The 72,089-nt window shown below is 38.2% G+C and overlaps 1 protein-coding gene and 1 pseudogene across 1 annotated transcript in view; both read right to left on the bottom strand.

Moving 5' to 3' along the window:
• Window positions 1–44,856: 44,856 nt before the first annotated feature.
• LOC148008940 (uncharacterized) lies at window positions 44,857–46,272 on the bottom strand (annotated as a pseudogene).
• Window positions 46,273–69,832: 23,560 nt separating this feature from the next.
• LOC148008941 (uncharacterized) overlaps window positions 69,833–72,089 on the bottom strand; it is a 12,449-nt gene continuing 10,192 nt past the window's right edge. Inside the window, exons 3-5 of the mRNA XM_087673886.1 lie at window positions 70,563–70,652; window positions 70,300–70,486; window positions 69,833–70,221 (exon numbers count right to left, since the gene is read on the bottom strand). Of these exons, the coding sequence (XP_087530012.1) occupies window positions 69,841–70,221; window positions 70,300–70,486; window positions 70,563–70,652 (658 nt within the window). The 3' untranslated portion in view covers window positions 69,833–69,840. The remainder of the gene's footprint in view (window positions 70,222–70,299; window positions 70,487–70,562; window positions 70,653–72,089) is intronic.

Here is a 72,089-nt window from a genome sequence, read left to right on the forward strand (position 1 = left end):
TGGCTCAAAGGCACTGTACACATGGCTAGAGGTCAAATATATGGGTATAGCTTCGAGATCAACTCATAGGTTATGCGAGAAGTGGTTACAATCCCCCTTGGAATATAGCTCTATTATGAATAGAAAAGAAAGAAAATAAAAATAAATACAACTCATTTTGGATTAAAATACGGGTAGAGGGCCCTACACAATTAGTTAATAAGTGATGAAAAGAGCTTAACGCATGCATGTACATGACTAGTGTCTAATTTTGATCACCTAAGTTTTTAATTTTTATAAAGTAAATTTTAATTATTCTATATTTTAAATAAATTTTAATGGAATTAAAATCCCCCCTTGATGCAATGTCAATAGCCTTCTCCTCATTGATGATAGTCCACTAGAGTATTGAAAATCTCCTTCTCACCTCTTAGAAAATTAGAGTTACAATTAACAAATATCATTTCAAAGAAAACAGATCCATTGAAAGGGGAAGCCTTGTTAGAAACCCATTCAACACTGTCCTCTCTAAGTTCGTCAATAGAGTAGGAGAGCAAGTGGGCCGCCATGGATGGGTAGACTTCCTCAAACAAAATGCTCGGGTAGAGATCCCATTGACTGAAAACTTTCTTGAGGCATAAAATAATAGTTTATCCAAAGTGTCAAGATGTGGATAGCTCCAATCCACTTGATCACTTAATGAATGTTTAACTAACTTATATAGCCATATGGTTTGTCAAAGTAATGATGCAGATTTCCCCTTGAGCAATGGCATGGTCTATAGCTAGTACCATGTTGAAGATAGCATTATGAATCATTCTACCTACCATAAAACCATGTTGTCTTCTGTGTAGTAGTTTAGTGGATGGGTAGACCTCCTCAAAAAAAGTGCTTGGGTAGAGATCCCATTAACTGAAAAATTTCTTGAGGCATAAAATAATAGTGTATCCAAAGTGCCAAGAAATGTGGACACCTCCAATCCATTTGATCACTTAACGAATGCTTAACTTGTATAGCCATATGATTTGTCAAAGTAAAGATGGAGATTTCCCCTTGAGAAGTGACATAGTCTATGGCTAGTACCATGTTGAAGATAGCATTATCAATCATTCTACCTACCATAAAACCATGTTGTCATCTATGTAGTAGTTTTGGAAAAATTTAATTCTTAAGGCTAAGGCTTTTGCCAATACTTTGTAACCAACATTCCACATAGTGAGGATCCTTTAATCATTAACCATTTTCCTCTCAAGGGTTGTATGAATGAGTTCAATTAGATCCTCATTGACAAATTTTGGAACCCTTCCAAAAGCAACAGACTCATTCAAAACATCACACACATTTCCCTCACAAAGATCCTAATGTCCTTCAAAGAAATTTATTCTAGGAGGCCATTCGGGGGTTTGAAGTATTTTCCACCATCCATTTTGAAGACCTAAAATCTACTCTTCTTGAGAGTAAATCAAGGGTTTAACAAGAAGGTTGTATTGGATGATAGTCTCTCATCTATATAACTTGAAAATACCTTAAGTCTTTCATTATATAAATCATCTCATCCAAGGTTTGAGACTAATATAGTAGCTGAATGGGCTCTAAATTCCTAAGCAATCTCAGCAATCATTGAGAGGCAACTTACATTTAGAATTGTATTAAATTGCAATGGTCCCCTTTCTTTGAAAATATGCTTCAAACCCCCACAAGATCAATAAGAGAACGCTAATGAAAGGTCTGTTCTTTTTTGGGATAAATATGCTAAATTTTACTAAAAAGAAAGAAATTTTATGAGTAGATAGTAGGCTTAATGCCTTAGGGGCGAGTTTGAGCCAAAATCTAGAACACCAAATGGCTAGCTTTGGAGGGTCCATCTTTACAAGTAGGTTAGATGCATTACAACATGAGGACAAATTCTCATGTGATGTGTTCCTTGAGTGAGAACATAACATGTGCCCCTTGTACTTCCTTGGCCTAGAGGAGAGTTCCCTTTTCTTTTTTAGGGAGGTATACTTTTAGGGCTTGAGTGGAGTTTAGGGAGTTAAGTGCCACAAAATAATATATTATCTCTATTTTTCCAAATGTTCCATATATAAATGCTTCTTATGTTATTCCATAATCTTGTTGGGAGACCATTACCTTTCCCTAAGATAAGTTCTTTCCATGTAACCCATTGAGAGAGTACGAGGAGGATTATTATGAGGAGTTCCTTTAGGGGGTCTTTGTTTTGAGGGCATGTGAGAAAGAGATGAGGTATGGTTTCTATGAACTTATGAAATTTAGGGTAGCAACCATCTCCTATTCCTATTTTCATAGCTATTTCATTGGTCCATAGTCCTTTGTGTAGTATTAAGCACATAGTTATGACACTTTAGGGGGGATGGTTTTGGCTTAGAGATGCTCAAACTAATAGGACAACTAATGTTTCATCCATTTTAGACACCATTGTTATTTGATTTTCTTAATTAGATTTCTCCCATCCTTCTTGGGTGTGAGGATTGGTAGAAGATGTTGCCTTGTTGACAATCTCTAATCTTGAATCCTAAACTGCATGTTTAATTTGATGAACAAGGGATTAGCACCAATCAATTTCTCACTCAAGGATGGAATTAGAAGGAAGAGAAGTGATTTAGAAGAAAGAAATAATTAGATGAGAAAAATATAGGTGAATTCCAATTATTCCATTTCATATGTTTAGCAAAGCAGACGTCTTGCAATATATTTGATACATCTCATAGAACTGCCATGCCAAGACTGGACTCATACACTTGGGATGATAGCCCAACACACTTGAGACTATAGCTCCGAATCCACATTGATAAATGCCAAATATCTATTGAACATAATTCATATACAATAGGAAACACCTCATAAGCTTGTACAAACATTATTCTAATAGTGGTAGATGAAAGCATACATCCACCTTAATCAAGATACACACATGGTATTGTAGATAGTCCTATCAAAACCCTGTAGGGGCCTTCAAATGAACTTCAGCCCTATTATCAGTTTTATTATAACAATAAAACATATTTGACCCAAATCCAAGAGAAATTCTATCTTTGTTGTCTAAACTATGTCTATCAAAGGTAGAGATTGAGAATCAAGCATCAGAACTCAAGAAAGCCCTATTTGAGCATAAGATCTCCATTTTCATATTGTTGCCTTGTTCTTGGCTATTATTCATAGCCCAAAATAGTCCACATGAAGAGCATAAACCCATTAAATCTCCTCTTTGATGATCAAAGAAGACTCCCGTAATGTTCAGGATCAATAATTAAGTGAGAGATTGCATCAAAGACCTTGTAAGAGATGAATCTCCTCAAGGACAGCTTGCTGCCTTCTCTTTCCCTATTTTTCCTTATTCATAATAGTCCCACTACTCTCCCTCTCCACTCCAATCATGACTCTCCATCCCACTTACTTTCTTTGGCTCTTCCCCTCCATCTTTCCCTTGTGTCCTCTCCTAGTTAGCATGCCATCGCCTTCACCTTTGTGGCCATGTTGGATATCAGCCACCCAATTAGTTCTATTGGTTTCCCTAAATTTGTGTTGAATGGTCTTCTTAATCTCAAGCTTCATTCATTTTATAAACAAATCATGAACTCTTCCACAAGACAAAGCATATCTTGCTTTCACACTCCATGTCAAAAATTACATGACAATGCAAGGGTGTACTTTGTATTTCTACCTCTTCTACATAGGTGGTTAATTGCTACTCATGCATCTCAATTGGATGGGTAGTGCATGAAAGGATAGGACATTTCTCACCTACTTTCCTTGTGTGATGTGTGCATGGGACACTGGATCTTGTTCATGGTATTGAATTGTGAGAATCATGGACTACCTCTAAGATTCCCTCTACCCATTGTGTATTGTACCTAGACTCAATGAGGGTAGTCTCCTTGTTTAGGGAGCTTTGGATATTTCTTGGAAGATTTTAAAAAAATTCATTTCTTTGGGGTGTTCCCTGGTGTTGTTTTGATGGTCTATTCTTTGTGTGATAATGGCTTCATGGTTTTAAAGATTGTTGGCATGCAGATGAATGTACAACCAAATGCATAGGATTGTAGATACTATGTCATGTTCTTCATCAATAGGGCAGTTGAGTGCAATAGTAGGGAGACCTCGTGTGGACAGAGTCAAAAAGTTTGTTTCTTTACATGCATTGGCCAATGTGGTTCTATTTTAGGGTTTTTTGTCATGTTTTGTCTTGCTCTTATTTGATTGTTGCTTGATGTCTAATGGTGTTTGTGTTTTCCCATGTGCAACTTATAGGGTCATGGTTCCCACATGAGGACATGTTGGATTGAAGGCATGCTTGCATGCATGGTGAAACTCCTTGCTCGTAACATGCAAGGCCTAGATGGTTAGCTTGGCTCTTCCTCTAGTGGATTCTACTATGCATGTTGTGACTACTATGGTTGATGGGTTTGTCTATGTATGCATCTCTCATTCTTATGGTATGATTGTGGTATTGTTATGTGCTAGGGTATCTTGTAGTGCAAGGAAAATTTTGGGCTTGGTACTTCCAGCATTCTTGATATGCATGACAAATTTTGGGCTTTGTACCTCTATCCTTGAAAAAAGTTACTATCATAAATTTTATTGTTATGTGTATTGTGGGCTTGCCACTTGTGTTGGGGGTAAAGGTGCCTCTGCCTAGCTGCTGTGGGTCTTGAATTTTGGTGGATAACTAATATGTAGTTCCTATAATGTTGATATGTAACTTTTGCAAATGCATACTTTAGATGTGAACTTGTAGTATCGATCGGCGTTCCTTATGCCATGCTATGCTTATATAAATTTCATTGTCACCTACACAGATGGAGAGAAATTAACATGCTTAGAGTATTGGAAACCCCAAAAGGCATGAAAAAGCACCTTTGGTAGTAGATACTTGACCTACACCTTCTTTGCATGGAACTAGCATAGTAGGATGTGACATGAAACTTGCTGTCTCCCTACTTGGTGGTTCCTTTTTCTCTTCCTTCCATTCAATAATCTACACAAGAAGTACCTCACTAAAGTGATAGATACTTTTTGACTCTAAAGTCTCTTTACACATAGTCTCTTTTTTATTTAGTGTATACATAGGATATACACTTAGCCTATGTTATATTTCTCAACCTACACATATTCTCAAGAAATGGTTTTTAAGAAAGAGCATTTATGTTGGTAGGGCACTGCTCTACTACACTCACAAAATTCCAAGAAGTGTTCGACAAGCTTCTAATACCAAACATAGTCTCTTGGGAGTGCCTTGATCGCTAGATAGTCTAAGCATCGACATGGTGATGAAGCTTTGAACTACTTTGGGGAAATTTTAAAGGAAAGCCTCTATCCAAATGTAATGCCTCTACTTGCATTTTGGAAGCTTGTAGTAGAGATGTGCAAAAAGATACATACTGAGGTACATAGGTTGGGGCTAATGGAGAATTAGTGTATTGTGCAAGGCAATTCCTTATTCAACATCTATGTTAAGTGTGGATCACTTGGGAAATGTTTGAGGAGCTTTCAACATATGATTGATTCTTTTGGATTGCACTAATTATTGGGTTTTTTCTATGGGTTCATGCAAGATAAGGGCCTCCCTCCAAATAGTATGCAATGATGGGTCTAATGAAAACCATAATATTGTGCTAGGCATTGCATTTGTAAGCATGTATACTACATGTGATGTGCTTGCAAAAGCTTAAAAAGTATGTAACAAGCTTCCATCATAGGATTCAATCTCATGGAACATATTAATTTGTGGATATGTGGAACATGGATAGAGTGATGAGACTTTGAAATGCTTTAAGTGCATGTGAGACAAGGGCCTCTCCTCAAATATAGCTAGCTTTACTTGCATTTTGGAAGCTTATGGTAGCATAGAATTAAAATATGCATGGTTAAGCCTAGCTTCTCTCTATGTTTTACCCCTTAGTGAATAATGTCATGTAAAGGAGGGTGTCACTTCCGTGGTTGAAAACTAGTGTCAAGTCTAGGAGATCATATATCCTCTCCAGATCCCTCCACACTTCTCTTTTTGCATCAACATATTCCCATTTCTACGAGAATAATCACCCATATGTAAGGTGATGTTTCCATCCCTAATTAATATTGCGCTTATCTTACCCAAGTAGCCCTCCAAACGTAGACCTTAAGTTGGTTTAATTTGCTAAATTATTGGGGGCATAAATTGACACTAGGACTGTGTTGCACAGCATATCACATGGTGAATCTAGCATCTCAAATGTTAAATACATACAACATTATGGAACGAAAAGGAATTAGTTTATGGATGGAGAGATAGGCTTGGTACTTGATGTCAAAACCAATGACTAAGTCACATATAGCTTTACCAAAGCATTAGGTAAAGATGAGTTTGAGTACTTTAGAACTCCACTTAGGGTATTGTATTTGCAAGCTATTCTGAGCTTGAGGGGGAGTGTTGAAAAACATAACATAGGCTAAGTCTATATCCTATGTATGCATTGAATAAAAGAGAGCTTTTAAGTAAAGAGACTTTAGAGTCAAAAGGTATCTATCACTTTAGTGAGATACTATGTGTAGATTGTTGAATGGAAGAAAGAGAATAATGAAGAAGAAGATTGCTTCAATCTTCATATCTTATGCCATCTCTCTTTTTTTGCGCATCCATACCAATTCTTTTCAATGCATGCATCATGCTGCCTTAGTGGAGGTCCTTTTGTTTGCCACAATTCCAAGAGTATACGAGCATTGTGGTGTCTTGGCATTAGTTTGAAACCTAAGGAGAATTGAGATTTCCTTTTTTGTATGCACTTGAAGTAGGAAACCTTGAACTCCTCTATAGTACTGCTAAAATTGAATTGTATGGCTTGGTATTTTGTGAAAATATTAGGTATTACCTTATGCATCTAATTGCCTAGGATCCAAAAAGTCCATGAAGACCATGCTCACTGTGAAAAAGTAGAGTTGGAAGCATGAACGAGTGTGCATAAGAGGGAGAGAGAGAGCTTAAGTACAATAAAAACTTGGTTAGTAAGTTGTTCAAAAGTACAACCAGTACACTCTCCTCAATTGTGAGAGTGACCTTTAGGCAGCTTATATAGCCTCTGGAGAAGTTAGGGTTAGGGTTTTCCCTTGCTCCCCTGTCCTCCAGTTCATTTACACCTAGCTACCCTTATCCTCTCTAGTATAAGGAGTGTTACAAGACTCAAAAGAGTTGATTGTCTGTGGATTGGGAGGCAAAGTTGGCCTCCAATTCCTTAGGTACTTTTGGAACACTGGGACACTTACTAGTGATATACCTGGTCTTTTTGCATTTATTGCATTTCATTTTGTCAGGATACTTCTTCCAGCAATTACTTACAATATGCCATTTTTTATGATAGAAGGAGCACTTCATAGAATTTGTATGGACTAACACTTGCTCACGGGAAGTAAATGCTGAAGCACCTTCATTATGGTTCCTCTTCTCTTCATCCAAGCATAACTGGATGGTACTTGCCAAGGTTGGGTTTGGGATATTAGTAAGGGTAGTAATAAGGGCTGGAAATACCTTCTTTATAGACTTCAGAAGGATGGCAATGGCATATTCATCATGAATTGGTGCTTGAACGGAGGCTAGCTATGCCATGAGCCCCTTCATATGTGAAATAAACTTGCTTAGATCTTCTCCCTGTTTATACACTAAGCTTAAAAACTCAATCTTTAGAAAAATCTTGGAGTTCTTCCTTGTAGTGCCATAGAGCCTTTCAATCTCATCCCACTTATCATTTGCAGTGGAGAGTTGGTCAATATGATGAATTAAGGATTCATCCAGATGAAGCATGACGATGGCATGAGCTCTTTAATCGTCTTCTACATCAAGGGGATTTGATGGGTCAATAACTTTGGTCCCTTTTATGAAGGGTGAGTAGCCTCGTTCCATCATTTTATATTTTACCAGGACTTGCCAGGGATGGAAATCTTTTCCATTGAACTTGCGAATTTGAGGCCTTACATCTACATAGGCCATGGCCATTATAGGAAGGTCTTACCAATTGCCTTAGGCAATTGGAGTGTCAAGTCCTTTACAGGTGGCCAAGTACACACCAAATAACAGAATTGATAGCCCTACAAATGATAACCAACTTTAAAGCTATAAAGATGAAAAAGGTTGGAAATGATACATATGTAATATCTTAAGGTAAGATTTTGGAGGTCCCATCCTTCTAACAACCCTTGATTTAAGTTTTACTATTTTCCTAGGTTTCAATGATGTGAACCTTGATTGGAATTCTAGCTCCTCCCCTCCTTGTAGTTTAGTATATGAGCATTTGGTTGAGCAAGGTCAATTAATGGCCTTGACACTTGGTGAAGAGTCCCAGGAGATTTCAATCACATCAATATTCAATTAATGGCCTTGACACTTGGTGAAGAGTCCCAGGAGATTTCAATCACATCAATATTCATAGAGTAGTAGTACTGATGTCACTAAATGCCTTTTCAATGCTTAGAAGCACTCATCTCAAGATTGAGATGTTTAGGTATTACCTTGTTAAGCTTGATGAGACACTTGACTTATGACACTTGACTTATTACCTGTATTGAAGTCATGCTTCTCGGTGAACTTATGATGTCCCTCGAGTCTTGGAGCTATTCACAGACTAGGAACACACTTCCGAGCATATGCTTCAGTGATTAGAATCATTGTTAATGATTACACATTGGAAAAAGTGGAAAGATAAGAAGCTTGAAGCTTCTTGGCTATGGTTGCCAGAAACCCATAGTTAGGGTTTTGTTCATACCAGCCAATAGAGGAGGAATTTCTTCAAACCCTCTTAAAGGGAGATGGCCCACTGGGGGCGCTAACTAAACCCCATGATAACTACCTCTATTATGCCCTCTACTAGTCGTGGTCCAGCTCGAAACAGGTCACTTGCAGATCTGCACCGATCTCTGCATTTTCTACAATGCTACTCTCCATGTCACCCAATTTAACATTTTTTGTGCCATGCTAAAGTGCCTTGTGTTGAGGATGAAGTCTCCAGAAGGAACATTGAGCTTAAGTGCTCTCCTTTGCTCTCCCCAGGTCCTCCAATAGGGGTGGGTCAAGCTGTGGCTATGGTGGTCAAGAGGCAAGAGGTAGAACTCAATGATGTAAGGAGGCTGATGGAAGCTAAAGGATTAGAGATGGCTCTGATACCATGTGGAAAATGAGAGTTGGAAGCATGAGAGAGTGTGCACAAGAGGGAAAGAGAGATCTCAAGTACAAGAAGAAGATCTTGCTTAGTAAGTTGTTCAAAAGTACAACTAATACACTCTCCTCAACTGTGAGAGTGACCTTTAGGCAGTTTATATAGCCTTTGGAGAAGTTAGGGTTAGGGTTTTCCCTTGTTTCCCTGTCCTCTAGTTCATTTACACCTAGCCATCCTTATTCTCTCCACTATAAGGAAAGTTCACATTCTTACTTCTCAACACTCATGTTCTTACTCATAGACATGACCTTGCATACATGTTTGCCAATGTGGCTTGAGGTGTAGGTGTTTTTTCCAACTTTCATTAATCATCTTAGAATCTAGATATTTACTATCTCTAATACCAATGCAAAGCCACAAGTATTGAAGCCAGAATTCAATTCAACAATTAGTTGAGATACTCCTTCTTGATGCATATATTCAAAGTAGTTTGACGAGGCTTGTTTAGCACATTTGTACATTTGTCTTTGTAGGACATGACTCCTTATTAGGATTTCTTTGGAACTAAGCCTTCAATCTCACACATTTGTAGCTTTGGATATGATGCCTATGCCCATGTGGATGAGAATCAATGGAAAATCTCAACACTGTGTCGAATAGACTCATGTTTATTGGTTACAATGAGGTGACTAAGGGATATAGTCTCTATGGCCCAAATAAATGATCGATTGAGATGAGTTAGGATGTGATATTTGATGAGGCTATGGCCTTGATACCTCTCCCTCTATCATTGGCTCTCCCACTCCCTTATCACTTTGGCACTACTTCTTTGTCTCTGATTGCTTTCTCTCATTCTCTTTGTCCTTCTTTGCCTTCCCCTTTGCTAGTGCCTCCTTCTCCAAGTATTCATACTCCTTCCCAATCCCCTCAAGTTTCTTCAAAAGGTGTGGTTGTAGCATAAGGGAAACTTTCTTTCCTTGATGAGGGGGAACCTTTTTGATCTAGTGAGGGGGATTCCCTTACCTAAATAGGTGCTTTCTAGGTTTTGAAGGTCCTTTGGTCTCTTGTGTAGCAAGATCAACTCATTTTGTCGTTCCTCAATGGTTTATTCAGCTTATGTAACATTCAAGAGTTTCTTATTTTCTTGAGGCACCGATAGGTCCATGATGATCAGTGAAGCTATAGGCCAAGCAAGGAAGTTCACTTTTTGTGAACTATGCTCTTATGCCATAGAACTTGGAGAATCAAGAGCCTACCACACTTGATGAGATTATAGTAGAGGATGTTTGGCACCATGCTATGTAGGAGAAGCTTGATTCCATCAAGCGTACTTAGACTTAGGAGTTTTCTATGTCTAGGCAAGCATAAGTTGTTATGTATGAAGTAGGTACATAGGATCAAATATCTGGCCAATGGCACCTTGGAGAAGCATAAAAATAGGATTTTTGCCAAGGGATCTAAGGTAGGATTGGATTATTGTCTAGGCAAGGCCTTTGTAGTGACTTCTCAAAACATTGTTCATTGCCTTCCCAAACATCTTCTCAACTAACATGTTCCATGTAGCTTTGGGAGGAATGATGTTGTTGTAGGCTTGTGATACTCCCTCCACATTCCTCGTTCCCTTGTTCAAATGGAGAATGGCCCTATTGATCATAGTAGAAATGACAACACATATGAGTATGGATTCATAATGCATCCATAGAATGCTCCCAAAACACAATAGAAGAATACAACTAATTTAGTATGAGTGATGAGATGTTACCATATTGTTGTTATTATTCTCTTTCAACCTCCACTTCCATGCTTGGGGGCCTCGATATTCTTCAGAATCCTCTGCGTTTTATGCAATTGGAGTGCCATTTCCTTCAATCTGGCTACACATAGTTGGGTTCTGAGGCTCCTTATTTTTCATTGGCTCTCCTCTAGTTTTTTCCTCATTGTATCTATTTCCTAGCATAACCATTTGTTATCTAGCTTCAAAATATTGGAATGGCCAACTAGATTCAAAGTACACACTAGAAGCCCTTGACACCCATACCTAACAGTCCTTAGTAATGAGGAGCACAAAAAGAATGGAGGGGTGCTTCTTTTTGTAAGATCATGGGATACAACTTGCTATCAAACCATAAATCGGTGTTCTTTTTGCTTGCTCATCTCATTGCTTCCAATGCACTTGATATGTGACCAAACACCTTATTTCTTTTGCAAACAGGTGCATACTCATCATCTAGATCAATATGAAGGCAGTATGGACATTTATGATTATCCATTCTTGCAATTGAGTTACCAACATGTGATCCAAGATTGAAATGAAGTGGTTTTCGGGACAAGAGGTGATCCAAGCTTGCAATGGAAGTGGTTTATAGTCCGCTACAACCAAAATTTGAAAATAAAGAGAGTATATTTTGAGAGAGTCATTGACTCTTAAAGGGAAGCAGCGAGACATTGAAGGTGACAAGTCTATGTGATGCCTTCAAGGTTCATTGCATCAATGAATGATAGAAAATGAAAATACCAAGGTACAAAATGGCCAACATTTCTTGAGATTGCAATTTTTTAATAAATAACTTTTTTCAATAATAAATTGCATTGCACTTTCTATCTCCTCAATTTTTCACAAGGCCAAAAAGTGACCTCATATCTCCCTTAATGATTTGTCTTTGAGGGATGCATAGTAGCCCCTTAGATTTGTGGAGTTAACTAGGCTCTTCTTACAGGAGGAACAAACTCAAAAGAATGTGGTTCTCAAATCAAGTTATCTAGTTGTGTTGTGTAAGGACAAAAGTAAGAGCAAAGGCAAGCAACAAGTGAAATGTCATATTAAGGCTAATGTGGAACAATCATATGGCAAGGCTACCCAATATTTCAACAAAGGAAAAAGAGAGAAAATGCCACTATTGTAAAAAACTAGGCCATCACATAGAAAAATGCCACAAGAGGTTTGCAAAGGAAAAAAGGAACTCTAGGTTGGCTATTTAGGAAACATTAGCCACTCAATCTTTGGATGGTGATGTTATAGCCAACTTGGTTGAGGAAGACTATGCATTTCTAACTTATACTATGACATCTTTGACTTGCAACTATGACATGTCTATGGATGACTTAGCACTTAATGCTATTGAAATGTAACATATATGGTATTTTGATAATGAGATGTTCATGCATACCACTTCACATGAGTGTTTATTTGCATTCATGAAATCAACCCCTACAGGGAAGAGAGTTTCTTATGAAAAAAACTCTAGCTATGATGTGTGTGGCCTTGGTACAATTGTAATCATTGCTCTATAGATGGGTCAGATTTTCAATTTATGGATGTTTTGTTCATGCTTGGGATCATTAAAAACCTTCTTTTATTTTTCAGCCTTTAATAACAAGGTTTTTAGGTCATCTTTGAAGATGAAAAATGGATTGTGAGAGATAGAGAGCTTGATTATGATATTCACTTATCAAGGAATTTATGGAAAGGTCTTTTTTTGCTTGATACTTATGAGAATAAATCTCTTCATGATTTTGCTATGTGGAATCTAGAGCTTTGGCATGCTCACTATGGTCACTTGAGTTTTGTCTGTCTCATGACTCTTCAAAGGTGTCAAATGGTTGATGCTTTGCCTACTTTGGATACTCCACCTCCCCATGCTTTTGAGGGTTGCATCCATGGCAATATGCATAGGGTTTCCTTTAAGAAGGACAGTGTAGCCCATGCTTTTCCAAAAATGTAGCTCATATGCTTTGATATGTATGGACCTATGCAAATGAGAGCACTTAATGTTCATTTGTGTTTTGTTACATTTATTCATAGCTACCCTAGGTACATTTGGGTGTATGGTTTGAAGGCCAAATTGAATGTATTTATGCACTTCAAACACCTAGTTGTATAATTGGAAGCCAAAACAAGTTTGAAGGTGCAAACCCAATGCGCAGATCGAGGGGGGAGTATATGTCACATGCTTTTGAGACATTCTTGGTTGAGCATGGCATTATACATCAAACCACTGTGCTATTGACACCTCAATAAAATGGAATAGTGAAAAGAAAGAATTTCATACTCATGGAGGTGACCAAATGTATGCTAAAAAATAAAGGATTGCCACATAAGTTTTGGGTTGAGGACCTATAATGTGGAAATCATGTACTTAATAGTGCTCCAACAAAGGCACTTAAGATGATCACTCCGTTTGAGGCATGGCATGATCGGAAACCAAAGGGTATTTGTTGAGAAACATGGATGTTGAATGTAGTTTAGCTATGGAAGCTTAAAATCATAAGCAAGAGACATGAAGAATGATGACTAGACACATACTTTCACTCAAGTGAATTAGATTCCAAGATAGATTAGCTTGGACTCACAAACACAATCTTGAGTGGACAAGAAGATAGACTCTAAGTACAAAGTACAATAGCATTGCATTGAAAAGTGAACCAAGTACATGCCTTTATAGCTTTCCAGCTTCTCCCCTCTCCTCACTATGCTTATGGGATACAAGTCTCCTCATCATGCAACATACATCATTTGACCTATTTTCCAACACCCCCCCTCAAATGATGAATTCCTACACTTGCTGGCTCCCCCCCCCCCCCCCCCCCCCCTAGATGATGACATGGCCTGGGAGACTGGATCATGGGAAGCCTAGTCAAGTCAAGCTTGAAATTTTACCTTTTTGGTAAGGGGGTTTTTCAATAAAAATCCAATTAGGGAAAGAAAACATCCATTATGGGAAAAACATGATCCACTATGGAAAAGATACAATGAAAATTTCTTTAGAATAATCTATGAGAGTTTTTGATGGCGACAGAAGCTTCTTCTTCATTCATAAACTGACCTTGATGGTGATCATCTTGCACTTTTTGTGCTCTCTTCTTGTGGAAACATTCATTGGATACATGGCCAATCTTGCCACAATAATGACAAATAATTCTGTCCTTGTTGCTATTGGTGGTGAATCCTTGACCACATCCTTTTGTTGCATAAGTGCCCTTGGTGTACAATGTTATCCCTTGAACAGATTTCTTTTACATCCTTGCTTTTAAATTTGCTTTCTCCATCAAGCAGTGAGTGCTCAATGTCTTTGAGTGAGAGACTGGGAACATTACTTAGTGTTGAAACAAGGTTCTCATATGGTTAATGATTAACACTAGCAAGTAGCAATGCTATTGTCTTGACATCCTCATCAATGTTATTTTTAAGAGTTGCTAGTTGAGTTTTTAGGCTCTTAAACTTATTGATGTGTACAGTCATAGATGAATTGTCTTTTACATCCAACTTATAAAACTGCATGAGTAAATTTACCTTTGAGTTCTTTGCTTATGTACTAAAGACCCTGTCAAGTTCTTCCCATGCCTTCTTTGCATCCTTGATGCCAGAGATATGGTCTAATACATCATTTGATAGACCCCTAGTAATAATAACTAGAGCTTTATTGTTCATATTCTTCCATGCCTTTGTTTTAGGTTGGTCTTTTGTAGCATCTTTCTCTTTAGCATCTTCTTTCTTTTCATCTACATCATCTTCCTCAAAGAGATCTAGAGGTCTTTCCTCATGAGATGGTACATGGTTTTCTCCTTCCAAGCATGAAATCCTTCACCATTAAACTTTGCTATTTGCTCTAGTTCAGTCATCTTAAAAGGAGGTCTTACCACGAGAATACTTGGGCAGTGCCTATACTTTTACAAAGAAATTGAGCCTTACAAATGGATTTGATCAATAGGGCTTTAAATCATTACAAGTGCTGAGAAGAGCTTTTCAGAAGCTAAGTAAAATCAGTGAATAGCTTGTTCATGAGTGAGCTAAATACACAAGTGCCAAGAGACACTGATTGAGTATCAAGAGATACTATTGATATTGAATCTCCTTGTTGAGCTAGATGTTACTCAATGATCTCCTCCCCTTACTGATTTGGAGTGCTATGGACTGAGCTAGAACTCAGATAAGAGTGGTAGCAACTTGAATTAGTTGGAGGAAGTGAGAGACTGAAGTGTAAGATGAGCTTGAACTACACAAGCTATGGCTACCTTGTATTAGGGTTTCTGTACCCGACCGTTGTTTTGTTTGTAACAGCATGTACACGCAATCAACTAATGAAAGATTTGATGGAGAGAAGGCTCATATACTAGACTTTAAAATCCCTAAGGTGGTAGGGCTGATTTCGACGAGATCTGTGTTGATGACACGTACAACCATGATAGGCGTAACCTGAGATAGCGAGGTACAATTTCCTCAATGCTGACCATCAAAGTAACCAATGTTAGGGGTTTTCATGATAGGAGGCTGCGCCCTAAGGTCCTTGAGATAAGCCCAAAAGAGAACCCGAAGAGATAATGCTTACTTTGAGAGTTTCAAGAGCTCAAAGATGATAGGGTCTAGCTGGCTATGGCAGATCAACATGTAGGAAGTGTAGATGAAGTGAGAGATAAGCTCATACACTTGTCCTGAGCTGGAGTTGAGCTGTGAGAAGTTGGAGGAGCAGAGAGAAGAGCTAAAATAAGCTCACCATGGCTTTGATACCATATTGAGAAACATGGATCTTGAACACATTTTAGCTATGGAGGCTTGAACTCATAAGCAAGAGACATGAAGACTGATGACTAGACACAGACTTTCACTCAAGTGAATTAGGTTCCAAGATAGATTAGCTTGGACTCATAAACACAATATTGAGTGGATAGGAACATAGACTCTAAGTACAAAGTACAATATCATTGCATTGAAAAGTGAACCAAGTACATGAATGTATAGATTTCCAGCTTCTCCACTCTCCTCACAATGCTTATGGGATACAAGTCTCCTCATCATGCAACATACATCGTTTGACCTATTTTACAACAATATTTACTTTTTGTGTTTGGATGTATAGCATATGCTCATGTGCCTAAAGACCTTTGTGAAAAGCTAGATGATAAGATACTTAAATGTATTTTTATTGGATACAGTTTAGAGAGCAAAGGCTATCATTAGTATGATCCTCACACTTGAAAGGTTTTTGTCAACATAGATGTCATTTTTGCTGAAAATGTAGCCTATTCTCATGATGTGTTTGAAATGCTAGCCACCTATGAGAATGTGATGTCTTTAAGGACCTTTTGCCACTTGCATGGGGATCCGTACCTATTGTAAATACAAAACAAATGCATTATAGTACACTTAACTTGTCCCACTTGCCTAAAATTAGTCTCTATCTGATTGAATTTCTCCTAGGGCAATGGCTGACACACTTGTATAAGAAAGGGATATTATAGATATATCCAAAAAGTGTGCACGATAATATATGCATTAGGTGTAGGTCATGAGTGATAAGATGCACTTTATTGAGAAGAATAACACATGGAGTCTTGTTGACTTGCCTCTTGGTTAAGAGGCCATTGGCACATACTAGGTTTACAAAGTGACAAGGAAATCTGATGGGTCTATTGGAAAATACAAGGCAAGGCTTATTACAAAGGGATATGCTTGCATTGACTATGAGTAGAAATTTGTTCATACATCCATGATGACCATCATTAGATGTGTGATTTCTTTTGCTACACATTTTAGTTGGGATGTGTATCAATTGGATATAAAGACAACATTTTTGAGTGGATATTGGAAAGAGGATCTATATAATGTGCAACCTCCAGGCTTTGTTATGCAAGGCTAAGAGCACAAGTTTTGCAAGTTGAATAAAACCTTTTATGGCTTAGACAAGCTCAACGTGCTTGATAATCCAAGATAGATGCACTTTTTACTACACAAGGGTTCCAAAACAACCCAATTGAGCCCACTCTCTACATTAAGAAGGAAGGGGGACATTTGATCATCGTTATTATTTACATAGATGATATGCTACTCACTAGACCAAATGAGAGAAAAATTGCATATTTCAAGGATGAATTGCAGTCTACTTTTGATATCAGATATGGGGACGATTCACTATTTCTTTGGGATTCAATTCACCCAAAATAAGCATGGTATTGTTGTGTCCTAGTCACAATATATTCAAAAGTTGCTAGTACAGTTTAACATGCAAGATTGTAAACCTATGAGCACACCTATGGAAACATAGCTAAAGCTTTAGATGTATGATTGTAGCAATGTATTGCACATTTCTGTTTATAGCTAGGTTTTTGGTTGTCTCATCTATTTGTGCAACGACCATCCTAACATACAATATGCAATATCACAGGTGAGCAAATACATGCACAGTCCAAGGATACTACATAGGAAAGCTATTAAGTATATGTTTTCCTATTTGCAAAAGGAACAAAGTCATATGATTTGCTATTTTTCAAGAAGGAGACTTGTAAATGCTTTCTTAAAGTGATTTAGATTGGGCCGATGATCACAATATCAAGCAATTTACTAGTGGACATTGTTTCTTTCTAGGCCAGTAATGCATTTGTTGGCTAAGCAAGAAGTAACCTACTATGGATACCTCATATTATGAAGTTGAGTACAAGGAGTACAAGGCACCTTTCACAATGATAGTCAAATACATTTGGTTGCGTTGTGTATTGGCTAATCTTCATGTTCATTTGGAGGGGCCCACTCATCTTCTTTCTGACAATCAAAGTGCTATTGTTGTAGCATGTAATCCACCGTTTTATACTCATATGAAACATATTGGGATACATTATTTTTATGTCAGAGAGAGATCACATGTAGGGGAGATTAGCATGATCTACATCCCCACACAAGAGAATGTTGCAAATATTTTCATCAAGGCACTGTCACATGAAAATTTTGAGGAATTCCAAATGTCCTTATACTACCTTTCAATGATTGATTCACTCCTTGTACATCATCACATTGGCATTGCAGGGGTGTTAGAATTGGTCAAATGCCTAATGGAGTTTGTGTAGTGTGGACACTTATTAAAGTGTCAAAGTATAATGTGTCTAGGACTTTAAAAGTAGTGACACTAGACTTTAGAGTTAAATTAACTCTAGTTGAGTCAGGGATAGGTCTAACTTACTTAAGACCTATTGTACGTTCATTTTATCATTCTAGTACTTGCATCTTTTCAGTGTGGGATAGTTGTCCATTCTTGCTTATTGTCTTGTGTTCACACACACACACACACACACACACACACACACACACACACACACTCTCTCTCTCTCTCTCTCTCTCTCTCTCTCTCTCTCTCTCTCTCTCTCTCTCTCTCTCTCTCTCTCTCTCTCTCTCTCTCTCTCTCTCTCTCTCTCTCTCTCTCTCTCAAAATTTCTAAGCTCACTGCACGCCTCTATCTTCTACTCCATCCTACCCTATGTTCTCTCATGTCCACCCCCATGTTAGTCATAAGTAACACACAAGGGATGTCCATCCCCAACCATGGCAAGTAGGTGATTGCCTTGCGGGACAATCAAAAAAAGGTAGTAACTAGATTTCAAAGATGTGATGACGTCTCCCAAGAATGGCAATGTACCTGCACCATCTACACAAGAGGGGAGAAGAGTGAGAAATATTCATCCATTTGGAGCAACATTAACAAATGAAGGATTTCTATACACAGAAGGGCATGGAGGCACTTACGAATATTTGCAAAATTCAAGACCATGATGTGGAAAATGTTAAAGAAATGATGACAAAAATGTGTGATGAGGCTATCTAGCAAGTGAAAGAGGAGATGTTTTTAAGAAGATGCAAGCATGAAAAAGAAAAATATACGAGGATATTAATGAAAACCTCACCTCTTGAAAGGCGGACATTGATTCTTCTCTTCAAAAGTGAGATAGGGTGATTAAAGAGCTTTAGCATGAGATCACCAATGATTAGAACAAGCTTGAACTCCTTAAGAAGGACAAAGGGAAAGTCACCTCAACAAAGTAAAAACTAAAATTAACAAGTTAAAAGCACATATGACAAAGGAGATCAATACATGAGCAACCATAGTGAAACAAGCACAAACTAAAGACCTAAAATTTCCAAATGGATTGGGGTGGAAAGAAGACACCAACAAACAAGAAAGAATTCCTAAACACAACACTTGAAGAGAAGAGAAGGAAATTCAAAGCTTTGCATATTCGAGTAGTTGGATGGAAGGAGGGACACAACCCTTTAGAAGATGCCAAGAGCATATGTGGAAAAATGGGAGTAGAGGAGCCCTCCATTGTGGAAAATGCATGGTGAGTGGGTAAGGTTCTAGAATTGGGATGGCCTCTTATCCTCAAATTTTCTAATTTGGAGTCATAACAAGCCTTCCTCTCCAAAATGAAGGCTCTTAAAGGGGAAAAAGTTTATCTTGAGAATGATCTCACACCAATCGAGGTAGCCCACCATTAGGAATGCATGCTACAAATTATGGAGGCTCACAAAGTGCACAAATGGGCAATAAATGGAGATGGATGCATCATTATCACATATAGATGCCAATGATGGGGCATTGCCTATGAAACACACTCGAGGTTCACATCATGGAACCGTAATGGATCCATGAGGACTGATGCATGGATATTCCAAGAGACCTTCATCAAGACAAGGACATAATCTTGTATACAGAGACACACAAGAGCCTAGGTGTGCATTTACCAAGGGTGAAATGCTACAAATGGGAGAAGACATGTTGCCCTAGATTCCAATCATGAGGGAGGACCATAGGGTTTGCAGGAGTGGCTGTATTGTAGAGAAGTTACAACATATTGTGCAAGTCATGTAGAGGGATGATGACACTCACTTCATGTGGACCGAGATACATACATATTGCCCCCATGACATACACATTGTAGTGTGCTACTTTGCTTGAAAAAACTCCCCCATATACATTGCAAGGAGGAGAGTCACCACATTTACCACTATATGAGGATATCATGGACTATTCTACCATAGAAGATATCGTGTTAGCTTAGGACTTGAATGCCCACACAAGACGGAGATAGGTCTCCTTCTTCAAGAGCGAGGATCACATGTATAGAGGGATAGCACAAAAGGAGATGGGGCCCAATAATAGAAATCATAGGAAATAGTTGAGTGCATAGACTATGGTCACCACCTCCTAGCCTTGGGAGGCGTACATGGATTAGCCATCCTTAATGACTTGGCTAGATGGCTAGATAAAATGCCCTCATATGTTTTCCACATAAGGATTGAGGGAACCCTCTGGAGAATCTATATAGAGATTGGGAGCAAGCATGGTGGAATACCTTTTTATTTCACTAGATTGATAGTGAATGCCTACTCAAATCATCTCTATTGGAGCTTACACAACTTTTTAGAGTATTTCACACCTTAGCTACTAATTATTTTCTATAGAAATTACACATCAAAATGGAAAGAATCTGAGCAAGGAGTATAGAACACACAAAAAATATGAGAAGAACAAAGACTGTTTTAATTTCAAAAAAATCGATACAAAGATAGCTCTATCCACATGTGTGCTTCCAATATGAAGCTTAGATGGTGATCCAGACAGATGATAGGTGAAGAGCTTAGGGTAGCTGGAAGAACTCCAACTAGGTGAAAGGTAGATTGACGATGGCTTTAGAGGGGACTTACTTTTATAGCTCGAGAAGGTAGTCTGGTTAGCATGTTCATACATATTATGAACCTTTCATGGGGAATATTTCCTTTATTGTCGGGGCCGGGGGTCAGGGGTGCTGCTGCTAGACCCCCTTCAGGGGGTCCCGCTAACCCCCCAGTCAAGGGCCATTTCCATGGCCCTCAAACCCCAAAATGGGGCCCCTAATAACTCCTGCACCCTGAAACTCGATGCATTGTACCTTGAGTTGCTACTAGCATAACTACTCTATCTAACCCAAATGATAAATCCACAAAGATCACCTTTTTGCCATCCAATCACATGAAATTTATTTGCTACAAGTTAGGACCCACCGTGCTCACACATGGCTTCTTCCCATAATGGGACCTTACAATTTTGAGCACCATGGATCGTTGGTGACATCTTTTATGAGGGTGGAGCATTGAGCATATCTAATATTTTCCCCATGCAGGTCCCCATTCCACCCCTTCAAGCAAGAATGTCCAACAAAATAGTTGGTATGAGCAAGAGTGCAAGGAAACCTGTCTTTATCTCCAACAAGGTGAGGCATGAGAAATCTACATGCACAACTAAGTCTGCTCAATCTTTGGCACCTATGTGGTGGAAGAAGAGGGCATATCTATCCAGATTGGAGCACGACTTTTACTAGTTATTCTTGGGGCAAGACAACAAGGAGGCATATAAGGCCTTCCACGAAGGATTTGCAATGCCATTGAGAGACTCTAGAATGGTGGGACCATGATGGACTAGTAATGGAGTGCCTATATCACATGATAGAGATATACTTGCACCCCTTCTAGGCCACCTATTCAACAAGCCCTATGTGAAGGCTTCACTATGAACTACCAAATGGTCATGGTCAGTCACTTACTAGCTAAGATTTATGGATATGTGTACTAGAGCATGAATTGAGTAAATGGGTAGAGAAGCATCAACATCAAGCAAGTGGACAAGCACAATTCAGGAGAGGATGCTCCACACTTGATCATATCCTCACACTTGAAGCCATCATCCAAGAGAGTAAGGCACAACGAAGCTAGGTATACTACTGCTTTGTGGATTTTAGCAAGGCCTTTGACACAGTACCCCATGCCAAGCTCATGCATAGAATATAGGATTTGGAGGCCTTGACTAAGATGAGATGGGAGGGTACTAGTACCATATGAGTTTGGATGAGTACGAGCACCAAGAGGGTTGTCAAAGGAGATCACCACACCAATACCATTGGAGTGAAACACGGATGCCCTATCTCACCTACTTTGTTTGGGATTTCAATTGATGAGATATTAAAGTAAATTGATAAACTTGGAGAGGAGGGTTCTAGCCTAGGAGGGCCGTTGATTCCCATATTATTGTATGTAGATGATATAGTCTTGATCTCCAATACATCGAAGGAATTGCAGTGCCACTTAGATGTAGTATCGACCTTCTAAGATAGGACACGGATCTCACAATATGAACCTAGGTTATGGTATTTAATACCTCCACCTAGTGGATTCAATGATTAGTGCTCCCTTTCATACCTAGAGAGGAGACATTTGAGGTGGTCTAGAAAAATTTCTACTTGGGGATTATTTTTTCAGGGTTGAGATTCACTTTGAAAAGGACAGGAGAGGATAGATTGACACAAAGCTATGTAGCCCTAGGGTCAATGGAGAGCTAGCGCACACATATACACTTTCAAAAGCCTCAAACAAAGCTCTGGATCTTCGACACGTTGGTCACACAATCACTTTTATATTGGGCCCCCATATGGGGATCAAGCCTCTATTGTTGGGGATTAAGGGCCACATGTGCCTCGTCACCTACATTTACTTATACTTTCTACTTGCACACATGTACACTATAGGTGGTGGCCATGCATCACTATCACTTTATTCTTTATTCTTTCTATGATGATAGAATAAGGGAAGATAGGTCACACATTGTGACTATTGGAGTTTCCACACACCACATTGCTCTCTCTTACTTGAATCTCCATAACTCTTGCTTCCACTTGTGCTTCCACTCTCACTCCACCTTTCAACTAGTATTAGAGAGGGAATTCAAGGAGCTTTGTTGACATTCCCTTCATCTTGGGCTATGAGATTCATTCTCAGCTTCCATGGTAGCCACTTAATGAGGTGTGTATGAGTTTGATCTCTCCTTGGATCCAACTCCGGCCCTTCCAACCTTGATAAGGCCCTTTCCCAATAATATTAGAGCTTGCAAAGTGACCCCAGAGGTCAAACATATCAATGTAGCCCCCCAAGATCAACCCTACAATTTGTGGCATATATTTAGGGGATGCTCTTGTAGGCCATCTCATGCTCTATGCATTGATACCCTTTGATCCATGATTTGAGTTCCCTAGGCCTTTGAATTGTCAATAAATACAATTGTTGCCCCTACTCTCGTAGGCACTAAGTGACACTAGGGTTAGGGTTTATTGTAGGGCCACCTATGATGGTTAATCCATTAGGGTTTTATTTTATTATAAAAAGACACTTTGTGCCTCATTAGCACTAAAGTGTGGCATTATTCAATGTGATTGCCTTGAGCATTATACACTCTCTCACTCATTAATATACTCCTCATTCATGATCGAGTATCATCGTGCATCAACTAATTCTTTTATTACCATTCGTTTTTTATTAAATTAATCACACAATTACTCCATGCCTTGGGCCAATAGTGATATCATATCCACTTATCTTCATTGCCCTCACCATCGCTCACAACCAATTGCCAACAATCCACATTACCATTGAGTTCCTCACACAGCCAATTGCCACAAACCATTGCCCTTGTGCCAACTCTATATTCTTCACTAGTGATTGCACTATATGTCACCATTTCTTTGCCTGTCCATGCCAATTGCTACCCACCAAGGCTCTGCCCTTCAATCTCCAATCTCTTGTTGGAGTGACTATTCTACTAGATATTACTAGTCATAAATTTGCACTTTGATTTGTGCTATCCCTACATTGCCTACAGCATGCACTAACTTGTGCACCTGCAAAATCATTAAGTGCCCTTGATCATCATTGAGTGCCTATTGGATAACCTCCCCCCAATTGCTATTCAAGATGCCTGCCAGACTACTTGCGCTTGGTCATCGCATGTTGGTCACGATACCTATTCTCTGAGACCAATTTCCCCTAATACACCATTTGACACACAAAGCTATAGCACGTGGATCCATAGTTGCTAATTGCTTGCCTACGAACAGCCTGCTACACAAACATGGCAGCATGTTACCTTCACACCAATCAAACTTTTCTTTTGGCACCACATCATTGAAAGTTTGTCATCTCTCTCTTGATAGTCAATACTTATCCTTGTTTGCATTATTATGTGTACTCTACAACTGTCAAGACCTCTGCACATAGAGTTGGATCTCCCCCTTGATCAAGAGTATCAATCACCTCTAGCATTATGACCTTGCTAATTTTGCATATGTTGAGATGCATTTTGTTTAGTCTCTCAACCATGGAAGGAACCCCTACCATGATTTCCATGGTCTCTTTGATTAGAGTAGAAAAGTGCATCTTTGTCTTTTGAGCTATTTGAGCTAGTAGTAGCAAAACCTAGTTTTACTTCCTCATGAATAAGAAATGGGACTAGTTCATTGAAGTCTAGAATTTTAGATCTCACTAAAATGGATGTGTCAAATGACTTGTATTCATGTCCAAGACCATTCAAGGTCATTGCAACCTAAAATTAAAAACATTAAAGTATATAATACAATTGTTATTTCTAAAAAAGTCTTTGTTTCTGTGATTGTCCCATCTAAGCATAAATTCATAAAAAATTAGGGATTTTCATAAAATCTCACAATTTAACATCAACCCACATTGGAAATTTTAGGGCTTTCATCAAATTTACAAATTTCAACACCAAATTGAAAAATTGGACACACTACCATCATGAAATTAGGGGCTTTTCCCCAAATTGGTCAAATATTTCCCAAATGTCATAAAATGTTTGTGGCTTTTCAAGAATTCGACATTCTTCATGGTTATTGAGGTCCAATTCATCAAGGAATGTGATATCTTGTATCTTTCAAGTAAAATTTTCACAAAAATATCAAATTTCCATCAATTTTGTGAGAAATTTTGGGCCTTTTTATAATTTGAGGTCAATTATACCCCAAATTCTTTCACAAATTTGGGGTTTTTTTTGAAATTCATCAAACTTAATCAAAATTGAGGCCCAATTCAACTTAAGGCATGGGATTTGACATCAATTGGGCAATAAATTTATCCAATTTCTCTTCAATTTTTATGTAACTTTTGGGGCTTTTGCCCAAGTTTCCTTCTACAACATACGAACTACCCCTCCTAACATTGTCTTTGCACTTCTTCATCATTAGGCTACCAAAATTTGGGCTATTTGCTTCAAATCATCTTCTTTGCCTACCTTTCATTAAAGACGTCCTTTTCGAGACTATTCATGCCTATTTAGATCAAGATTGTAGAAAAGTTTTATTATTTTGATACATTATTGGGTGAAAATGATCAAGATTGTAGAAAAAATTTATTGTTTTGATGCATTATTGGGTGAAATGTCATTATACATGCTACGTTGTTAGCATTATTGGAGTACTTTGAGCCATGAATCTCTAATTTTAAAATATTGTCAATTACCATCTTGAGCGGGTAATATTTTATTTTTGAAAATAACTATTTTTGTATATTTTTCTCTCTCCTCAATAGGAAAACAACAATAAAAATTTATTATTCTTCATATTATTCGACTTCATTGAGGTGAGCAACATCTATTCTATTAGCAGCTTGTTATTATTCCAGCATCTATTTTCTCTCTTCGCTTGAAAAATATTATTTTATTACTAATTTCCACTCATGGGCCAACAATAATAATGATTTATTGGGCATACTTAGCACCAATGATAAGCTCATGGCCCAATTACCTAATTGGGCTTACACATGCGACATGTTTTTGTCATTTGCGAAGAATATATGGCATATTGTCAATGTCACCGAGCAAACACTGGCTTCTCCAATGTTGGCACCACCTCCTATCCCTACATCATGAGGTGGCTCTCATGATGTCAAATCATCTACCTCTTCCACGCCTTCTACTCCAGCTAAGATTTGATGGGATGGTCATGACGCCCAAGCACATGCCTTAATTGCTTTATCCGTGAAGAGAGCCAACATTCCACATATTGGATCATGCAAGACATCCAAGGAAGCATGGAATAAGCTTGCATCATTCTATCAAGTGTGCAATGAAGTGCCTATTTCTTACCTATGTAAGCAACTCAAAGATGTTCACATGTAAAAAGGAGGCAATATGGATGTCTATCTCACCAACATCAAAGATCTTATTGAACGTTTATTAAATATTGTTGAAGAAGACCCAAATAATCAACTTGTTTCCATGACTTAATGGTTTATCAAAATCATATCAAGGTTTTGCTACCACTTTGTGGTTGACAATTATGGGCAACCAAGTTACCTATAGTTTTGACCAACTTATGCCTCTTTTATTAGAGGAAGAACAAAGCTATCTCAAGTGCAATGGTACCATGGTGACTAAACAAGACTTTTCTACCCACCATTATGAAAAATGTCAAAATCAAGTAAAGTACAAGAAGTACACAAGTCAAAAACTAGCAAATACCCATGATGGTTATTCATATTCTTCATCAAATAATTCCTCCAAGGCATCTTCCCATGCTGCTCCATTCTCTTTCCATCCCTCCGAAGGTACATGAAACAAACCAAAGAGGTGCAATTATTGTTGAAAGATAGGGCAAGTCATAATTGAATGTCATAAGCGCATGCATAAAAGAAAAGGTCCACCAATCTCATTGTCACCAATAAGACAACCAATCTTGGCAAGCACACTGAATATACTTTCTTCATCAAATATCAATATAATCCTTCTATACATGATGCTTTTTCTCTTATGTTCACTAATGTGGCTTCTACTTGGTATTTTGTTAGTGGTGCTTAGCACATCACTCTTGTCAAGAATTATTATCATCCATTTCTCATTTACCTAAGGGGGGCATAGTTATTTGTGCAAATAATGCCTCTTATGCAATTAAAGGAATTGGTATTGTGCAACTTCATACTTTTTAAGGCACTTTCATGATGTTACAGAATGTCCTCTATGCGCCAGTCATTCAGAAGAACATTCTTTCCATCTCATCCATTGCTACTTTGGGCTTTCATATCCTCTTCAATGGCCCTTGATGTGCATTTTATGATGACTAGGTATCTTCTTCTATTATATTGACCGGCACTCTGATATACATCAAGACTTTATTGTATTGATACTTTTGATCAATAGCATACTAAAATTTCTCTTGATCATACTCCTTCTGTAAGTGATATTTCTATGACACATATCTCGTTAGTGTCACATATTTTAGATTTTCTAATTTTTATTCCATATATTGATGATTTGCTTATTATTGGGATCAATGTTGTCCAAATTGCAGCATTACACCATTATTTCCACCAGCAACCACTTACTATCATTTATGTTAGTGTTCTTTACCCAACTATGGATTTTCAATTTGTCACTATTGAGAGAGGCATATTTTCATCACCAAAAAAGTACTCAATTGCCCAATTAAGCATCATAATCGACAACCAATACTACATACATAAATTTTTCTAAGATTTTGTCATTTTCTTAAATTAGTGTGCTAATTTTATGGAGGGGGTTTGTAGGCCATCTCATGGGCTATGTAGTGATATGCCCTTTGATCCATGATTCGAGCTCCTGGGCATTTAAATGATCATTAAATGCACTTGTTGCCCCTAGTTTCTTGAGCTCTAAGTGATACTAGTTTCCTGGGGACTAAGTGACACTGGGATTAGGGTTTATTCTAGGGTTTCCTATGATGATTAAGCCGTTAGGTTTCATTTTGTATTATAAAAGGACACTTTCTGCCTCATTAGCATATAAGTGTGGCATTATTTAGTGTGACCACCTTGAGCGTTGTACTCTCTTTCACTATATCGATTAATTCTTTCATTATCATTCATTTCTATTAAATTAATTGTGCAATTGCTCCATGCTAGGTCCAATAGCTCATGTCCTACAACTATCAACCATTGCTTCTTGGTGGTTCTCTTGCTTGATGCCTAGCATCTAGAGGTTCTTTCCAACTTCTTTGACTCTATCTTGAGCTCCATTCGCAAGTCTTTGGATTAGCCATTGCTCTATAGTTTAGGACGAGTCTACTGTTCATTGTTTAGATAGCAAGCATTTGCTTGGTTTATGCTTTATTGATAATTATGGGGCAAGTCTGCAATGCTCAGATGATCTATTGATGTTCGACAAAGGATGTTGAACTGATTAGAGCTTGCTTACTCAATTCTTGAAGGTTTCTTTGTTGTTGTATCCTATGGGTAGCAAGTATTCACTGTTAAGGCTTATGTGTTGAATACCTACACATGCTTTCAAGATGCTACATTGATGTATTGATATTTGGCATTGGTTATTATACTGAGACATGCTTATGTTGAGCTCTAGGCTTTGGTTTTGAGCTTTAGTGGTTGCATATTCACAGTGGGTGGCTACTTGCATTAAAGTCTTATTGGTTTTACAAGCTTGAAGGCTTATTGTGGGTACATGCTCCCTAATGTATTGCTTTATGTCTTTGGGCACCTAGATGCTATGAGGCATATGTACTGAGCTTTAGTTTGCTCTTGGACATTTTGGTTTGCTTCTATGGGAGTGCTTTGATCTTTTCTTTATAGACCTTGGACTCTTGAGTTAATGTGAGACTATTACTTCCTTATGTATGTATATATGCTTAGTTGGTTAGGATCTACATTGTTCATGCAAATCCTGATGATTGTGGACTGATTTAGCTTTGTTTCGTACACCTGGTACTTCCTCCCATTATATAGGTTTTTCATTATTTGGTACATTGGTGGTTCATGCTCTATTTTTTTGCACTACTAGTCACATTGTATATCCTAATTACTATCTAGATATTACTACCAATGGGAGCTTTGTCTTTTGCTAGTTTACCTATAGTTGTATATTCATCTATTGCAGTAGTGTGACCAGCCATACTAAAATTTCAATTTTGAGTAATTCTTTGAGAGCAGACACTTGTTACATGCACTCTACAACTTCTATTTTGTAGACATGTATATCTTGCATTATACCCCACCTCTTGCTATTTTATTGTTATTTTAATAGCCCATGTACTCTTTCTTTGTAGTTATTATGGCATCTACTACTAGGGATAGTGCCATCTTTAACATAGACAAAGTGGATGTCACCAACATCAATTATTGGAATACTCATATTTGGCAAGTATTGATGCAAAAGAAGTAAATTTGACCATTGAAAAGTAAAGGCATAAAGCCCAAGGAGTTTGATATAGAAGCATCGTCTCATTTGGATAAGCTAGGTAAGTCCACCATTATCTTGTTGGTGTCCAAGTAAGTTTATTTCAATGCTATCGATACAAAAAGTTGTGTGAATGATTTATGATAAAATATATGTGATCTTTATGACAAGAAAATTCTTGCATCCTAGTTGTATTGGTTAAAGAAGCTTGTGGACCTTCACATGCAGAGGAGGGCATTATTATGTCCACTCATTGAACGAGTTCCATTCCATTATCAATTTATTTTTCAAAGCATTAAGTTTGATGATAATATAAAGTCTCTATTCTTGCTCATTGCACTATCTAAGTCTTGGGATACATTCCACACCACTACAAGTACCAATCTTCTTGAAGGTGGGATTAAATGCTCCAATGTAGAGGGAGCTTTGCATGTAGGAAAAGTGAATAGGAAGAACATTGATATAGAGTGAATAGGAAGTGAAGACGGGTTTCAATACTATGATATAGAGGGAGCTTGCTTTATAGAAGAAGTGAATGGGAAGAACATTGATTTTGAATGCACTTATAATGCACCTGCAATTAGAGATAGGCATGATGGGAAAGGAATAATAGCCATGGTAGAGACTCCTAGCCTAGTAGGGAAAAGTCTAAGTCTCATAGGCAATCACCCAATGTCCCATGGTCCTAAGTCCTCTCTTAGTTGTCATTACTGCAAGTAGTAAGATCTAATAAATCCATAGTCTCATAAGATGCAAAATGATAAGATGTGAAAAATGCAAAGTATAGGAAAATGTCAAGTTTTTTTATGATTGTAGCATTGTTAAGTCCACTATTAAGATATACGGGATAAATGGCTTGGAGTACAACTCAAATGATTACAAACTTACTACCTATTTACTTGATGCTATTTAGTTACTTGATATTCACTTTTCTTACTCTCATTGTTGGCTTATTGATGCAAGGGCTTCCTTCCATGTTACCCTACATCATCATTAGTTTTATACCTACCATACTATTATAAGTTCAGTCAGACCAAGTGATGATCTTGTATACGACATTGCTGACATAGGTGATGTGAGACTGTAGTTTGATACTTGTACTTCGTGTCCCAACTTTGAATTAAAACCTTCTCTTAGCTGGCACATTAGATGATGATAGGTATTATGTATCTTTTGGTGATTTTGCATGGAAGATTACACGTGCGAACCTCATTTTTGCTAGAGATGCCAAGGTTGACAATCCAAATCCCTTGCTTGTATCTAGATTTGTTAATCATGTTTTGATTGTGATCAATATTCCACATGTATCTCTTTGGTATTGCTGTCTTGGGCATATGTCTCTTAAAGGAATGAAAGTCCTTACTCCTTTTTCAGTACTTACCATCTCTTGACTAGTCATGTTTTGATTCATGTGATCATTTTTTATATGTCAAGTAGATTTGTAACTCACATAAAAAGTTAGGTTCTACACATGTGGATGAGTCATTGACTCTTTTGCAATTAAATGTTTATGATCTCATGTGCTATCAATCATTAGGCAGTGCAAAGTATTTTGTTACATTCATTGATGACTATTCACATAAGGTCTACGCCTACTACCCTATTAAGAAGAAATCAGAGATGTTACTCATTTTTTAGTGTGTTCTTGCTATGGTTTAGAACCAATTTGGGCATTGGTGGTGGCTGAAATACCTATGATCTGATAAGAGGGGTGAATATGTCTCTAAGGTATTTTAGTATTTTTGTGATCAGAGGGGTATTAAGTGTCAGTTGACTACCATGTTCACCCTACCCTAGAATGGTGTTGCAGAGACATGAACATGACTATTCAAGAAAGAGATGCTTAGTCAGATAGACTTACCATAATACTTCTGGACTGAGGCAGTTACTACTACAACTCATATGATTAATAGATCCTCATGTCTTGCTCTTGGTGGTAGAGTTGTAGAGGTATGGTCTAGTAAACCTCCCTCTCATATATACACTTATGAGTTTTTCGATGTGAGGCTTTTTGCAATATTCCCAAAGATAAAAAAAATAAGTTGGATCCAAAATTTTTCAAATGCATCTTTCTTGGATATGGTGATGTAGGTGAGATGGGCTATCATCTTTGGGATTTGTAAACTTAGAAGGCTATCTCGTAGCCATGGTGTTGCGTTCTATAAGGAAAATATGCATATGAGGCCAAAGCAAGTAGTTGAGGTACGCATGGTAATCTTTCATAAGGAGCCTCATGTTACAATATAGCCAGTCTCCATAAGACAACCTATTGCATGCTAATGATATACTAGTAGTCCAAGATCTGCCCGTTATATAGGAGCATGATGCTAGATAAAGAGGACAGGCAGTACAACCCCATAGCCAACTTCAAGATGCTCTACTAGAGTTTCACATCCTCCTGATTGTCTTGAGCCCTCTATGCATTATGTAGTGGTGATATATTTTGGTGAAACCTTTACTTATAAGGAGACTATGCATAGAGGTAATGTTCACTCTTGGGAGATGGCCATGCAGTTTGAGTTTGACTCACTCTAGAAAAATTATACATGGGATTTGGTTTCCTTGCTAGATGTAAACATGCATTGCCCTATAAGTGGGTATACAAGTTAAAGAGCACCTTGGTCACCCTAAGCCAGCATGCAAGGCATGTTTGGTTGCTCAGGGATTTAAATAAGAAAATGGAGTTGACTTTAGAGATATTCACCCCTATGGTTAAGATGATAATTATTTACTTAATATTACCTTTCGTTATGTAGATAGATCTAGACTTATCCCTAGATGGATGTTAAGATGAATTCCTTACATGTAGACTTGCATGAGGACATCTATATACAATAGCCTAAGGGATTTGAGGAAAGGGACATGGAACACCTAGTATACAAGTTGAAGAAAAGTCTCTATGGACATAAGCATGCACCTAGGGAATGGTATCATAAGTTTGATACCTTTATGCATTCACATGAACACTATATTAGGGAATTTTAAAATTCTCATATAGTTTGGAAATTTCCAATATAATTAATATTTGGCCACATGATCAAATCTTGTCCCCTTACTTGAAAGTGGAGTCTATCATAATTGCTATATAGGTTATCTTTCTAAGTCCCACTTTGAAGCATGGGTCAAGATTTAGCCACATGGCCAAATTTTTACCCCTCATTTGAAAATGGGACTTCGGAGATTCTCAAATTCTCTAATATGGTGTTCATGGCTATTACCGTAGTGATATAGATCCGCGTCTTTATAGAAGAAGGCCCATAATAGTAGCCTTATCATTTTGGTACTATATGTTGATGATATTTGATTGTTATGAGTGCTCATGATGAGCTAGATGCTTTAAATGCTCATGTCAAGAAGAGGTTTAAGATGAAGGACATGCAGTATACCTCTCATATGCTTGATATGCATACTATGCACAATCGCTCCTCAAAGGGACTCCTCTACTTGACACAAGTGTGCATTCATAAAGTCCTTGAGTGATTCCATATGCAAGGTGGTAAGCCTATTGGCCAAGGTGGCCAAAATCCTATATGCATTCCCAACAGGTAGCTTGATATATGCTATGATAGCTACTAGACCTAACATAGCATTTGTATTAAGAGTTGTAGCTTGTTGAAGGGACTATGAGATATCTTGAGAGTACTGCAAATATATACATTCAACGTACTAGAGTTGTGGACTACATAGACTCTGATTATACAAGGCATGCAAATAGTAGAAAGTCCACCTTTTCTTGAGATGTTGTTTCTTCGATATCAGGGTGTAGAAATGCATGGCCTTTTGGTATGATTATGACTTCTACATTGCATTCAAACTCTATGAGTACCATCTAATTAACATTTAATTTGATATTTCATGTGAAGTCCAAGCATTTTGAGGTCTACTATCACTTTATCAAAGAGGTGATTGAGGACAAGTAGATAGAGCTTGCCATAATCTCATTGACAAGAATCCTACAGATTTGCTCACTAAAAGTCTCCTAGTGGAATACTATGCCTTCCTTAGGAAGCTAATGGGTATAAGATGAGATGAGATATATTCCTCACCATGTTGTACTTCTATGTATACATTGTCCTTTGCCTCTTGTACTTACTATATCCACACCTATACACTACAAGTGGTGGTCGCCTATTACTGTCATTTTATTCTTTATTCTTTCTATGACAATAGAATAAGGGAAGGCAAGTCACACATTGTAACTGTTGGAGTTTTCACACATTGTCATGCACTCTCTTGCTTGAATCTCTATAGCTCTTATTTCTCTTTTACTTTTTCTCATGCTTCTACTCATGCTCCACACTTCATCTTCTATCATATAAGGAGAGCCACATAGGATCAACCACTATATAGTGGAGATGAGATATATGAGAGATCGGAGTTGATGGAGAGACCCCTAGTACTAATGATCTCACAGATGATCTAGAGTAAGCCCTTTGTACCACATGATATCATCAAAGAGCAGAGATGGGTGGATCACCCATAGTGGCAAAGGCCCTTTTCCAAGCCATGAATTTCTTACATAAGCTCAAGAGCTTGTCAAGATAGAGATACCCCTGACTTGTACTAAAGTCACCTATACAACTAACATTACAAAGGGCTATTGAGTGCCAGTATACATAGATAGAGGCACAGTTTAAAACAACATGGATTACACATGGATCACCTTCCACCCCTATATATACTTGGATTGCCCTCAATTGTAGCTCAGTTGAGAGGAGCTGAACTGTATCATCAAGTTGGACATTATTCAGCTACACACAGCTAGGACGTGGGTGACACCTACTGAGAATATGGAGACAATGATGTTTTTTGTCAAAAACATCTTTCGGATATATCTCTTGGTGGCTTTGTTACCTATCCAAGATACAAAGGATACTACTTTGTTCTCAAGGAACACTACCTCCCGGCTTCAACCTCTCTATGTTGGATATCTTGGGATGAGAGTATCCCTAGAGTAGTTCCACATTATATTTGGGTTTGACATTATTTAGTAGTCATCAACTATGTGTTATTTATTCTCCATTTAGTTAGTCATAGCATTAGATAACAACTATTTTTGGGACTTTGAAAATTTCCCTAGACTTTCAAATGTAACATTTTGGTCTCATAGGCCGATTTAGATATTAATATCACACACACACACACACACACACACACACTCTCTCTCTCTCTCTCTCTCTCTCTCTCTCTCTCTCTCTCTCTCTCTCTCTCTCTCTCTCTCTCTCTGTGCATGCTGCACCTATCGATCAACTCGTTCGTATAGTTCTGCTAGAGTATCTAGTCATAATTAAGTTTCCATTTATTGCCCTCATCAAAGGTCATCTTCAAAGTCGTTTAGTACCTACTTTTTCTCTGTCTTCATAAGCCTCACTCTTTTTTATTTCTTTCTTTTCCATTCACATATTCACCCTTTTATAAAAATCCATGCTTGTGCAAAGGAGCTAACTAGTTTTTTAATCTTTCTCATCACGTCTCCCTATGGTACAAGGGCAGCTCCTAGGATTGATAGTTAGGCCTGAGTTCTTCCCTAAGAGCAAGATGAACCCAAAGGCTTTCTCAATGATATTGGCATCAAGCGTCAACAAGTTTGTAACTTGGAAGCTGTAAATATAATTTTGAAAGACTGACTTAGCAAAGTGTTTATACAGTTAGTAGAACTAGAGGGAAACTTGGCAACAAAAGTGGCTACAACCATTAAAAAGATTGAACATGAAATCAAAGAAATTTGAGGCCTACTAGGGCTACACTAAGCAAATCTAGAAGCATGTGCATGAGAGAGTGCACCTTCAATCAAGCACACACATTTTATGCTATATGTTTTATACATTTATAGGATTAAAGCTTTGTCCTATGTCCTGTTATCTTCTTGTGGTTATATACATGTATATTTTTAGTGAGTTGTGGTGGTGTGGAGGCATATTATAGTGAAATGGGTTAGATGTATATATATTGTGTTCCTCCTATATATACGTGCAAATTTTTATGCTTATGTATGAGTATATTTGTGTGCTAGATTTCATAAGGATGTATGTTGACATAGTTTTTTTTATAATGCATAGAGAATATCAATATTATGAATAAAAGGTATTTACATAGCCTACTAAGAGGCTTCTTCAAGACATAATTGTCTTAGGCCTTTGCTTGCTAAGGCATTACAAAAAACCTTAAAAGTTCTATCAGCTAGTTTACACCCCTTAAGGGCTACCAGGATTTCACTTTTGACCATGGGCCATCGATCCTTTGGGACCAAGGGAACTTTAACCCTACAAAAAGCCTGTCATTTCTTAGCCTCCAGATCTCCTGCATTGAAACCGCTCTAATCACATTCCACAGCTTCAGAGATTGTTCATCCATCTTGCCTTGCTCACTAAAAAGTACCAATTTACTGTCAATGCTATCAAAGAAGCTAGCGCTTCGCACCCATGACTGGTGTTGCTTCTAGAATCCCTGGACTTCTCTATAGTCCTAGAACAGATGTCTTGTAGACTCCTTCTCTATCTTGCAGAATATACACCATGGGGGAACTGGCGTCAACTTACTTAATCTTTCCCTAAGGCAATTTGTTCATGACAACACGCCATAGCATAAAATTAAGTTTCCTTGAGGGGGCAACCCTCCAAACCTTGCAGCACCTCCTTACCCAGGTTCTATTTCTTGACCTTGGATGCCATCTACGCCAGTAGTTTGTAGCCCGAAGTATGTGAGACAGATCTTTCCTTGAATAATCCTTTAACATCCTACATTTCTAGAGTGGTTTCCCTACTGGGCTGGTCATCAACCTGGTCAAGTTCGGCTGAGGATAAATATCAGTATGGGCCCCCCTCTTTGATCGACATGAAAGGGGGGGGGGCCCTGTTGATCAGCGCCCGCTCAGGAAAGATGAAAAACAGTTTTCATCTTTCCTCGGTGCCCCCACGGCCCCACCCCTTGCATTTCCAGCACCAGAATGTCAGTAGTTAATACAACGCCTTTTTCCTCCTTCAGACCAGCTCAATCCATATCCTTCATTCTTGCTGGCTCCGCATCTCACCAGTGCGCCTGTTGGCTCAACCCATGAACTTGCTATTAAAGAGGACACTCTTAGCCCTTGTGAATGTTATTTTTAAAGAGCTCATGCTTGGCCCTAGGGCTATGTACCACATATTGTGAAGGAGTCATAAGCTTGGCCTTGTGGGTGTAGCATAACTATACTGTTATGTAGACTAGTCAATCCTAAAAATAAATCGACCTCAAATGATTTGTCTTTTCTTCCTAGGGCAAAGACATTTTCAACTATATTATGTCACATAGGTGAATAGATGACATTTTTAAAATAGTTAGTGTGATCTATAACTGCATAGGGGATGCCTTTATATGGATTTTCATATGGAGAGATTGGTTAAATTCTAAGAAACAAAAGCATATTCATAAATGCCCTTCACTAAAACGAATCTTTTTTTCACATTAGGAGTTCTATGAGTTACCTAAATTATGTACATCATGGAATTGTTAATATGGGATTTAAACACACTTAATATAGAAAGTTACTAAGTATATCTACATGGAAAATTTCAATTGGTTAATGAAGTATACATGATAAAATTTGTAGAGTTGAAAAACAAAACTTCCCAAGATTGAGTTATGGAAATGTTTATGGCCACTTGCACATGCAACCATGTTCTTATGTGGCAACATTTTGTCATCCCTCTTCGTGTTTACACCATTGATGGTAGGTAAATAATATGTTCACCTTATTGTCTACACTACCTTAACCATGGATGGCAGTTCAATTTTGATCTTGCTTGCCAAGATGTTAATCATATTGTCTTCATTGTCACAAATGTTTCTCATTCTCCCTTTTTCTCCATGGAAGGTTGCCTCTTTAGGTTTCATTTGATTGAATGCTACTCCATGTTGATTGATGTTTGATATTCCACAAAAAATAGATAATTTTTTGTGTATACTTGAAGATTTTAATTCATTTATGATGTCATTCTGCTACAATATATATTATACTTGTTTATTCTACAAGTTAGTCATCACATAACTTGTCAATGACTTTGGGGAAATTTAGCTCAAATATGTGTTCTTTACACAATATACAAGGAGAAGGAAAATAGACACAAATGTACCTCATGCTATCATGGCTCATAAGGCCTACTAAAACTACAATAGTAGTAGTAGAAAGTTGGACATACATTGTCCATAAAAAGTTTCATGGAGTGAGCTTTCTAGGTACAGAAAGCAGGACATACATTGCCCAATGTTCGGAAGGATGTTGTAGCTGCTAGTTTGGATTGGAATGTGTAGTTGGGGAGAGGACACTTAACTAGTCGAAAAATGATTGGATGCATTAGCATTAAGGTAAGAAATAATCTACTTGTGGTGTGGGTACCCACTTCAAGATAAGTAGGACTTTTCTATCCTAGGATGTGGATGCAAAATGGAGGTTGCTCTGCAAAATGTAGTGTGGATGCAAATAACTCTACAAAATGGAGGCTTGGGGCACCAAACTATGGGCAAGATGCTTTTGCTGTGTTGATTGCATATTTTGAAATACCCTTAATTAGCTATGGGCAACATTGCTCTTCTATCTATATCATAAAGGAACCTAGTTTGACTCTGGAACATGGAAAGTAGAGATCTAGGTATAGAAGGAGAGATAAGGTGCAAACTTGGCAGAAGAAGAGGTATATCCCTACTCTAGAACCACAATGCTATGTGGAAAGTAGAGATCAACTGGCATAATGTGGAAAGTTTTTTGAATAAATGGAAATTGCGTTAGCAACTATTTTATGGCATTATGCCTGTCAATGATTATCCTTTTGATGAGGCATGATGTCCATTTGGAATTGGTATGTTTGAGAGAAAAAAACATACAAGTTATTCTTTAAGAACTTATTCAATAAATTCACGTTTGATGTGGATGTAGAATGTTATTTGAAAGTCATCTTAGTCTATACTCTAACTATAAAGAAAGCTATGTAGGATGTAAAAAGTGGTGAAAAACAATTATCATGCAATCGCAATGTTATCTCCCACTCTTTTTGAACAAACCTTCTCTCAATTAATTATGAGCAACAATCAAGCATCTAAGTGTGTGAAATAGTAAAGCGTTAATAATCTTCTTGCCATTATGGAAAATGGTGTCACATCTTTTGGTTGTGGTTGTTGTGGTTTTATAGAGATTTATCTCTCAATGAATAGCTTGGCTAGTTGGATAGAATTATTGAATCCATCATTGATCCTTTGCAAGGGAGTTGAGGGACATGATCTTGTCCTTGCAAGCTAGAATTTATGTGGGCATATATCAGTCAACGCAACAAATACCCTTTCTAAAAACAAGGAGTTGAAAATGCATTGCCAAGAAGACAGTTTGCAATACTATATCAAATCCTCCATCTCACAGGTAGCCCATCTAAGTACTAAGTCAAAAGTGGCCTTTCTAAGTATTTCATGTAAGTTACTTTTACAATGAAAACACTATTGAAAAGAAGAATGCACCATCAATCATAAAATGTTGTATCATTTCCAAGAAGATAGTTTGCAGTGTTGTTTCAAACCCTCCATCTCACAACTATTGTTCCACGCACTTCATATAATTTGCTATCACAATGAAAAAAAATAGAGAACAATAATCCAAAATCAATCACAAAACAGGTAGTGTTACTGAGGCTCTTTTCAATTTGTATTAGGCACAACATTTTCCTAAGAAGTTGCGTCTGAATCAAGGCGTGCTTGCATAGATACCCTCTTATGCTTTGGAGGAATTGGAAATGGTGTGACATCTTTGGGTTGTGGTTGTCATGGTCTTTTGGAGAGCTGTCTCTCAATGAATGGCTTGGCACATTGGATAGAATTACTAAATCCATCATTGATCCTTTGCAAGGGAGCTAAGGGATAGGGTCTTTGTCCTTGCAAGCTAGACTTGTTTTGTTTCAAGGAGGCAAGCAAATGACTACTCAAGCACTCAAGATGCATTGCTAATTCAGGATCTTTCTCTATCATAAAGAGAACATCTTTAGTATATGTTTTGATACTTCAAATATAATAAATCAAGGTGTATTCTATTGTAACTATATTTTATCTGCTAAAGCCATTGCTTCGTAAAAATTTTCTTTGGCACCTTGCAATGCTTGGCCTGCAAATTGAGATAGATATCATATACATATATATCTAGAAAATAGCAGATACCATATATACTAAAGGTTTGATTGACTTACCATGATCTTGTATGTCACTATAAGTGTCGTCTAGCATGTCAAGATTGTGGGAGAGAAGGAAGGAGTCTCGCTTGAAGCTTTCTTGCTTGCACAATGGGGGAAGACACACAAGGGTGGAGGCTGAAAACAGTTTTCCTCTTCTTAGTTGTGTAAGCCAAAAGAACTCAAGTACAAAGAAATAGAAGAACCCTATATATGGGTCTCAAACCAAACTCAACTAACTAAGGTGGCATACTAACTGAGCCACGAACTAGAGTAGATAAGGATAGCTATCATGTAGCTATTATTCATGGGCGGTGTACCAACCGCGTCTGCAACTGACAAGTCGGTGACATAAATATACAACGGTCACCCTGGCGTATCACGAGTGGAGCTCGATATCTCAACACTCCCCCTCGAGCTCAATCCCAATTCCTGCACACCAAGCAGGTCTCTGAACTTGCGCAGCTTCTCTGCGCCCAATGCCTTCGTGAATATGTCAGCTACCTGATCCTCTGTGCTGACATAAACTAGATCAATAAGACCTAGTAAAACCCTCTCTCGCACATAGTGATAATGCACCTCAATGTGCTTTGTTCTAGCATGATAGACTGGGTTATTTGCCAAGTGTATACTACTCATGTTGTCACAATAAATGACAACTGGCCCATCTGTAGACTGATGCATATCATAAAGTAGCTTATGCAACCAAGCTACCTCACATGCAGCCATTGCTGCACCCCTGTACTCAGCCTCTGTGCTCGACAAGGCAACTGTAGGCTGTTTCTTGCTGCTCCAAGTGACTGCAGCACTCCCAAAAGAGAATACATATCCACTGGTAGATCGTCTATCAGAAATACTACCAGCCCAATCAGCATCAGTGTATCCATGCAACTGTATCTGAACCCCAGTCTCATAAAATAGTCCATACTGCAATGTGGACTTCACATACCTAAGTATGCGTCTAGCCGCATCCAAATGTGGTTTCCTTGGAGCCTGCATAAACTGACTTACCAATCCAACAGCATAGCTCAAATCTGGCCTGGTAATAGTCATATAAATCAAACTTCCTACTATGCGTCTGTACATAGTAGGGTCTTCTAGAAGCTCACCTGCATCTGTGCTCAGCTTCACATTTTGCTCCAAAGGAACTGAAATAGGCTTACAGCCTGTCATCCCATATTTGGACAGCATGTCCAATCCATACTGCCTCTGCAAGAGCTGTATCCCACTTGGTGATCTAATCACCTCAATGCCCAAGAAATAACGCAACTCTCCCAAATCCTTCATCTCAAACTTCTGCTTCAATAGCATTTTCACATGAAGGATATCTTCATCACTGTCACCTGTCATAATCAAATCATCAACATAAATGACAAGCAGCATAATACCTTTCTCTGTTTTTCTCACATAAAGTGAGAAATCTGCCTTGGAAATGTGAAAGCCAATAGTGACAAGATACTGTCCTATCTTGTCAGACCATGCTCTAGGTGCTTGCTTCAAGCCATACAAGGCTTTCTTCAACCTGCAAACAAACTCAGGATGAACAGCATGCACATAACCTGGTGGCTGCTCCATATAGACCTCTTCTTGCAAATCACCATGCAAGAAGGCATTCTTTACATCCATCTGATGTAAAGACCATCCCTTTGATGCAGCCATAGCAATGACTGCTCTTACGGTTGCCATCCTTGCAACCGGACTAAATGTTTCTTCATAGTCAATGCCATATGTTTGTGCATACCCCTTGACTACTAATCTTGCCTTGTATCTGTTCACAGAACCATCAGCATTGTGCTTCACCTTATAAACCCACTTACAGCCAATTGCATTCTTACCTTTAGGCAAAGGTACTAACTCCCATGTAGCATTTGCTTCCAAGGCATCCATTTCTTCATCCATGGCTTTCTCCCATTTTTCTTTTCCCATGGCTTGCTCAAAAGATGTGGGTTCTGGTTCCTGTATCACTTTGACCATATATGCATAGTGAATGGCTGTAAATCCATCATATTTCAGCCTATCCACAGGATACCTAGCTCTTGTAGACCTGCGCAAAGTAGGTTCACTCCCAGGTGCTCTCAAAACATCCCTGGTCTTCCTTACTCCAGGTGTAACAATAGAAGGAATACCCAACTCATCATCAATGCTCTGTTCTGAGCCACTGGATTCACCATCCACATAAGAGTGACCTGCATTCACATCAAACATGGGCTGATCAACCTTCTCTTTTCCTTTTCGTGATACCTGCATACCACTATCTGCATTGCTTTGAGAAGATTCTCCTGATCTCAATCTGCCTGTCCATGGCGAAGAATGTGAACCACTGCTAGAGGACGCTCCAGGTCCACTAATATTTTGTGACTGCTGCTGTGAATTCTGTGTAGCATTACCATTTTGTGCATCTTCATCATCAATCACATTTACTGGTTTATACCAGCTACTCATCTCATCAAAAACAACATCTCTGCTCACTGTAAACTTACGAGTAGAAGGGTTATAGCATCTATACCCTTTTTGCTGCAGAGAGTAACCAATAAAGATGCACTTCTCAGCTTTTGGATCCAACTTGGATCTCAGCTCATCTGGCACATGTACATAGGCAATGCAACCAAAAATTTTCAAATGAGAAATATTTGGTTTCCTACCAGTATACCTCTCCTCTGGAGTCATTCCATGTATTGCTGCAGTGGGAGTCCTGTTCATTATGTAGACTGCTGTAGCAACTGCTTCAGCCCAATAAAAATCTGGCAAGTCTTTTTCATTGAGCATAGCACGAGATACCTCTCCAATATGCCTGTTTTTCCTTTCTGCAATTCCATTTTGTTGTGGGGTATAACTGCATGAATATTGCTGCTTTATGCCATGCTCCTGCAAGAACTTTGCAAACTCATTTGAGAGGTACTCTCCCCCTCCATCTGACCTTAGGCATTTTATCTGCAAGCCTGTTTCTTTTTCAACCATAGCTTTAAGAGTTTTGAAATGCCCAAAAACTTCACTTTTCTTTTTCATAAAATACACCCAAACTTTTCTGCTATAGTCATCAATAAAACTGACAAAATAATGACAGCCTCCAAGAGATGCAGCTTTAGTTGTCCACACATCAGAGTGAATTAATTCCAATGGCTTCTCACTCTCTTGAACATGTCTAGGAAATGGTTTCCTTGCCTGTTTTCCAAACTGACAGGCTTCACATACCTTATGCATTTCTGCAACCTTGAATTTGGGCAATCCTGCAACAATATTTTGGGCCTGCATTGATTTAAGTCGCTGTACATTAACATGACCAATGCGTTTATGCCAGATATCAATATCTGCAACTACACCGGTCCCATGTGCAAACATTGCTGCACTCAATTCAGACATGTCTGCATCCAATGTAAACATTCTGCCCTTCTTCTTTCCTTTTGCTATCAAGCGACCTTTATTTTTCATATCCTCAACAAAGCATCCATGAGGATTAAATCTGACCTGCAAGCCCTGTTCAACCATTTGACCAACTGAAACCAGATTCTTGGTGATATTCGGGACATGAAATACATCGGACAGGTATTTCTTTTTCCCATCCTGCATAGACAAGGGAATTTTTCCAATCTGTACAATAGGATGTGCAGTATCATCACCAGTCTCCACAAATCCTGGTTTTTCCATTTTCCTTGCATCCTCCATCCATTCTGCATGACCTGTCATGTGGTTTGATGCACCTGAGTCAACATACCATACATCATTGCTTTCTTCTGCACTTGTCACAGAATTGTTCATGTGCTGCACCATGAACAAATGTTCATTTCTGTCATCACCCTGTCTGTTAGAAGATGCATAATTCCCTTGTTGCAGTTTTCCATTCATGATGTCATTCTGCTTTTTATAGCAGTCTTTAGCCATATGACCCATTTTACCACAATAGTAGCATTCAACATTACTGTTTGCATTTTGGCCTCTTTGCCATCCACCACGACCTCTTTGGCTCCCCCTGCCTCTAGAGTTACCACGTCCTCCTCCATAGGACTGGTTTTCTTGAGTTTGCTGCATATTCTGATTTCTACCACGGCCTCCAAATCGGCCTCCTCTACCTCTGCCTCTACCTCTTCCAGCATTTGAGTAGAAGACAGCTTCTTTTGAAGTTCCTCCTGAAGAAGATGCACCACCATTTCTCTGTTCCTCAGAAATTAGAAGAGCAATCAACTCCTCAAAATCAGGAAATCTTTCACGAACTGAAATGGATGTCCGAAACTGTGCATAATCCTTTCCTAGACCATTCAAGGTCACAGAAACTAAATCATCATCTTCCACTGGTGACCCAATGGAAGCAAGTGCATCTGCAATCTTCTTTACCTTCATGTGGTAGTCGTTGATGCTCATATTTTCTCTTTGCACATTGTGTAACTCTTGCTTGAGCTGCATTTTCCTGGCTTGCGTATTTGTGCTATACATCTTTGACAGAGTATCCCATGCCTCCTTTGGCGTACTTGCATCCTGAATATGCACAATCATGGAGTCTGAAATGCTGATAGACAACCAATACATAACTTTCCTGGCTCTCTCATGCCATGCTTTGAATGCCTGCATTTGCTGTTGATTGGGAACATCAGGAAGAACTGGTTCTTCTTCATTTCCTGCAACAAATTCCCAATATCCTTTTCCCATAAGGAAATTCGTCATTCTAAACTTCCATGCCTGGAAGTTGTTCTTGTCAAGCTTTTCAGTGACAATCTGTGAAAGAGAATCAGATGCCATTACAAAAGACTGCAAAAAATTCTGTCACTGCAAAACCCACAGCTTCACCCTCACAAGGGAGAATCTGCAAATCTGGCGAAAGTGGTATTTGACCACACAGTCACTTCCTAGTGACGATTTTGCATCAACAGGCAACAGGGATGATTCTGTAACTCCCAATGTCTCTGCGCACAAGCATACAATGCAATTTTTACTGTAACTATTCACCGACCTGTAGAACAGTGGCTGCACAGCATAAAACCGAGCCTTTTCCTGAGTGCGTGCAGAAAACTTCCGTCTGCAAAACAGGCCCCGAAATGGCCTCAAATCAAAAAAACAAGGTCGCCAAGGGCTAAAGCCCTATCCCGCAGCATATACTGCCCTCTTGCTTCACCGCGAAGGGCGTCTCAACCTGAGACAATGCACTCCTGCAATTTCCGGCTGTGCTACCTGCAGAGATCTGCTCCCAAAACAGGAAATGAAAGCAACACTGCTCCTCTTACCAGACCACCGCGAGCTTGGCTTGCTTTCTTGAGCTCCTTACCACGAACAAGGCTCTGATACCATGTCAAGATTGTGGGAGAGAAGGAAGGAGTCTCGCTTGAAGCTTTCTTGCTTGCACAATGGGGGAAGACACACAAGGGTGGAGGCTGAAAACAGTTTTCCTCTTCTTAGTTGTGTAAGCCAAAAGAACTCAAGTACAAAGAAATAGAAGAACCCTATATATGGGTCTCAAACCAAACTCAACTAACTAAGGTGGCATACTAACTGAGCCACGAACTAGAGTAGATAAGGATAGCTATCATGTAGCTATTATTCATGGGCGGTGTACCAACCGCGTCTGCAACTGACAAGTCGGTGACATAAATATACAACGGTCACCCTGGCGTATCACGAGTGGAGCTCGATATCTCAACATAGCATATCTGCATCATTCTGTATAGGTGTAAGACTACTCTCAGCAATGTTGGTAGGTTGTTCCATATTCATACTTAGAGAAGATCCTATTTGATAAGAATTGATATTAGCATCGAATAAATGTATTCACAAAAGATGGCTCACAAAAATAAGTCCATGTACCTTCAAAATTCTTGTAATATATATGGTGTCAATATCAAAACTTGACAATATTAAGACCTTCATTTGATGTTTGCATATATTTCATCGCATGGCCCAATCACAGTTGCAACATACCCACTCACAATGTGCATTGTGTATTGTATACTAGAGCTTTGTGTTGCTCATGCTCTTAACCTTTGCAAGACTATGATCATCTCCAATAAATTTGACAAATTGATCTGGAATGCCTCTTACACGCATAAGACATGACAATACAATCTTTTGAACATTGAAGTTTTGTCTAAAGCCTGCCTCTTTCATAGCCTCTAGATACCAATAATATGGATGGCAAAATGTGAGGAGCTTGTGGATTAGCCAATCCGCTCTATGGCCATGAATTGTGCGCCTTCCAATCAAGAATTGAGACTTTAGCAATCCATGGTAAGATTCAATTGATCCATTTGTTGCTTGGTTGGCATGTGGAAGTATTCGCGTGGCTCTAACCCACATTCCTATAATATAAAATAACTTACATGATCAACACTCATGTGAATTCAAGAATAGATGAATTTATAAATTAGAAAGCCTTACCTAGTTTGGGAACCCAATTTTCCTTGAAGTATGTGAGGAAGTTTTTCTCGCTAGCATAAGTTTTAAAGAACTGATCAATAAGAGATGTAGCATCCTCCTTCCTTTTGGCCTCATTACTCAATCCTCTACACTTCATGTTCATAATGTGACCAAGGTCTCAAAACATATTAGCCCGTACTTGATGATCTGGAACTTTCTTTATCAAATTCTTTAACCAACATCTTCTAACATGCCATATACAAAGATATATAGGAGATCCAAAAATAGCCCTACAATTTAACCAATGATTCATTGAGTGAGATTCAATTGTACATTGAAAAGAAGCATTCAAAATATTCCCATGCAATTTTTAGTTAATATAGTGAGAATCATGTATACTGTATGGCATTAATTTCCCCTTGTGCATCGTCTACCATCCACGCACTTGCCTCCCAAGAAGAATTAAAATCCAATATGTGATTTCGAAATGCTTTTAACCAAGTGATCAAGTAGGTAGTGTCCATTGAGGAGGCAATGATCCATGCTATTGGCACCCCATTTCTATGTGCATCAAATACAAGTATAGAATATAGAGAGAACTGCATTCAAACATGCACCAAATCAAACATAAAATAGGAGGGTGAAAACAAAGATGCATTAAAAAAAACACTCTAAAAATATCTTGTATTTGCAAATATACAAGTGAAAAAGATATAAACTTCTTACCTTGTATTTATTGGTACCGAATGTAGCATCCATAGCAAGTATACCATCCTTTCCATACTTGTTAAGCATATGTAGCTGCCACTCTATTTGAATACCCAAGATGAAAGGCTTACCAATAAAAGCATTATACTGCTGGTAGATGAAAGTTCTACAATTGTTCTCTAGCACCCAATTATGCACACTGCATGTATCATCCTTATTGGACTTGAAGGTAAGGATTGATTCCATCTTTGATGCTATATTCAAAATATCCGCATTGTCATAGATGCATTCCTTCCTAGCTTTATATTCAAGTCTTGCATTGCATGTCTCTCCACCAATGCAATATGTTGTTGGAATACTTGTAGTGGGGTAAACCCACTATGAAGCAAGTTTTTGACCCATGTTCTTTTCTCTTTAGATAACTAAGGTGCAACAAGCAACCTTGAATCAGACAAACCTTCACAATGTATCCCATGACAAATATGGCCTTCCCAATCCACATGATTATGCTCCACATAATTTATTCAAGCTATATTTGGCCATAAATAGAGTCTATACACATAGAAATGACATCTACAACCCAATAAATGTTTGCCACCTTTAGCATTTGGTCACTTTTTATGAGCAGTCACTTGTGGTTTACTACGCAAGTCTTTTGGTCCAAAAGCACACCAAAAACTAGGCATATGAAGCAAATGATATCTTTGAGAATCAGTTTGTACATATGAATAATCAAGCCTCTAGAAGTCAACAAGAACATGACATTTGTATACATACCATATTTGCTCTATCCATGAGAATTCAACAGGTTGTGCTAAGGTTTCTTGTTCCCTCCTCCGAGACATTTGTATCTTGAAGTTTGTGGGTGTGCCTTCTGAACTACTCTCCCCAGAAATGAAATCGCTCACCCGATCCCAGTAAATGTGTGCATATGCTTGAGCATGGTATTGTCTCGTTGGATCTAATTTGATCATCCATGTTAGAGCCGATGCATTAAAAGGCCCCGAAGTTGGATAGTGTATTTTAAAAGGTACATCCATATTTAGAGGTACTCTGAGAGCTCAACTGAAATGGAAGGCAAATGTATTGCAAAACACATTAGAGTCAATATCACTCCTTTTTAAAAAAATTTGCACATAAATTATAAATTCATTTTCAATAATTGACCATTCTGAATAACAATTTGGATTGAAAGACCTCTTTGTAAAACAACAATCAAACAAGAAGCCAGCTTGCAACTTCCTAAATAGTTTCTGAGAGCGTAAGCATCTGGAGGAGATGTTGCCAAAGAAGCTCTCCAATGTGCTTCCGGGTGGGAGTTGTATTGTGACCACTTTTCGCTCTCAGAATGTGGTGAGATAGTTGGAGCAGACGTGCGGGGCCACTTGCATTAGGAGTTGGAGTTGCTGAGGGAGGAGGATGTGGTGAAGCTATTTTTGAAGACTGTGCTTTTCTAGAGAGCATGCCTCTAAAAAAATCGTAATTTAGTCTATACTACCAGTGGAGCTCCGAGGGCGTGGATGTGTATACATTCCGCATAAGGCATTACATCACCTACGCCTGTCCTGGTTTCGAGTCGAAGGTTGTCTCTAAAGCGCAAAGCACACGATGGCAACGGTTGCCATCATTGTGCCACCAATAGACAATGCCCTTGGGCAACACAATCACATCGTCCCTGGTGGTGTGACACACTAGCATGTGGGGGTGGTACTTAGGATGGACGGGGAGGACAGCACCAAACCATCCTTTGCCTGCAACAAACACCGATCGATGAACATGTGATCATCATGGGAGGACGTCGATAGCAAGCAAACAAATGAAGTGAATGTGAACTCAATGAGGCAAGGCGAAGGTATGGTAGGGATCAAACCGCTGCAGTCACTAGTGAGATGTAGAGCCAGCAAGAACGAAGGACATGGGTTGAGTGGCGTTGTATCGGAAGAATAAGGGGATGCTGAGTACGAGGGAGAAGCAGAGGGCCCTGCGGGTATTAACTGCTGACATGTATGCATTGGAAATGCGAGGGATGGGGCTGTGGGGGCACAGAGGAAATATGAAAATGGTTTTTCATCTTTCCTGAGCGGGCGCTGATCAGTAGCCCTCCCCCCCCCCCCCGCCCTTCCACGTCGATCAAAGAGGGGGGCCTATACTAATATTTATCCTCAGCCTGATACATTATGAGGCGACCTTCCGGTTGCGTTCGCAGCTTTTCAATTAATTGATTACATTGTTTTAATTGAATAGTTAGTTTTAAATTAGATGCGTTGGTTTTATTTCAACAGCCCCCCATAAATCAACTTCTTAGGATTGTGTTCTAAGTATGAACAACAACATGCTTTAAACTTTTCAGTTGGCAATGGCTTTGTAAGAAAATCGGCCCACATACTTGTCGTTGGAGTATGTTCCAACTCTTATCATACTCCAACTCTATCTTCTGAGAATGCTTCGGATTCTTGGCTAGATAAATACAATAGATCTTCAAAGATGAGCTGCAACTCCGATAGAAGTGCTTGTAGCCAGAGTCCTTATTTTCCAGCAAGCGCAATTGCGATAAACTCGGTTTCATAGCCCGATGAAAGAGTCATGGACCCTTGCTTTTTGGATTTGGATTGCCATGTGACTCTGCACCTGCCAGTACAAAAGTCAAACTAGCACTAGATCTTCTAGAATCAAACCCCCCCCCCCCCTACACACCGAAATTTGAATTAGACCAACCAACTAAGGAGGTTAGAGATCAATCGGATTGGGAACGATAATATGTTAAGCCATAATTAGAAGTACATTTAAGATATCTTACAACACATTAAAGCGCTTTCCAATGTAATAAGCCAGGATTATGCATAAAACAAGACAAGCAGTTTATGCTATGACATAAATCCATACGTGTGCTAGTTACTAAATATCGTGGTTTTCATGGGAGTTGCTTATATGGAAATAGTTGCATGAAGGCTTTGTCGCTGAGCTAGTAGGATGTTTGGTAAGTGAAAAGTTTATTAGCTAATAGGTAAGGGGGAGGTGGCAATTTTAATGGAAGCATGCCAAAAGTTTTGAGAATTTCATAAACATATTTAGTTTGATGAACTGTGAGAGTGCCTACGGATGGATTTCTTTGGACTTGAAGTCCTAAAAAATTATGCTAGTGGACCTAAATTAGTGATAGTGAATGCACTGGCAATTTCAGACTTAGCACAATATATTCCAAATAGGATACCTAAGAGGGCAATATCATCCACATATAAAAAGCAACTACTAAAAAAGAATTTGAATGATGCCTTATGTAAATGTTGGGCTAAAAAAGGAGACGAGTGTACCTGGATTATTCAGCATAAATCGGTTGAAGCGTTGAAACCAAAGCCATGGAGATTGCTTCAATCCATAAAGTGATTGATGAAGTTAGTGCACATGTTGAGGGAAATATGTTGATGTGAAATATGGTGGATGTTGCATATAGATCTCCTTTGGTAGGTCAGCATGAAGAAAAGCAGTTTGGACATCTAAATGATGGAAATCCAAATCAAGAATAGCCATCTAAAGCACTAGAGAAAATGTTTCATCATAATCAAGACTTTCAACCTGACTGAAACCATGGGCAACAAGGCAAGCCTTGTAGTGAGAAATCATCCCATCATGATGGTATTTACAACATAGAATCCATTTACAATAAATAGGTTTATAACTAGAGGAAAGTTCAACTTGATGCCAGGAGGCATATTTCACGGTGGATTCCGTGCCACGGTGGATTTCGTGAGGTTTTATGGTGGATTCCGTAAACTTTATTGATCGGGGCTCATACACAAAGTGGATTCTTTGTGCGAGAAGTTGATGGGGACGCCTATCCTTTTCGGGAGTTTCATTAATTTAGTGTGTATATGGGTGATTCCATAGCGGGTGATTCCGCAAAATGCATATTAAATTAATAAACGTTTATGAGTTTAGAGTGCGCACTCGTAATAAATTAAGGTTAGGATTGATTTCTAACCAGCTGATTTATTTATGTAGCTGAAGACTGCTAGGTATTCACTTTTGTTGGTTTAATTGTATTATTTTACTAACGATTGTGAATGCTTCAATTGATGTGTAGAGATAGCAGCAATGGCGGAGGAAAGCATTGGAGGATAGCAAGTATTCGATTTATCATTTATATTTTGATGGGTGCATACCTTAGGCATGGCGCCTATATTTTGTCGCGCCTATTTATTGAGGCGTTGGATATTTATTTATTATTTTGTATGCGCATGGACACACGATTATGCTATTTGTACTTGGACATTGTATTGGGTTTGCCAGACTCTTTGGGCACCGCCCTTTAGCTTTATTTCTATTTTGTGCTAAAGCAAACTCAAAAGCTAAAAGCTTGCTATTTTGTAATTTGGGCTATTATTTGAGCTTGAAGATGATTAATACATAAAATACATGCTTTGTGGAGCGCTCACACAAGGCATGGGGGGAGATTGCACCCAATTGGTCTCTTGTTCATGTCGTGCATGCTTTTTACCTTGAGTTTTGTGCAAAAAGTAGAGTTCTTTTGTTCTTGGAGACCTTCCAGCATTCACTACGCAAGCATACAGCATCCGATCTGCGCACCAGTGGTATTAGAGCGAAGTTGAGATCAAGAGCTTTCAATCGCTACCCATCTTATGCGAAGGCGGAGCTCCTGGAACGATTGAGCTCTACGATCAATCTCGTCGCGAACGGTCGATACAGGTCGATTCCTGGCGATCAAGAACCTCTGTTTCCATCATCAGATTGCGAAGGACCGGCCTGCAGCAACGGAGAACCACTCCTACATCCTCACATACAAGTCGTGGAGTTGCAGAGATAAGTTTCAATTTTCATATCTTCAAAGCTTAAAAACTAAAGTTTTATTAGCTTAAAGAAGCTTTAAGCTCTAAATTGCAACTCGGCGTGTCAGAATGTGGCCGCGAAATTTCTGCCGGGCAAAAAAACGGCCCTCCCTCTCAAAAATCGTCGACTGATACTACCAAGCTTAGTTATCTAAGCTATAAGGCACAAATCCTCCTAATCAATCAAGTCTTCCAAGTCTCATCAATTCTGCAAGTCTTTGAAGTTCAAGTTCTGCGAGTTAGATAAATCAACCAAGTTCTGCAAGTCTTGGAACTCTGTAAGTCACATAAGTCTGCAACTCTGCAAGTCAGACAAGTCACCTGAAGTCAGAACTGACTTCTGTTCAAAACTCATAGAAGGGCTGTTCCTGCGCGCAGAAACTCCGAACTGCAAAGTTGTTCATTGGAAGGTACTCTTTGCATACGCAGGTTTGCTGAAGCATTTTCAGCACACGCAGAAGGATAAAACACAGATTTTTCAAAGATTACAAATCCCGCAATAGTCAAAGACGAAGATTGTGAAAGCCACAAAAAAAAAATATAAGCCTTGTATACCCGATCTTGAGCTACGCTCATCCCGCTAACTTGATTTTGAGAGTGAGAGGTCTTTTGAGTTTTGCAGGATGACGGAATCACATATGGATGATTTAATGGCTGAAGGCGACCTACCTGAACCTACAATGGAGCAAAAGCTGGATTTAATTATGATGCAGTTGGATGAAGAACGACGAGCTAGGCAAGCATTGCAAGTTCAATTGGCTAATTTACAAAGATCGACTACCGACAAAGAGGAACCTCAATCTGAAGATCTTATTCGACGTACCATCGACGCGACTCTCGAAGCTCAATCCATCCATAAGAAAGCAAAGATAAGTAAAAGAAATTTCAAATTCCGTACTTTCAATGGCACTCGAGAGGGAAAAACTGTTCTTGCATTCATTAGTCAGTTTGATGACTATTTTCATGAGGAAACATATGCAGAAAAAGATAAAATCAAGTGTGTCACTAATCATTTAGTGGATAGAGCATCTCTTTGGTGGACCGTGGTTCACAAGAGTATAGATTGTCCCACTACCTGGGAGAATTTCAAGAATAAGTTTATGCAGAATTTCCTTCCTTCACAATTCCATGAAAAAGCCATAAAGCAATGGGACCTTCTTCAGCAACGGAATCATGAGCCTATTCCTCAGTACACCGAATGCTTTTGGAATGCATTACTCCAGTTACGCATGCTTGAAGACGTACTTGAAGCGACACACAAGCGCAAGTATATGTCTGGACTACTTGGGCATTACTACGCTGAAGTTAATATGTTCAAGCCTGTAACTCTTGAAGACGCAATTTCATTAGCTCACGACACTGAAGACAAGCTGCGAGGAAGAGACAAGCGTCCACAGCAATTCCAAGCCAATGGTAATTATGAATCTAAGCAATTCAACTCAAATTTTAGAAGATTTAATCAAGGTCATTTTCCTTTATCATCTTTCCATCAGAATTGGGCAAAACCACCTGCTTTACCATCCAATGCCAATCAAAACCCTAAGCCTATACCACAGCCAAAACCTAATATCCCTAGACTTCCTGCCATTGCAAACAATGTAACCAAAGCCAAACCTATAAGCTGTTATAAATGCCACCAACCTGGACATCTAGCAACAAATTGCCATTCGAAGAAGCCACCTGTCCATATCAACTATCTTGGAGCAATGGAAGATGACGAACATGAAGAAATTTCCAAGCCAATGGTAATTATGGATCTAAGCAATTCAACTCAAATTTTAGAAGATTTAATCAAGGTCATTTTCCTTCATCATCTTTCCGTAAGAATTGGGCAAAACCACCTGCTTTACCATCCAATGCCAATCAAAACCCTAAGCCTATACCACAGTTAAAACCTAATATCCCTAGACTTCCTGCCATTGCAAACAATGTAACCAAAGCCAAACCTATAGTCTATTATAAATGCCACCAACCTGGACATCTAGCAACAAATTGCCATTCGAAGAAGCCACCTGTCCATATCAACTACCTTGGAGCAATGGAAGATGATGAACATGAAGAAGTGTCTGATTTCACGGAAGATAAAGACGACATTATTACTCCTTCGGATACTTTACCATGTATGCCAACTCCACATTCTTTATTGACAATGAAATGTTTAGTGCATGGAAAGGAAAATATTATTTTGCATGATGCCGGTAGTACTCATGATTTTATTTCTGCAAAGCTAGTAAAAGAATTGAAGTTACAGACTGTACCTACGCATTATCGCATCAAAGCAATATTCTTAGGCACTAGGTATAATGGTACATAGGAAGTGCATGACTTAGAGATTCAAATTGGTGAATACACTGAAAGAAGAAATTTTCTAGTTATACCATTACAGTCCAGTGACATTATTTTAGGTATGCCTTGGCGTCATCAGCATAACCCTGATATAGATTATTCTACACATTCAATCAATATTCAATTTCAAGGAAAACATATTACATTGTATGGTATGCATGTATCTAATGCTTTTTCACTGCTTTCGCATACTCAAGCTAAACGTGCATTACGCAAAAGTAGTAAATCTTATCTCATTTGGGTGAATGAATTGCAAGTTAAAGAAAATCATATACACCCTAGGCATAAAGAATTTCTTGCATACTTTAAAGATTGTTTTGCAGAAGATCTACCACCTGGTTTACCTCCTTCACATCCAGAAGACCATAAAATATATTTGATTCCTGGCACCCAACCACCTTGTAAAGCACCATATAGGCATATAACCAGATAGAGCAAAAAGAAATTCAAAGTCAAGTTGAGGAATTACTAAATAGAGGATTGATTAGACCTAGTAGTTCTCCATTTGGTGCACCTGTTCTATTAGTAAAGAAGAAAAATAATATCTATCTTATGTGCATTGACTATCGTGCTTTAAACAAGATCACTGTAAAGAATAGGTATCCAATTCCTAGAGTCGATGACCTTATGGATAAACTGCAAGGTTCTGCCATATTTAGTAAAATAGACCTTAAATCTGGTTATCATCAGGTGAGACTAGATAAATCTGACATATTTAAGACTGCATTTAGGACACAGTTTGGTCATTATGAATTTTTACTGATGCCTTTCGGACTGACTAATGCACCTGCTATATTTAGTAGAATGATGAACCGTATATTTTTAAAATATCAGCATTGTGTTATTGTCTTCTTTGATGATATTTTGGTGTTTAGTCAAAATGAGAAAGAACATTATGAGCATTTGTCCTTGGTTTTCCAGTTATTAAAAGATAATCAACTGTATGCAAATCTGAAAAAGAGTGAGTTCTTTAAAACAGAAATTGAGTATTTAGGTCATATTGTATCATCTGATGGAATTAAAGTTGACCCTAAGAAAATAGAAGCAATATTGAACTAGCCTATACCTAAAAATGCGCATGAGTTACGATCTTTCCTAGGTCTTGCTAGTTTCTATAGGAAGTTTGTACGTAATTTTTTATTATTTTCTTTACCATTGACCAAACTTTTGAAGAAAGGTATTGTTTATCATTGGTCCGATAATCAACATAAATCCTTTGACTTATTGAAACATGCATTAACCCATGCTCCTGTACTACAGTTGTCTGATTTTAATAGACCATTCTTTTTAGTAGTGACTGATGCTAGTGGATCTAGAATAGGAGCCGTACTTATGCAAGATAATCATCCCATAGCCTATTCTAGTTGTAAATTGAAACCCTCTGAACTTAAATATTCCACATATGACAAAGAATTATTAGCTGTAGTACAAGCCTTAAGACAATGGAAACACTACTTAATGGGCTCTGAATTTATGATTAAGACCGATTAACAAAGTATTAGACATTTACCTAGCCAACCCCAAACATATGACCGACATATCAAATGGGCAGCCTTTATTCAGAGTTTTCATCCTATCATTCAATATCAACCTGGTAAAGAAAATGTAGTGGCTGATGCATTAAGTAGAAGACCTGCCATTCATAATATTTCTGTTATATCATTTGATTCTTTAATTTCTATGAAAGATACTTATCATCAAGACATTACTTTTCATACTGATTGGAATAAATTAGTTCAAAATAACTCGATTCATGTTGATTCACTGTCTTATAATGATGGATTCATATTTTATGAAAAGAGATTATGTGTTACAGTTCCATTCAGATCTTTTGTTTTGAATGAGATTCATTGTCCTCCAGATCTTTTGTTTTGAATGAGATTCATTGTCCTCCATATCAATGTCATAGAGGTATCATATCTACTTTACGTATATTAACTGAAGATTTTTATTGGCCGTATATGGATACTGATGTATCTAACTTTGTTTCTGAATGTTTGATTTGTCAAAGAGTTAAGAGACTGGTGCATAGATCGGATGCTGTACGCTTGCATAGTGAATGCCTGAAGGTTCCCAAGAACAAAAGAATTCTACTTTTTGCACAAAATTCAAGGTAAAAAGCATGAACGACATGAACAAGAGACCAATTGGGTGCAATCTCTCCCCATGCCTTGTGTGAGGGCTCCACAAAGAATGTATTTTATGTATTAATCATCTTCAAGCTCAAATAATAGCCCAAATTACAAAATAGCAAGCTTTTAGCTTTTGAGTTTGCTTTAGCACAAAATAGGAATAAAGCTAATGGACGGTGCCCAAAGGGTCTGGCATGCCTAATACAATGTCCAAGTACAAATAACATAATCGTGCGCCCATACGTATACAAAATAATAATAAATATCCAACGCCTCAATAAATAGGCGCGACAAAATATAGGTGCCATGCCTAAGATATGCGCCCATCAAAATATAAATAATAAATCGAATACTCGCTATCCTCCAATGCTTTCATCCGCCACTGCTGCTATCTCTACACATCAACTGAAGCATTCACAATCGTTAGTAAAATAATACAATTAAACCGACAAAAGTGAATACCTAGCAGTCTTCAGTTACATAAATAAATCAACTGGTTAGAAATCAATCCTAACCTTAATTTATTACGAGTGCGCACTCTAAACTCATAAACGTTTATTAATTTAATATGCATTTTACGGAATCACCCGCTATGGAATCACCAATGTACACACTAAATTAATGAAACGCCCGAAAAGGACAAGCGTCCCCATCAACTTCTCGCACAAAGAATCCACTTTGTGTATGAGCCCCGGTCATCAAAGTTTACGGAATCCACCGTAAAACCTCACGGAATCCACCGTGAAATATGTCTCCTAGCATCATACCCGCAGGGTGGGATAGCAATTGACCTCAATTGCTATTAGCTCAATGTGGAGCTAACAGAGTGGGAAAAGCATTTAAGTCTCTAGCGTGCATCCATTGTGCTTCCTTTACAGGATGGTTCTTGAATTTAACTAGATATCTAGAATATCTTCGGCCAGTTCTAGTGGTCATAAAGTCAGTATCTATGATAGCTTCAGGTTCAAGTATTTCAGTCTCTTCCTCTAACAAAGGTGGATTTTCATAAACAATGTGTATATGTAATTGGCCTCTAAAGGGTCTTAATAAACTAATGTGAAATGCGTTGTGAATTTTCCAGTGAGGTGGTAATTCTAACTTGAATGCATTGTCATTAATTTTATGAATGATCCTAAATGGTCCATAGAATCTAGGTGCTAATTTGACAACTGGGTGTCTATCTACACTTTGTAGTCTACGTTTTTTTATTCTCAACCAAACATAGTCATCAACTTTGAAATTCATTGCTTGTCTTTTCTTACTGGCTTGCTTGGTATATGATTGCTGGGCTTTGGCAATCATGTCTTTAACCTTATCAAAAATAGTATTGTGCATACTAGCAATATCATCAGCACTCTGAATTCTATTTGACAAAGATGCAACAGGTGTAGATAATCTATAACCATAAATCACTTCAAACGGTGCTTTCTTTGTAGATGTGTATGGTGTATTATTATATGTAAACTGTAATAAATGCAAGTGTGTGTCTCATGTCTGTGGTTTAAAAATAGTATAAGCACGTAAAAGATCTAGTATAGTACTGTTAGTGGCTTCTGTTTGTCCATTAGTTTTAGGATAAAATACAGATGAGAAATCAATTTTTGTGCTAAGGTTAGCAAGTAAAGTAATCCAAAAGTTGTTACAAAATCTAGAATCACGATCAGAAATAATAACTTTTGGTAATCCATGGTTAGTAAAAACAGTTTTCAAAAATAATTGTGTTGCCTGTGATGCTGTTAAAGTTTTCTTACATGGAATGAAATATGCTTGTTTACTAAACCTATCTACTACTGTCCAAATCATATCATGGTTAGATTTAGTATTAGGTAAACCAGTAATAAAATCCATAGAAATTTGTTCCCATGGTCTTGATGGAATAGATAAAGGCATAAGTAATCCATACTGTTTACCATGATATCTCTTAACTCTTTAACAAATCAAACATTCAGAAACAAAGTTAGATACATCAGTGTCCATATGCGGCCAATAAAAATCTTCAGTTAATGTACGCAAAGTAGATATGATACCTCTATGACATTGATATGGAGGACAATGAATCTCATTCAAAACAAAAGATCTGAATGGAACTGTAACACATAATCTCTTTTCATAAAACATGAATCCATCATTATAAGAGAGTGAATCAATAGGAATCCAATTATTTTCAACTAATTTATTCCAATCAACATGAAAAGTAATGTCTTGATGATAAGTATCTTTCATAGGAATTAAAGAATCAAATGATATAATAAAAATATTATGAATGGTAGGTCTTCTACTTAATGCATCAGCCACTACATTTTCTTTACCGGGTTGATATTGGATGATAGGATGAAAACTCTGAATAAAGGATGCCCATTTGATATGTCGGTCAGATATTTGAGGTTGGCTAAGTAAATGTCTAATACTTTGCTTATTGGTCTTAATCATAAATTCTGAACCCATTAAGTAGTGTTTCCACTGTCTTAAGGCTTGTACAACAGCTAATAATTCTTTGTCATATGTGAAATATTTCAGTTCAGAGGGTTTCAGCTTACAACTAGAATAGGCTATGGGATGATTATCCTGCATAAGTATTGTTCCTATTCCTGATGCACTAGCGTCAGTCATTACTAAAAAAAATGGTCTATTAAAATTAGGCAACTGTAGTATGGGAGCATGGATTAATGCATGTTTCAATAAGTCAAAGGATTTCTGTTGATTATCGGACCAATGATAAACAATACCTTTCTTCAAAAGTTTAGTCAATGGTAAAGCAAGTAATGAAAAGTTACACACAAACTTCCTATAGAAACTAGCAAGACCTAAGAATGATCGTAACTCATGCATATTTTTAGATACAAGCCAATTCAATATTGCATCTATTTTCTTAGGGTCAACTTTAATTCCATCAGATGATACGATATGACCTAAATACTCAATTTCTGTTTTAAAAAACTCACTCTTTTTCGGATTTGCATACAATTGATTATCTTTTAATAACTGGAAAACCAATGACAAATGCTCATAATGTTATTTCTCATTTTGACTAAACACCAAAATATCATCAAAAAAGACAATAACACAATGCTAATATTTCAAAAATATGAGATTCATCATTCTACTAAATGTAGCAGGTGCATTAGTCAATCTGAAAGGCATCACTAAAAATTCATAAAGACCAAATTGTGTCCTAAATGTAGTCTTGAATATGTCAGACTTATCTAGTCTCACCTGATAATAACCAGACTTAAGGTCTATTTTACTAAATATGGCAGAACCTTGCAGTTTATCCATAAGATCATCGACTCTAGGAATTGGATACCTATTCTTTATAGTGATCTTATTTAAAGCACGATAGTCAATGCACATACGATAGGTATTATTCTTTTTCTTTACTAACAGAATAAGTGCACCAAATGGAAAACTACTATGTCTAATCAATCCTCTATTTAGTAATTCCTCAACTTGACTTTGAATTTCTTTTTGCTCTATCTGGTTATGCCTATATGGCGCTTTACAAGGTGGTTGTATGCCAGGAATCAAATCTATCTTATGGTCTTCTGGACGTGAATAAGGTAAACCAGGTGGTAGATCTTCGGCAAAACAGTCTTTAAAATGTGCAAGAAATTCTTGATGCCTAGGGTGCATATGATTTTCTTTAACTTGCAGTTCATTCACCCAAATGAGATAGGATTTACTACTTTTGTGTAATGCACGTTTAGCTTGAGTATGCGAAAGCAGTGGAAAAGCATTAGATGCATACATACCATACAATGTAAGACATTTTCCTTGAAATTGAATATTAATTGAATGTGTGGAATAATCTATATCTGGGTTATGTTGATGACGCCAAGGCATACTAAAATAATGTCACTCGACTGTAATGGGATAACTAGAAAATTTCTTCTTTCAGTGTATTGATCAATTTGAATCTCTAAGTCATGCACTTCTTGTGTACCATTATACGTAGTGCCTAAAAATGCTGCTTTAATGCGATAATACGTAGGTACAGTTTGTAACTTCAATTCTTTTACTAGCTTTGCAGAAATAAAATCATGAGTACTACCATCATCATGCAAAATAATCTTTTCCTTTCCATGCACTAAACATTTCATTGTCAATAAAGAATGTGGAGTTGGCATACCTGGTAAAGTATTCGAAGGAGTAGTAATATCATCCTCATCTTCCGTGAAATCAGGCATTTCTTCATGTTCGTCATCTTCCATTGCTCCAAGGTAGTTGATATGGACATGTGGCTTATTCGAATGGCAATTTGCTGCTAGATATCCAAACTGGTGGCATTTATAACAGACTATAGGTTTGGCTTTGGTTACATTGCTTGCAATGGCAGGAAGTCTAGGGACATTAGGATTTGGCTGTGGAATAGGCTTAGGGTTTTGATTGGCATTGGATGGTAAAGCAGGTGGTTTTGCCCAATTCTTACGGAAAGATGATGAAGGAAAATGACATTGATTAAATCTTCTAAAATTTGAGTTACATTTCTTAGATCCATAGTTACCATTGGATTGGAATTGCTGTGGACGTCTATCTCTTTCTCGCAGCTTGTCTTTAGTGTCGTGAGCTAATGAAATTGCATCTTTAAGAGTTGCAGGCTTGAACATATTAACTTCAACGTAGTAATGCCCAAGTAGTCCAGACATATACTTGCGCTTGTGTGTCGCTTCAGGTACGTCTTCAAGCATGCGTAACTGGAGTAATGCATTCCAAAAGCGTTCAGTGTACTAAGAAATAGGCTCACGATCCCGTTACTAAAGAATGTCACATTGCTTTATAGCTTTTTCATGAAATTATGGAGGAAGGAAATTCTACATAAACTTCTTCTTAAAATTCTCCCAGGTGTGGAACAATCTATACTCTTACGAACCACACTCTACCAAAGAGATGCTCTATCCACTAAATGATTAGTAACACACTTGATTTTATCTTTTTCTACATAGGTTTCCTCATGAAAGTAGTCGTCAAACTGACTAATGAATGCAAGAACAGATTTTCCCTCTCGAGTATCATTGAAAGTACGGAATTTGAAATTTCTTTTACTTATCTTTGATTCCTTGCGGATGGATTGAGCTTCGAGAGTCGTGTCGATGGTACGTCGGATAAGATCTTCAGATTGAGGTTCCTCTTTGTCAGTAGTCGATCTTTGTAAAGTAGCCAATTGAATTTGCAATGCTTGCCTAGCTCGTCGTTCTTCATCCAACTGCATCATAATTAAGTCCAACTTTTGCTCCCATCGTAGGTTCAGGTAGGTTGCCTTCAGCCATTAAATCATCCATATGTGGTTCCGGCATCCTGTAAAACTCAAAAGACCTCTCACTCTCAAAATCAAGTTAGCGGGATGAGCATAGCTCAAGATCGGGTATATAAGGCTTATATATTTTTGTGTAGATTTCACAATCTTCGTCTTTGACTATTACGGGATTTGTAATCTTTGAAAAAAATCTACGTTTTATCCTTCTGCGTATGCTGAAATTGCTTCAGTAAACCTGCATATGCGAAGAATACATTCCAATGAACAACTTTGCTCGGAGTTTCTGCGTAGGAACAGCCCTTCTATGAGTTTTGAACAGAAGTCAGTTTTGACTTCAGATGACTTGTCTGACTTGCAGAGTTGCAGACTTATGTGACTTGCAGAGTATGAAGATTTGCAGAACTTGGTTGCTTTATATAGCTTGCAGAACTTCGACTTGATAGACTTGCAGAACTTGCTGAATTTGAGAAGCTTATGTGATTTAGAGCTTTGGTAAGTAAGCTTTTGAGCTTACTCAGTAAAAACGTGAAATCGCGGGGGAGGGGGGAGGGGGGAGGCGTTTTTTCTCAGGTGGCGTAAATTTCGGACATATTCAGATACCTCGCGATGAGATTTTTAGAAGCTTGAAGCTTCTTTAAGCTTTCTAAGCTTTACTACTAAGCTTAATAAGAATAAAAGCTTTTAAGCTTTTAAGCTATGGAGTCTTATCTCTGTGTATGAAGACAACTTGATGTAGGAGATATCCACGTGGTCCTCCGCCTCTGCAAGCTGGTCCTTCGTAGTATGATGATGGAAACAGAGGTTCTTGATTGCCAGGAATCCATCCGTATTGACCGTTCATGACGAGATTGACTGTAGAGCCCGATCGTTCCAGGAGCTCCACCTTCGTACAAGATGGGTAGCGATTTGAAGCTCTTAATCTCAGCTTCGCTCTGATACCACTGCTGCACAGATTGGATGTTGTACGCTTGCGTAGTGAATTCCAGAAGGTCCCCAAGAACAAAAGAACTCTACTTTTTGCACAAAATTCAAGGTGAAAAGCATGAACGACATGAACAAGAGACCAATTGGATGCAATCTTCCCCCATGTCTTGTGTGAGTGCTCCATAAAGCATGTATTTTTTGTATTAATCATCTTCAAGCTCAAATAATAGCCCAAATTACAAAATAGCAAGCTTTTAGCTTTTGAGTTTGCTTTAGCACAAAATAGGAATAAAGCTAATGGGCAGTGCCCAAAGAGTCTGGCATACCCAATACAATGTCCAAGTACAAATAACATAATCGTGCGCCCATACGCATACAAAATAATAATAAATATCCAACACCTCAATAAATAAGCGTGACAAAATATAGGCGCCATGCCTAAGGTATGCGCCCATCAAAATATAAATAATAAGTCGAATACTCGCTATCCTCCAATGCTTTCCTCCGCCACTGCTGCAAACGCCCGAAAAGGACAGGCATCCCTATCAACTTCTCGCACAAAGAATCCACTTTGTGTATGAGCCCCGATCATCAAAGTTTATGAAATCCATCGTAAAACCTCACGGAATCCACCGTGGCACGGAATCCACCGTGGCACGGAATCCACCGTGAAATATGCCTCCTGGCATCAGAGACATCATGGTAAACAATATGGATTACTTATGCATTTATCTATTCCATCAAGACCATGGGAACAAATTTCTATGGATTTTATTACTGGTTTACATAATACTAAATCTAACCATGATATGATCTAGACAGTAGTAGATAGATTTAGTAAACAAGCATATTTCATTCCATGTAAGAAAACTTTAACAACATCACAAGCAGCACAATTGTTTTTAAAAACTGTTTTCACTAACCATGGATTACCAAAAGTTATTATTTCTGATCGTGATTCTAGATTTTGTAACAACTTTTGGATTATTTTGTTTGCTAACCTAGGCACAAAAATTAATTTCTCATCTGCATTTCATCCTGAAACTAATGGACAAACAGAAGCTACTAATAGTACTATTCTAGATCTTTTACATGCTTACACTATTTCTAAACCACAGACATGGGACACACACTTGCATTTATTGCAGTTTGCATATAACAATACACCACACACATCTACAAAGAAAGCACCGTTCACCGTGGCACAGAATCCACCGTGGCACAGAATCCACCGTGAAATATGCCTCCTGGTATCAGAGACATTATGGTAAACAATATGGATTACTTATGCCTTTATCTATTCCATCAAGACCATGGGAACAAATTTCTATGGATTTTTTTACTGGTTTACCTAATACTAAATCTAACCATGATATGATCTAGATAGTAGTAGATAGATTTAGTAAACAAGCATATTTCATTCCATGTAAGAAAACTTTAACAGCATCATAGGCAGCACAATTGTTTTTAAAAACTATTTTCACTAACCATGGATTACCAAAAGTTATTATTTCTGATCGTGATTCTAGATTTGGTAACAACTTTTGGATTACTTTGTTTGCTAACCTAGGCACAAAAATTAATTTCTCATCTGCATTTCATCCTGAAACTAATGGACAAACAGAAGCTACTAATAGTACTATTCTAGATCTTTTACGTGCTTACACTATTTCTAAACCGCAGACATGGGACACACTTGCATTTATTGCAGTTTACATATAACAATACACCACACACATCTACAAAGAAAGCACCGTTTGAAGTAATTTATGGTTATAGATTGTCTACACCTGTTGCATCTTTGTCAAACAGAATTCAGAGTGCTGATGATATTGCTAGTATGCACAATACTATTTTTGATGAGGTTAAAGGCATGATTGCCAAAGCCCAGTAATCATATACCAAGGAGGCCAATAAGAAAAGACAAGCAATGAATTTCAAAGTTGATGACTATGTTTGGTTGAGAATAGAAAAACGTAGATTACAAAGTGTAGATAGACACCCAGTTGTAAAATTAGCCCCTAGATTCTATGGACCATTTAGGATCATTCACAAAATTAATGACAATGCATTCAAGTTAGAATTACCACCTCACTGGAAAATTCACAACACATTTCACATTAGTTTATTATGACCATTTAGAGGCCAATTACCTGTACACCCTATTTATGAAAATCCATCTTTGTTAGAGGAAGAAACTGAAATACTTGAACCTGAAGCTATTATAGATATTGACTTTATGACTACTAGAACTGACCGAAGATATTCTAGATATCTAGTCAAATTTAAGAACCATCTTGTAGAAGAAGCACAATGGATGCACGCTAGAGACTTAAATGCTTTCCCCACTCTGTTAGCTCCACATTGAGCTAATAGCAATTGAGGTCAATTGCTATCCCACCCCGGGGGTATGATGTCAGGAGGCATATTTCACGGTGGATTCCGTGCCACAGTGGATTTCGTGAGGTTTTACGGTGGATTCCGTAAACTTTGTTAACCGGGGCTCATACACAAAGTGGATTCTTTGTGCGAGAAGTTGATGGGGACGCCTATCCTTTTCGGGCGTTTCATTAATTTAGTGTGTACATGGGTGATTCCATAGCGGATGATTCCGTAAAATGCATATTAAATTAATAAACATTTATGAGTTTAGAGTGCGCACTCGTAATAAATTAAGGTTAGGATTGATTTCTAACCAGTTGATTTATTTATGTAGCTGAAGACTGCTAGGTATTCACTTTTGTCGGTTTAATTGTATTATTTTACTAACGATTGTGAATGCTTCAATTGATGTGTAGAGATAGCAGCAGTGGTGGAGAAAAGCATTGAAGAATACCGAGTATTCGATTTATCATTTATATTTTGATGGGCGCATACCTTAGGCATGGCGCCTATATTTTGTCGCACCTATTTATTGAGGCATTGGATATTTATTTATTATTTTGTATGTGCATGGACGCACGATTATGCTATTTGTACTTGGACATTGTATTGGGTTTGCCAGACTCTTTGGGCACCGCCCATTAGCTTTATTTCTATTTTGTGCTAAAGCAAACTCAAAAGCTAAAAGCTTGCTATTTTGTAATTTGGGCTATTATTCGAGCTTGAAGATGATTAATACATAAAATACATGCTTTGTGGAGCGCTCATACAAGGCATGGGGGGAGATTGCACTCATTTGGTCTCTTGTTCATGTCGTGCATGCTTTTTCCCTTGAGTTTTGTGCAAAAAGTAGAGTTCTTTTGTTCTTGGGGACCTTCCGACATTCACTATGCAAGCGTACAGCATCCGATCTGCGCACCACAACTAGATTCCATGTACGATTAGTAGCGAGAGAAGAAAGTTCAGCTTACATGGCCTTATGCCAATCAGAAGCATCTAGACTAGAGAGAGTGTTCTCGACTGATAAAGGATCATCATCATTAGTAGCAAGAGGAGAACTTGTTAGAGTTGAATAGGCATATTTTGGAGCAAAGGTGGAATAGGCTAATAAAGCATCCAATTGCTAAATCCGAGCATAAAGGTCAGCCAAAGAGCACAACCACAAAGAGACAGGTGTAGTAGAGTCGAAGAGGAATCCACTAGGTTGTCAATGGGTTGAGATGGTAAGGAAGGAATTAATTCAAGCAAAACAATGTGTGGAGGAGAAGAAGGTGAAGTAGAAGATGGGTGAGAAGAAGTAGGCGATGAAGAGATCCAAGCCAGAAGGTAGTGAGCATAAGGGCAGGAGCTCCTAGACATATGGTTGCGCATGGGGTGAACATTCGTTGCATAGTCAAGTCTTGTGATAGTTGTATGATAGGGTGAAGAAGACTTTAAGAAGGATGATTTGGAATGTGGCCAACCTCTCCTATAAGATCTGGATGACATGGGGACACCACTTGGAGTTGAGGAGCAGTAGCAAGTGGTGGAGGAAATGGTAATGGTAACTTGAAGGTGGTGGTAAAGGTGGGGCAGGGATAGGTGATACTGGAGGGACATGGGTAGCATGAGGATCAAATGGAATCCTCCAAGTGATACTTGAAGAGGTTGGTAAGGTTGAGTAGGATTCATGCGGATGGTCAAGTAGGGAGTTGGAGCATCTAATGGGTGGAGATTGGATTTTGCAGAGATAAGAGAATCCTCATCAAATATGACCCATTGACTAAAGAAAAAATTATTGTTATTAGAATCATAAAGCCTGTAGCACTTAAGACCATGAGGCTCACCATAGCCAATAAAGATGGCTCAAACAACATGGACTTGAAGTTTATTCTAGTCATCGGGTGGTAGAAATACATAAACAAGGGATCCAAAGACTCAAAAGGAGGAGTAATCAGTAGATGACCAAACCATGGGAAAAGGAGTGGTTTTAATGGTTCTAGAATAGGAATAATTTTGAAGAAAACATGCAATCGAAATAGCCTCCTCCCAATGGGAAGAAGGGGGCAAACCAGCAACATCCAACATACTACAGGCATAATCCATAAGAGATTGATTTTTATATTCAACAAGGACATTTTGTTGTGGATTAGATGGAATTGTGAATTGTTGTTGGATGCCATGATCCATACAATACTTTTTAAATATATGAGAGCTATGTTCACCCCCATTATCAAATTGGAGTTGAGTTATTTTATGGTTGAAGAGCTATTTCTCAACCAGCTTGTGATAGGATCGGAAGTAGTGAAGGACAAACTCACTTGTTTTATCGAGAAAGAGACTACCGTAAAATGGATAAAGTCATCGATAAAGGTTAAGAAGTAGTAATTGTGAGTTAGGGATTTTGTAGGAAGGGGGCTGCATAAGTTAGAATGTATCAACTACAAGTGGGGCGATGAGTGGAAGAAGTATGTTTAGGGTAGGGAGAATTAGCAAGTTTTCCAAAGAGACAACCTTTACATAGATGGAGTTGAGAATGAGGAGGCAAGGAATAACCATGAGCAAGCTTACAGTTGTGTATGTACACCATAGAGGCATGATTAAGATGCCCTACACAATAGTGCCATTAAAAAGTTTTATAAGGTGTAATGGAGGCATTTTCTATAGCATGAATTTCATGCACGGGTGCAAGGGTACAACCTAACAAGTATAAATGACCATGGGATGGACAATTTACCACATATGTATGGCTTGAAGGTACTCCATGTTTAATGAGACAATGGCTATGAATGAATTCAATTGAAATATGCTTCCCAATTAGTTTTGTTGACGGAGATTAGATTTTTTGCTAGATTGTGAACATAGTATACCTCTTCAACTAAGACTAGATTACCATCGAAAAGCTTGATTTGGGCAATGCCAATGCCAATGGCATTTTGCACACTATTATTGCTAAACCAAATTTCAAATGGAGTAGGTAATAAACAATAATCTTGTAGCCAATCAAATCAAGAGGTTAAGTGACACATAGATCATGTATCTAGGATACAAGTGGAAGAGGGGATGGACTCAAGGGAAGAAATGGCCATGAAGGCTAGGAAAGCATTCTTAGTAGAAGAGCCTTTAGAACAGCGAAGCTACCATCATCCTCATCACAAACATGTGAGTCAAATTCATCATAAAAAATGGCATAAGCACGAGCAAATTTCGATTTATATTTTCGCTTGGATTGTCCATGCCAATATGATCATGTTTCATGCCTTGAACACTGAGAGATGCGGCAAAAGGGCTTCGAAAAGTGGATAGGATTATGCTTGGATGTATGACGAGTAGGATTGGTTTGTGATTCAATCAAATGGTGTTTTAGATTGATAATGATGTGAATGTCCTTTATGAGGTGAGACATACATAGCAAGGGTTGTATTAGAAGTGGATGGAGATCTAATAGAAGAGCACATGGCATGTTCTTGGATGATGGTAGGGACAAGTGTAGAAATGGTGAGATTAGTGGTGGCGGTATGGGTGGTAATAGAGGGATGCCAAGATGGAGGTTAGGAAGCAAGGAGGATAGCTTGAACAAAATTTAGAAGAGATAATCTGCTTTTGTTGATCCTCCATGTGTAGGAGAAGTTCAAGACATGCACTAAGGTCTCATGCCTTCCAATCCTTGACCGCTTGAGCATTGGCTAGATCATTTGCATAAGGCATTGGTTCGGTTCCATCGACCACAGAAAGCAAGTCTTGCTTCTGTAAAATGATATCCATGGTCATGCACTTTGTCCAAAGAAAGCAAGTCTTGCTTTTGTAAACTAATATCCATGGTCTTGCACCATGGCTTGTAGTTTATCAGATAGCTTTTTCACTTTGTATATGCATGAGGATGGAGCCTGAGCCATTCTTTAGGATGTTGTCCAGATCAAGGAATCAAAGGGAGGTTGCTTGCATGGATCAACATTAGGGCCAAAAACGCTTCAAAAAATGCACTTTTGTTAATCACGGGATTAAGGAAAGGGCCAAAGAGAGTTCGCCACGTGTGCAAGAATATGGTATTCTTGTCTCCTCTTTTTTAGAGATAGTGGAGTCCATTTCGTGATTCTCTCTTCTTTTTTAGCCAAAACCCCTAAAGTCTGACATGTTTTGGAGTCCCAAAGACGTTATTTACTTACAAATCTGACAAAATACATGACAGAGATGTGATGAAATTAATAATGAGTTTTTTGAAAGTCGGGAGATCTTTCAATATTGTTTTTGGCGCCCAATACATGCTCATTTGGGTTCTGCCCTTCTCGTTTAATACACTCTTGCACAGTCTATAGCCAGGGAGTAGATGGAAATTTTGAGCCCAAAACCTTTGCTGTAAATGATTGAGTTACCATGTTGCCATCTTGCAAGGGCTCCCATAAGGTGAAAAGAAGAAAACGAGAAGATATAAAACATCACTGGAAGGGGCGTATCATTGCCTTCAAAATTATGCCCGAAGGCTGGTTTGTCAAGGTGCAACATGTTTACATGGCCAAGGATATGCACTTGCCTCCAAACGAACGTGTTCCCCAACAAACACATTGTAAGTTATAAGTTGAATAACGTATATAATTCTTTTCCATTTATGCAAGTTCTAACAAACGGTTCGTCATTGTAGATATCTTTCCGTCAACAAGTATTGAATGGCAACCTGTGGAAAGCCTAAGTGGGACTTTCCATGCCATTCATAAGGTATTGGCAGACATTATTTATGCCGATCAAACTGTGTCTTTTTATAGTGAATGCAAGGTTTTTATATATTATGCACAGTATGTGGTTTCCTCTAAAGCGGATAGGTATGGGAATATCGAAGATTTGTCATTGCCAAGTCTTTCATCTCTAAATTGGGAGATTCCTGACAAGGTAACAGTGGAGAGTTTCAAATTCAAAATATCTCAGGATATTAAAAAGTCCATGACAGCTGGAAGGATCTCAAGAAGAATACGTTTATCATGGTTTGTACCCCTCCATATCTTCGTGGCTTGCTTCAAAATAGCAAATTTACAAAGAATGAAGGTATCCTGGTTAAGTAGAAACTTTTCGGAATAGGATTTGGACAACACTATAGGGACGCATTGGAAATCTAGAGAGTGCGATCATAAAGGTGATATCTTGAGGTGCAGTGCATGCCCTCAATCCTTGGCTTTGGCTTACAGTATCCCTCGCCAAAATCTTGCTTTGGCCTTTGATTACATGCGATACAAACGAAGATTGGGTATTTGGGTTCCCTTGGATTCTGATACAGAGAACACAACATATAAACTTGTGGTGCACGTTTTTCCGCATGAAGAAGTAAAGAAGGTGAGTGTTACTTCCAATTGGAGTCTGAAAGATGTGAGGGATACCTTGGAATTGCTAGACAATACATCCCCTAGATATAAGTTCAAAGTGAATGGTGTAACAATTGGTAAAAGAGCCGAGCGCTCTTTCTTTTGTACGAGTTGTTTGTCTCCCACAATTGTGAGTTTGGGGCCTTAAGAATGAAAACTTGGCAGGAATTTATCTTAACAGACTGTCCTTAAGATATTTTTTAATGGGAACTTCATAAGCTATCGTGAAGCAAGTCGCCTTTCGAATGTGTATAAATAAAATGTACATTGCATCCGATTTACAAGTGAAAATTTTCATTACACAATGAGGTACAAAAATTGCATGAAAATGTACAAGGCCAAAATAATAAGGCTCGTGTATAAAATGTACATTACATTAGATTTACAAGTGAAAATTTTCATTACACAATGAGGTACAAAAATTGCATAAAAATGTACAAAGCCAAAATAAAATGGCTCGTGTATGCTTATGTTTGCTATTTTCATTCTTTATCGATTTCTTCAAAGATATTTTTTCTCACAGGGCCTTTCTTTGATTGTTGAAAAAATTTGACCTTTACAGGTAGTCTCCTTTCTTGGGGCTTAAGAGGGGATGGATCAAATTTAAGAGGAGAGAGCACTGGCATTCCTTTTTTCTTAGACTCTGCAGCAGTGGTCCCATTGCCTTTTCCCTTGCCCTTGTCTTTACCATTGCCATTGTCCTTACCCTTTCCCTTGACCTTTCCCTTGCTTGTGCCCTTTGCCATTGAAGTTTTGGGAGGAAGAGGGGAGTCAGGATCATACGGTGTGATTGCTTTGTCTAGAATCAGCTCGATGCATCTCTCCCTTATCCACCAAACATATGATTCAGGATAGTCTCTACACTGTAAGAATAAATGTTATAAGTTAGTGAAAAGACATCATGATAAGGGTTACACAAACATCAAATGAAATAAACTTACATTCACTCCTTCTATTTGTAACAGCTTTGAATCCACTGTTCTGCAAATGTTTGAGATAACTCTCCATCCACAAGAATGCGCATCGCTTTTCAATGGAACTTCTTGTAGAAGAAAAGTATACGGCCTTTGAGGATCAGCAAGATCCTCGTATGTTGTATCCAAAAATGTAGAAACGAGTCTACCAGCACTGCAAAAGGAAGCTTTGTAAGTTCAAAATATTATTTATAAAAGAAATCAAAGTAAGTAATTTTCTTCCAACATACATTCGTACTTGACCGTGAACACCGCTGAGAGAATTCATAAAGATAATTTCCCTTGAAAGACAATTAATGTAGATGAGACTCCAATGCCCTCTGCAAATTCATAAAAGAGGTGAGTAGAAGGGTGAAAGCAAATGAACATAAATTCTCCTCTACAGTAAAAGAAAAATACATTTCTACATAAGGGAAAAAGATGTGGTAATTTCTCACACTATCGAAGCTACGAAAAAATGGTGAAATATTAGAACCAGATTTTGCAAAAAGTCCCACAGAGAGAAGTGGATCAACAATGTATATGGTTCTTCGGATATCGAGAGTGAGAGAGGACACCAATGCCCTGCAGATAATAGCAAAAGCTATTCAATACCAATTTCATCCAAAATATAATTGAAAAGACTTAACTTATGCAACAAAAAACCTTACCTTATGCAACAAAATACCACGGAGTCAGATAGTTGGAGATCCCTTTTTTCCAACATGGGCTTGTCCTCGGGAGATATACTAAGATATTCCTCCTCAGATTCCCCAACAACATTCACAAGAATCTGCCCATACACTTTGCCCATCCTCTCGTTGTTGACGGGAGCAAGTGATGCGGCTTTCCTCTTGTAAACATCGTCTTCAGTTTCAAACACCTCCTGATTTTTTTCACTCAAGAAAGCCTCTTGCTGGGTGGCACCCCTTGTAGGGTAAAGGTCACTAACATCTTCAACATTTAGCTTTTTCTCTTTCCTGGACAATTTTGGGGGAACGTTAAGGATTTCAAAGGCTTTTTGATCATTGGAAGGCAAGGGCCTCAGGACTTTGTCAAACATATACCTCACTCTACTAATGATGCTGAAATCTTTATTCATAAGGGTGATCCTATGAGCATGGGCGGCAGCAATGTAAGCGTCGTTCATGAAATCAATAACAAAATCTTTTGTGGCCTCTTGCAGGGCAAGAATGGCTGAGAGTTGCCACTTCTTATTTAGACCAGAGACAGTTGCCACTTGAGACAATCTATCAGAGATCTCTTTAACCACCCTTATAAAAGCAGCTTTTGGAATGACATGCTGTGTAGCTCTCTGGGCTTTCCTGATCTCACTGAAACATCTTTGTATATAGAAGAACCTGGACTTCCTCTTCCTCTTCTGTGGCTTGGGGTGTTCAGTGGCTTCAGCAGATGTGGGCTCAGGTACCATTGTAGGGAATGAATCTTTCACAGGGTTAGCCTCATCCTTTGCTTCCTCAACTTCAGGTGAAGAAACATTTATGGAAGATGTAAGGACAACACCTGGTGTAGGAGGGATTTCTGTTGTAAAATGCTCTGGAGCCTGTGATGGACCAGCTTCTTCTACCCCCTTAGATTCATCAAATTTTAACTTTCTTCTACCCCCACTGTCCTTCCCATCTATATACACTCTTCTTGCAGTTTGCTTTGTCCTTGGCATCCAGAAAAGGTAAAATAACAACCAGAAGGACAATAACTGAAAGACAAACTGGCGAGGAAAGTGACGAAATGAGCAATTCCGATATGGCGCGATATGA

Source organism: Lygodium microphyllum, unplaced genomic scaffold (genome assembly GCF_053477565.2).
Source record: "Lygodium microphyllum isolate KBCC unplaced genomic scaffold, Lygodium_microphyllum_v1.1.10 scaffold_44, whole genome shotgun sequence".
In the NCBI taxonomy this organism is placed as follows: Eukaryota; Viridiplantae; Streptophyta; class Polypodiopsida; order Schizaeales; family Lygodiaceae; genus Lygodium; species Lygodium microphyllum.